The following is a 72,089-nucleotide window of genomic DNA, read 5'->3' as shown; positions in this document are numbered from 1 at the left end:
CGTGGTGCCAACATTTGAGTACACAGCTCTTTCAAGAACTTAGGATAGGCCGGGATATGTTGGATGACGTTGAGGAGAGGGAAGTTAATATGGACTTCCCAACTCTCCTCGTTGTAGGTCTCTTTCTTCTTTCACACCGGCCCGGCTGTGAGTGCAGTTGGGAAGGTGATTATAGGTTGTGATGAAGGGAAATTTGGCCCGACCTCGCGATCGCCCGACACGTGGCAAAGGCAAGCAGCTCGGGACAGTAGAGCACCCAAAGCGAACATCGGAAGCAAGTCCAAACTCACTACCGAGCTCGAACTCCAGACCGCCATACTTAGTCCGAGCTCCTTGTTAAGAGCGAACTCCCTGTTAAAGGTCCGAACTCCCTAAAACCCGAGCTCCCTAAATCCGAGCTCCCTACTAGGAGCCCGAGCTCCCTGATAAAAGCGAGCTCCCACCTGAGAACCCGAGCTCCCTGCGAGGAGCATGAACTGTACTGGGCCCCAAGCCTCACAAAGCTGACCCGAGCTGACCCGTGGCAGCTCGGAACACTCCAAACCGAACTCAAGGCACCTCGCTCGCCACTCCAACACTTCACTTCCAAAGCACCAGGCCAGCCAGACGTACCCGATACCAAGGACGTCTTTATCCAAGAGCGGCGTACCTGACTGATTTGGGATCTGACGCCTGACAGTCGCATTTCAAACGGCTTCCTGCCACTTCCACCTGCAACCGTCGTCACTAGCCGCAGAGACGGCTCCGACAAAAGGAACAGTGGCGGTTCTGTCCGACCAGAGGAAATGACACCTGAACTGGCAGGAGTTCAGAAGTAATCATGCCCGACCTGACGAAGGCCTGGAAGTGAGTGCACGAGGTGGTTATAAAAGGCTTCTACCCCCCTAGGGAGGAGGTATGCTAACTTTCGCGCTATCTGGTTATTCTTGCCTTTGAAGGATTCTAACTTAAGCTTCGGAGCCCTTACGCCGGGTTCTCCCCGGAGCTTCTCTTCTCCTCCCGTTTCAGGTCCCTGTTACTCATCTCAGAGGCAAGATCATCAACAGCTAAGACCGGCCAGATTGTGCATCATCAATTGGCGCCGTCTGTGGGAAATACGCTTCAAAAAGCCTCCCTCCAAAACTTTCATACTCTTTCCTTCTTCTCTGAAAAACTCATTACTTATGGCCTCATCCAGCAACGTCGGACGCGGCATAGAGACAAACACCACCGGGGAACAGCTCCAAGTCCCCGTAGTGTGTGTTGGGCAGTTCACCATCCCCCTCACGGTGGATGGAATCCCCAACCTAACTACGCCACAAACAGTGGCACCTGTAAGCCTGCCCTCCGCAAACATCTCCTTCCCTCTTCCCATCGAGACTACCTTCACTGAACCAACCGCTGTCCCCCTGGCAGCTAGCCAAAATCGGTTGGACGACTTAATGCAATGCATGCGGGCAATGCAAGCCCAGATGCGGCAGTTCCAGCAACACCAGCTTCACCAACACCAAGTGTTGCACAACCTCTCCCAATACCACTATCAGCAGCAGTTTCCCCAACTGACACCGAACCAACCACTGCTTCCACCTCGCCACCCTGCCCCGAAGCCAGTAAAGGCCTCTCCGCAGGATGGGCGCCTTCACCAAGGAAAGGCCTCCAGGCCCCAGAATCCCCCAAACAGCCAGGCCTCGTCCCCAGGCCGGAGAGAAAGAAAAGTCATCCCCACCTCGCGGCTCGCAGGCGGATCAGGAACCTCGCCCGCGAGGTCAGCACCTCGGGTCTCAAAACTGGAGTTCCCACTGGTGGGGAACCGATTCGGCGCACTGGCAGCAACGGACTACCAGAACTCCGAGCCCATCGAGCTCGGCAACACGGAGGCCAGCAGCGCCAGCACAAGGCTCACTCAGCAGCGAAGACGCCGTCTAAGTCGACAAACCGCCACCCGCGTCTTATCCGAGCTCAGAGGCAAAGGCGATACAAGCTCGGACGAGGTAGGAATCACCCCGATTCTCTCAATTCCTTCCCCCCTCGCCCCAGAACTCCTAACAGTCCCCTTGCCTAGAGATTTCAAGCTCCCGCCCCTAGACAAGTACGACGGATCCTTCGACCCCAACGACCACGTGGACGCTTTCCAGTCCCAAATGCACCTCGCCAAGGCCAGCGAATCATGCATGTGCGTGGCCTTCACCACCACCCTCAAGGGGGTAGCCCGCACTTGGTACAGGAACCTGGCCCCCGGATCGATAAAGTGTTGGGCTCAATTCGTGCAGGTCTTCACTGCACACTTTGTTACCAGCAAACGGTGCCCCAGAGCAGAGGAAAGCATCTTCGGAGTAGTCCAAAGGGATGGAGAACCCATACAGGGCTACATCAAACGATTCAACGAGGCATGCTTATAGATACCTCGGTTAGACCCCGCGGTACAGCTCGCCGCAGCAAAAAGAGGGGTGACACACAAGGAATTCAAGTGGCACATGGTAGCTAACCAGCCCGCGACCGTGGCCGAGTTCCTCAAGCTCGCGGACAAGTTCATAAGGACGGAGGAGGAAATCAACCAAAGAACCGAGGGCGGAAACGAGAAAAGAAAGAGGGACGGCGAGCCCTCTAGCTCAGCCGACTGGAAAAACCCGGCCCGGGACCCGAAACCGAACCAGTCATTCCGAGCTCCCCTGCCAGCTCGGACGGATTACACGCCACTGAACACAAGGCGGACCGAGATCCTAATGACGATCAAGGACGCCCCCTTCGTTAAATGGCCACCTCGCCTAAAGGGAAATCCGAACGAAAGAAACAAAAATTTGTATTGTAGTTTCCATAGGGACCACGGTCACAGTACCGAGCTATGAAATAACCTCCGAGACGAGATAGAGGGGCTCATCCGTCGCGGATACTTAAGAAACTTTGTACAGCACAACAATAATAGCAATAAAGCGGATCAGCCGGGCGAACACTTAAAAGACGCCCCGGAGACTAGCAGTAGGCCTACCGAACCGATGCAGCAACAGCCTCCGGCAGAAAGGCCAGTTCGGGGAACCATCCATGTAATTGTGGGAGGTTCAGTGGTGGCGGGGTGCACATCAGCGGCAGCTTGGACCTCAGTTCGCGAAGCGGTCCTCGAGGAGCGGAACCCCCCGAAGAGGGCGAAGACCGAGGAGCCGATCCTCTTCACAGAAGACGACGAGCGGGGAGTTCGCTACCCTCATGACGACGCACTCGTCATTAAACTCAGGATCAGCGACTTCGAAGTTAGGCGCGTGCTCGTAGATTCAGGCAGCTCGGTGGACATCCTATTCAAGTCGGCATTTGATCGGCTACAGCTGCCAAGGAGCGAACTAAAACCTGCAAACACTCCCCTGGTGGGCTTCAGCAGGGAGGAAGTCAGGCCCCTTGGAAAGATAACGGTGCCCGTGGAAGTCGGCACGTGGCCTTGTGCGGTCAGACTCAACCACGACTTTCTGGTGGTCGCGACCCCCTCCCCATACAACGCCATAATAGGGCGGCCAATCACGCACATCCTGCGGGCGGTGGTCTCTACCTATTATTTGGCAATGAAGTTCCCTACGGACTTCGGTGTTGGGGTAGTGCGGGGCGACCAGCTTGAGTCCCACAAGTGCTACGTCGCCGCCCTAAAGGGCAAGTCCAAGCCGGCCGGCGACCTCGACCTGGAGCGGCCTACGGAGCAAGGCGAAGAACGAGCCTCGCCGACAGAAGAGACAGTCGCGATCCCGACCTCACCTACGGACCCATCTCACGCACTCCAGATTGGTGCTTCTGTCAAGGAACCCCTACGGACCGAACTGGTAAGTTTTTTTCTCCAAAATTTAGATATTTTTGCATGGTCCGCGGCCAATATGCTCGGTATTGACCCTAGTCTTATAACTCACAAACTTAACACTGACCCTTTAGTCAGACCCGTTAGACAGAAGAAACGGAACTTAGCCCCGGAGCGCTGGAAAGCGGTCGACGAGGAAGTCGAAAAGCTCATCGCGGCAGACTTCATAAGGGAAGTCCATTACCCAAGCTGGGTGGCCAACCCTGTGCTGGTGAAAAAGGCAAACGGCAAGTGGCGCATGTGCGTCGACTACACCGACCTGAACCGAGCTTGCCCGAAAGACTGCTTCCCCCTTCCTAGGATCGACCGCCTAGTGGACGCGACCTCGGGACATGAATGGCTAAGTTTCCTAGATGCCTACTCAGGCTACAACCAAATCCGGATGGACCAGTCCGACGAGGAAAAAACCAGCTTCATAACCGAATTCGGTATATACTGTTACAAGGTCATGCCCTTCGGGTTAAAAAACGCCGGGGCGACCTTCCAAGGATTGTAAATAGGCTGTTTCGGCCCCTGATCAGCACAAAGATAGAGTGCTATGTAGACGACATGGTCATCAAAACACAGTTTTCGCGAGAATTAATACAAGACTTAGATTCTGTCTTCCAAATCCTGCGTCAGTATAACATGAAATTAAACCCCAACAAATGTGTCTTTGGCGTCACCTCGGGCAAATTCCTGGGCTACGTTGTCAATCGACGTGGCATCGAGGCCAACCCAGACAAAATACAAGCCATCCTAGATATGAGACCACCTCGGAAAATAAAAGAAGTCCAAAGGCTAAACGGCCGCATAGCCGCCCTAAGCTGCTTCATGTCCAAATCGGCAGACCACTGCCTACCCTTCTTCAAAGCAATCAAAGGCAAAGGGTTTGAATGGACCCAAGATTGTCAGCTCGCGTTTGACGAGCTAAAAGGCTACCTCGCCAAAGTGCCAACCTTAGCTCGGCCCGAGGAAGGCGAAGTCTTAGAGCTGTACCTCTCGGCCAGCGATGAGGTAGTCAGTTCGGTACTAGTAAAGGAGGCAGACCGGGTCCAACGACCCATATATTATGTTAGTAAAATCTTGCAGGGAGCAGAGACAAGGTACCCGCAGATAGAAAAGCTAGCGTATGCCCTGGTGATAGCAGCACGGAAACTCCGCCCGTACTTCCAGGCCCACACCGTCATCGTCCTGACCGACAAACCTCTGAGGCAAGTTTTACTCAAACCCGAGGTTTCCAGCCGGTTGACGAAGTGGTCCATCGAGCTCAGTGAGTACGATCTCCAGTACAAGCCAAGAACTGGCATCAAGGCCCAAGCCTTGGCAGATTTTATCGCAGAGTGCACATTCAACCCCGGAGCCCCTGAACTGGTCGAGCCCGAGGTCCCCAGTTTGGGCGAACTCGGAGCTCTCAAGCCAAACGAGTCCGAGCCCCGTGAAGTAGCAGCCAGCGTGGCTTCCCTCCTAGTTAGACCAAGCGCGAACTGGGATGAGGAGCCCTGGATCCTTCACGTAGATGGCTCCTCGAACCAACAAGGCAGCGGGGCTGGAATAGTGCTACGCGGCCCGGGCGGAACAAAACTGGAATACGCACTACGCTTTGAGTTCGCGGCATCCAACAACGAGGCAGAGTACGAGGCACTGATAGCCGGGCTAAACCTAGTGCGCAAGGTCGGGGCAAAGCACGTGGTTATCTGCAGTGATTCCCAGCTCGTGGTCAACCAAGTTACAGGCGAGTACGAAGCACGCGAACTCACTATGATTGCATACTTGGCAAAAGTAAAGGAAGCTCTGCTCAACTTCCAATCACACTTCATCAAACAAATCCCGAGGTCAGAGAACGCTGAGGCCGACGCCCTGTCCCGACTGGCTAGCACGAGCCACAACGCCAGGAGAACCGTATACGTAGAAGACTTGCCTCGCCCCAGCATTCTCGGTGGGGCAAGAGAGGTCGCTCCCGTCACCGAAGCGGAGCCGAGCTGGATCAACCCACTCGCGAGCTTCCTGTTAGACGGAACCCTCCCCGTGGACCGCAACACAGCCAAGAGGGTGCAGCGCCAGGCAGCCAAATACGTCATGATAGACGAACGGTTGTACCGACGATCCTACACGCACCCCTATCTGCGATGCTTGCGCCCAGCCGAAGCCGAGCTGGTACTCCGCGACATCCACAAAGGCTTGTGTGGCGGACACCTGGGGGGCAGAGCCCTCGCCCAAAAGGCACTTCGACAAGGATACTACTGGCCAACGATGAAGACAGAGGCAATCGAGCTCGTCAGAAAATGCGGCAAGTGTCAGAAGCATGCCAGCATCCACCATCAGCCCGCTGCCGACCTCAAATACCTCACCAGTCCATGGCCCTTCGCCCAATGGGGCATCGACCTCCTGGGGCCATTCCCACCAGCGACAAGCGGGAGAAAATTCCTAGTGGTGGCAGTAGATTATTTCACAAAGTGGATAGAAGTCGAACCCCTGGCAATAGTTACGGCCCGAAACATACAAAACTTCTTTTGGAAGAACATCGTTTGTCGCTTCGGGCTACCTCGGGTACTGATCTCCGACAATGGCAAACAGTTCGAAGACATCAAGTTCCAAGAATGGTGCCGAAGTATGGGAATTAGTCAAAACTTCACATCGGTCGCACACCCGCAGGCAAATGGCCAAACAGAAGTAATGAACAGAGCCATCCTCCGCGGACTAAAAGCACGATTGGACCGAGCCAAAGGTTTGTGGGCAGACGAACTACCAAGTGTTTTATGGGCACACCGAACCACGGAAAAGACCGCCACGGGTGAGATCCCCTTTAACCTCACCTATGGCACCGAAGCAGTGATCCCGGCGGAAATCGAAGTGCCTACGTTACGACTAGAAGCGTACGACGAACGGACAAACGAGGGCGAGTTGCGCACCAACCTCGACCTACTGGACGAAGTGAGAGACCTCGCGCACATCCGAACTGCGACTTACCAACAAAAGGTAGCTCGGTACTACAACACGCGAGTAAAAAAGAGGAACTTCCGCGTCGGCGACCTGGTTCTCCGTAAGGTCATGGTGCCCGAGCCCGGCGTAGGGAAACATGGACCGAACTAGGAAGGACCCTACAGAGTAATGAAAACACTCGGTGGGGGAGCGTACGAGCTTGGAACCCTAGAAGGGAAACAAGTACCCCGAGCATGGAACGTTGTCAACTTGAGAAGGTACTATCTATAGGCCACCAAAGCAAGTACGCCGAAGTCATTTCATAAAGCGAACTGACGGACCGAAATGGTCAGTTCGGCAAAAAATATAGCTCGAAGACACCAGTACATGAACAAAAAGACATTTCATTTCAAAACAAATGTACATTTCATTTCATTTCATTTCACAGCCCGGGGCTACTTCATCGTCATTAGAAGCCTCTCCGACAACGCCCGAAGGACCTGCCTCCCCCTCGGAGTCTGGTTCGGCATCTGTGGCATTAGCCATCTCCGGGGTGATGCGCGAAGTGGATATGGCGCTGGTATCGAGGTCGGGGTACGTATTCCGGATCATCCACCGACTTAGCTTGAAACCCCTCTTGTAGGAGTCTACCATCAGGTCATCGAAATCCGGCGAAGCAATGTAATCGCCGACAGCCTTCTTCTTCGCGTCTTCGATGCTTGGAGAGAAGATCTGAGTCCTCTCCCTGATATCCTCCTGAAGATATTCGACCTGGTGCTCCAGGTCCAGCTTCATTTCCGCCATGCGCTGCACCACCACCCCCATGGCCGCGGCATCCCTCAGAGACCTCGCCTGCCTAAACCGCGCACGGCGAGCAGCAGCATCAGCAACACGAGCATTCTCCTCGGCAGTCTGAGCAGCCTCCTCGGCAGCTCACGCCTACCGCGAGCATTTCTCCACCTGGTTCGCCAAGGCGTGAATGGAGGAGTTCACCTATCAAAGGAAAACGAGGTCAGAGAAACGAATGAAAAAATAGAAGCCGAGCTCTAAAGAAGGGATCGCTTACCACCATGGCATGAGTAATGGCACGGCAGGCCACCTGGTGCAGAGGGAGCTCAGTCCACGCCGCAACTTCCTCAGGAAACGTCGCCTCCTTACTCCGTTGAAGAGCATGCACAGGCGACAGCACGCTCCTGAAATCCCCCGGGGCCTCCGAGCCCGACGGCCCAGCTCGCGTATGAGCGGACTTGGAATAGGCGGGAGCCCCCGTGTGTGTGGTTTCGGCATAAGGAGCCCCCGCCAGCCCCTACATAGGAGGAACCATCTCGGGCTCCTCTGCCGGACGGTCTGGCACTTCGGGCTCCGCAGCTCGGGATGGCTCGGCGCGAGCTCGCTTGGCCACCCGCTTTCTCCTCTTCATCCCTTCGAACAAGTGCGCACCTCAGGACCCTCGAGAATCCATTGTACCTGCGAAAAGGAGTTCGGCATCAGTAAGACGTAAGCGAAGAGCAAGACAAGATCACTAGGGAAAGAACCTACCCGAACTCAGGCTCGCAGCAATAAGCTTGGCCTCCGTCAGATACCATTGGCAATCCAGCCCAAGCCGCGCCCATTGCCGGAGGCCCTTCGCCGTCTCCTCATCAAGTGTGATGCCGGAATCAGAAGCGGCCACCCCCCAGCCGGTCTGAAACGGCCACCCCATCGCACTTCGCACCCCGAAATAGTCCCGCTTCCACGCCGGGACCTTATTGGGGAGTCCGTGTAAGAGCTTGAAGCCCGGGCGAGGGGACAGGTAGTATGCCCGCCTACGCCCAGGAAGGGGACCCACTTGCTTTTTCAACATTAAGATGGAAGAAAAAATCTCCAGATCCAGAGGGAAGTTCTCGTCGCAAAATAAAGAGATCGTTCCCACTAAGTTCCTAATAGAGTTCGGGTGAAGCTGGCCAACCGTCACACCGAAGTGGTTTAGGACCTCGACAAGAAGAGGGTGGAAGGGCAGTCGCAGCCCCGCGGTGAGCTGTTCCCGGAAAATCACCATCTCATCGGGACCGTGTTCCCAAGGAAAGCTCCACGTAGGGATAAAATAACCGTACTCACTGGGCAAATTATAGTAGTCTACGAGGGTTTGAAGTTCCTCAAGCGTCATAGTCGAAGGGCCGAACTGATCTACAACCCGGCCACGGCGGGAGGTGGATGCCAACCTACCCGAAGCACCTCGGGTGGTAGGCCCGACCCCTCCCTCAGGACCCACATCGGGCTCACTTGAACTACCGTGGGACGCAAACTGGTTCGTAGAACCCACATCAAACCCGCTTGAACAGTCTGAACCCTCCAAACCAGACATCGTGAAACGGAACGGGATCCCAAAAAACACTCACCCGGGAAGAAGACTGAAGCAGACCGCGAGAACTCGAACAAGCAAGAAGACCTGGGACGCAAGCTGAAAAGCCTGGACGCGAACTGAAACTTAAGGCGCGGGCTCAAGATATACAACAATAGCAAGGACGCCCCCCCCCCCGCACACTATTTATATCCACAGCATACGGAAAGCGACGGCCTAGATCGAAGCCAATCCAACGGCCCACAGCCGCGCTAAGCCGCATGTCTTCCAAGACCAATCAGCGCACGTCTTTCAGAGACTGGCGGAACATCGCGCACGTCTTGTCAGAGGACAGGTGTCGGCACGCGTCTTCCCGAAACTGACGGGGTAAAGGCGCACGTCCCCTCGCAATAAAAGCGTCTGCAGCACAACTCCCGAACAACTGCCGTCACGACTTCCGAACGCACGCCCTTTTTTGAAAATCAAATTAGAGCAGGCACGCTCGGCACGGACCAAAACCCTCCCACTACCTTGCAAACTCCCCACGCCAAGACGGAACCGTTGTCACAGGGAGTGGGGGGCAATTGATGAAGGGAAATTTGGCCTGACCTCGCGATCGCCCGACACGTGGCAAAGGCAAGCAGCTCAGGACAGTAGAGCACCCAAAGCGAACATCGGAATCAAGTCCAAACTCACTACCGAGCTCGAACTCCAGACCGCCGTACTTAGTCCGAGCTCCTTGTTAAGAGCGAACTCCCTGTTAAAGGTCCGAGCTCCCTAAAACCCGAGCTCCCTAAATCCGAGCTCCCGACTAGGAGCCCGAGCTCCCTGATAAAAGCGAGCTCCCACCTGAGAACCCGAGCTCCCTGCGAGGAGCACGAACTGTACTGGGCCCCAAGCCTTACAAAGCTGACCTGAGCTGACCCGTGGCAGCTCGGAACACTCCAAACCGAACTCAAGGCACCTCGCTCGCCACTCCAACACTTCACTTCCAAAGCACCAGGCCAGCCAGACGTACCCGATACCAAGGATGTCTTTGTCCAAGAGCGGTACCTGACTGATTTGGGATCTGACGCCTGACAGCCGCATTTCAAACGGCTTCCTGCCACTGCCACCTGCAACCGTCGTCACTAGCCGCAGAGACGGCTCTGACAAAAGGAACAGTGGCGGTTCTGTCCGACCAGAGGAAATGACACCCGAACTAGCAGGAGTTTAGAAGTAATCATGCCCGACCTGACGAAGGCCTGGAAGTGAGTGCGCGAGGTGGTTATAAAAGGCTTCTACCCTCCCAGGGAGGAGGTATGCTAACTTTCGCGCTATCTGGTTATTCTTGCCTTTGAAGGATTCTAACTTAAGCTTCGGAGCCCTTACGCCGGGTTCTCCCCGGAGCTTCTCTTCTCCTCCCGTTTCAGGTCCCTGTTACTCATCTCAGAGGCAAGATCAGCAACAGCTAAGACCGGCCAGATTGTGCATCATCAGGTTGGTTCGCTATGGGCTCCTCTTCTAAAGTTTCCTTTCCTTCTTCTTCTCCCCCCAACTTAGGGTCTTCTTACTCCTTTTCACTAACTCTCTTACACGGGTCCTCTAAAATCCTTCCACTCCTTAAAGTTGTAATAGCCTTGGTGTTTTCAGGCTGAGGGTTCTTAGGACATGGTTGAATTTGTTGTGGAAGAAAACCCAGTGGTTGAATTTTATGATCATAACCGGTTGACTTGGTAGTTTCCCTACTTCTCTCCTCTTCTTGGCTTCGGCTAGCTGTCCTTTTCGGCTCTCTAATCTATCGATGGATTGCTGCTGATTTAGAATCAACTGCTGAAGTTGCATGAATTGATCATCTACTATACTGGTCTGGGGAGGTTGAGGGTAAGCCTAATACGGTTGGACCGGTTGGTTCCTAGGGTACACCTGCTGGAATGAACTCTGTACTTGTGGCCTCTGAAATTGTTGGGCCATGGATTTAGATGGATGGTATTGTTGCTGGGACTACGTGTAGGTTTGACATGGTTGAACCGGTTGAGTCCCAAGGTAATTTTTGTACTCCTAGTGGATTTGGGCTTCAAACCAATGAGAGTGCACATCTGGCAAGGGGTTTTCTTGGACTTGGGCCATATACGTGAAGTTGGGCTGATTTTCCTACCCAGGATTATATGGACTAAAGAATGGGTTGGCATTGGGTTGGAAAAATCTGTTGGCCGCATGTATTTGGTTTGGACTGGTTGACAAGGGCCTGCCGCAGGGCACTAGCTAACATGATGGGCCGGGCTTGCACATATGGAACATGATGGGTAGGATGACAAGGTTGGGTATGGGCCACTTTGTTGACGATATGCGAGGACTTGGTCAATTCTATGGGCCATCCCATTAATCTTGTCCAGTTGATGAGACACATGGTTCCAATCCATCTATGGCTCATGCTGGAAGTAGTTTCTCATTCCACAAACTCTGGCCATTGAATTCATATTATCTTATTTTAACCCCTTCTTTTTCTTCATCTTTTTTTTTTAATTTGAAATTTTAATTTTGAATTTTAATTTCAAATTTAGGTTTTGAAGTTTAAATTCTACAATTTAAACTAAAATTTGATTTTATTTTTATTTTGTTTTTTTAATTACTTTTTTGGGTTTTTTTGAAATTTGAAATTTAAATTCAAAATTAGGTTTTGAAATTTAAATTGCTGAAATTTAAATTCAAAGTTGATTTTTTTTTATTTTTGATTTTCTTTTTCTCTTTTTTTTTGAAATTTAAAATTTAAATCTTTGAAATTTAAATTCAAATTCAGGTTTTTAAATTTAAATTCCTAAAATTTAAATTCAAATTTGAATTTTTAAATTAAAAAAAAAATGCATGCAAATAAACCACACAACCTAGGGGCTGACCTAGGGTTTCCTAAACTAGTGGTTCAACCAATGTGAATCCTCTTAGGTTCAATTGGAATTACACCACTTCCTTCGGTTAGCCAGGTAAGAGGTGGGGATGTGGGAGGCTCCCCTTGCTCTCGCAAGGACCAAATTAAGTAACCACAAAACCCGCTTAGGCGTAGCCGTTTAACCTCTTTCCTTAGACACCAACCACCAATTATGGAATGTAATTACAAGCTTCCCTAAAATTCAACACACCTTTGAATCAAGTGTGAGGCTTCCCTAAAGGATCTTGCTATCCAAATTTTAAATTAGGCTTAGGGTAAACCGCACGTGAAGGGTGGTGATTTTTGGGCTAAGGGAGGGTGATGAAATCCCCTCCTTATCTTATTTAAGTTGGATAACCTTAAATGGATTAACGAAACAAAAACAATCAAACAAAATGAATGCAACTAATTACAATGCATGAACAATTATTTCTAAAATGCAATTCACATATATAACATAAAAGAATAAAATAAACTAAGCAAAAGAAGCAATTAAAATAAAAAGAAAGAAAACCTAACACATTCACAACTAACAAGATAATTTCAGCAATTAAATAAACCTAAATGATGCATCCTCTAGAATATCAAACCCTAAATGATGGAATGCTAATGCAGAAATTTTAAAAAACTTTTATTTATTTATTTTTTCAAATTTTTTATTTATTTTTTATATATTTTTTTGAAATTCGAAATTTTAAATTCAAATTCAGATTTGGATTTAAATTTAAGTTAAAATTCGAAAATTCAAACAATTTCCCCTTTTAACAATTAATAATTGAATTAAAGCACTAATAAAAAGGAAATTAAATAAGGCAACAAATAATTATAACAAACAGAAAATAAAAGAAATAATTATGCTAAAAAAAAGATTAACAACTACCAAAATAAATTCTAACAAAAAAAATTCTATGCTAAAAATTAAATAGAAAATAAAATAAACCAAAGAAAATTATGCGGAAATAAATAAAATAAAATAAAATAAACATTTTTTTTGTTTTTTATTTGAAATAAAATAAAAACACAAACATAATAAGACAAAAAAAATTCAAACAATAAATTAAAATTAAAAAGAAAATAAAAATAGTTCTAGAAACAAAACTACAGAAAAAAAAATAATACTAAAAAAAATAAATCAGATCTAGAAAAAAATTAATTAAAATTTCAAAAATCACTATTCAATAAAGAAAAAGAGTTCAAAGTAAAGATAAAAAAAAATTAATAACAAAATGGGTTGACTACACCTGAAATACAATCCAATTTCTCTTCTCTTCTCTTCTCTTCTCTCTCGTAGTCCTGGAACACTCTAATACCCCACCTTTCGCTATTCTGTCCTACAGAATCAAAGAGAAACAAGAACTAAACTGAGATAATGGATCAAGTAATAAAATGAAAATAAAAAAAATAATGAAACAGATCCGGATAAAGCAAATAAAAATTTTCTCCGTGACTTGGTGTGTCCGGAAGCGTGTCGTTAACCACTTCGGAACACCAGTTTAGAGATTTATAATTTTTTGAATCCTCATGTAACCTTAAATATTGTAGTACATGGTGAGGAAGGGGTTGAACCCATAGAGAAGCGAGGGAAAAATTATTATTTCTCTTTGTTCAGGACAAATAAAAAGAAAATGGAATTGGCAATTACAGAAAATCAGAAAATAAAATTTATTAATGCTGAAATTAAATGTTCGAAATTAAACAAGACAATAACTAAAATTCAGAAATTAACAAAGTACTGAAATTAACAAAAAAATAAATAAAAGTGATCCAAAATTCAGATCCAGTGGTGGTAGCTGCAGATTGGCTTGCAGGAACCCCTCTTGACAAGAACTGTGTGTCCTTCCCCTCTTCAGCCTTCGAACCCCTCGAGATAGAAGATGGAATGGAGGGCTGGGATCTAGTGGTTAGGGGTTGAATGGTGAGGATTAGCAGTTAGGTGGCGCCCTAGGGTTTAAAAACAACAAAAAGAGTGTCCTAGAATGAGTGGTGGAGATTAGAAGAAGTGGAGGGTGGAGATTAAACACCTAGGGGCGGCTAGGGTTTGCTAAGAGCAAAAAGATTGGGTTAAAAAGTGTCATAGGGTTTGCTAAGGTGTCGGGAGCATGCTAATACAGTAGGAGGGGCGCCAAACTGGGTTTAGCAAATAGGAGGCGCCCTCCTGCTCTCAGTTTTTCACAAAAACACCCCTCTCTCAGTTGGACTTCACACGACCTTCCCAAAAGCTGCATTTTAGCCATGAAAACTTCTCAGTTTTGCACAGAATTTGCATAAAGACCCTTAGAGGTCACAACATTGAATTTAACTGGGAAAAGGGCACACTTTGACTATCTTAAGGCCGAAAATACCCTTGAATTGATGCCCTTAAGGCATCAAAATGCAGAGTTATCACCGATGCGTTCCCATTGAAGTTTGTCACCTCTAATGGCAATCCTTTGATGTCTTCCTTCTGTATGTTCATTAGTTCCAATGTGTGGATGGAGATGAGGTTGATAGAGCTTCTTGGATCGACCATCAACCTTCTCATTTCAAAACTGCCTATTTTCGCTAGGATGTACAATGGTCTATTGTGGTGGGGATTCGCGGCTAACATGTCTTCCGTTGTGAACTCTACGCTACTTTAATTGCAGCTATAGGGTTGTAATGGATGCCTGAAGACTTCCGCCAATGCCCTGATGGCCAATTTTTGTGTTGTCGAGTTTTCCCCTTGTTTAGTGAAGAATTGTTGTAGCTCTTAGCTCTGCTCCAGCTTTTCAAATAGGATGTCAGATTAGTACTGGCTGGCTGCTCCCACCACATTGATGTTGCCTCCCTGGGTATGGGTTGGGAGGGGGGTGCTATCTACGCGTGCCGGGTCTCTTTTGACGAACTTATCGAGCTTAACGTTTTGTACGAACAGTCTCCTCAAGGTAAAACAGTCCATCAAGTCATGGTTTGCCGATTGATGAAAATTACACCACCTCTTGCCGCACTTGTCCTTCTTTGGGTCTGCTCCAGATGGTGGTGGCGGTAGGTTGATGACTTTGTCCTCGACTAACTTATTCATTATCATGATCACCTCCTCCCTTGTGCAGGGGAAGGGGGGACAAACACTTCTTCTTCTTGGGGAATTGTCACACTGATACAGCCCCTGTCTAGCTCCTTCGTTGTTTCTAGGCTTCCTATCAACTAAATATGCCTTATTCCTATTATACGGGGAGGTATCTTTGACGGTGTGTGCCATCCTCTATGCACACTTCTAGAGTTGGCTAAAAGTTTCCACCTCAACGTTCTCAATGTCGATTCTGTAAGTAGGGTGCATGCCCCATCAAGAGTGAAGGAACCGAGGGTGTCTTCAAACTTGTGATGTGCTCCTACGGGCTACCCCTCTGTTTGTCATACAAAATACAGTCAGAATACGGCTTCTATAGGATAGTCGAATCCTAAGCTTGGTTGCAGCTCTCAACTACTAGCCCCTGGACATTTTCCCTCAGCACATCTCGACTAAGAGGGATCTCTGCTATCGGGTTAATGCATGGAAAGGCGTAAGACTGGTGGACAGGTTGGTGGCCTATCTAGGTTGGAGTTGGGTTGGCCCTATTGGGCTGTTTTGGGATGGTGGGGATTTGGTTGGAGGCGTGACGGCTAGGGTTGGGGACACCGGTAAGAGTGGCAGGGGTTTGCTCAGCTTGGGCTGAACGATTGAGTAAGATCTGGAGGGCACTTCTTGTTTCCTCTTGGCTATGCTCAAGCTTTCTGAATCTACTTTCGAAGAGTGCCTTAAACTCATATACTTTGTTTGAGAGTATCTCGATGTCGGCCTAGATAGGAGTCTCCATCTTTGGGTGGTTCTCTACTCCCAGATTGGTGTTCTCTGAGACATTGTTCTGCTCCTCGGGGGTGGAGGTAAGGTTGATTCTTTGTGAGGCCATTCTCTATGATCAAAGACAAACTAGAGATTCTACTATAGGTTGGGTAAGGCTTGGATGGGGAACGTTCTCTTTGGAAGATAGAGAAAGATTGGGGAGCAGGGATCCTAAACGGTCTCTTTGAATTATTTTGGAAGATAGAGAAAGATTGGTTTACGTTGATGATATTATTGGTACTAGTTCTTCTGTTACTCATGTTTCTCAACTTATTTTGGATCTGTCTCGGAATTTCTCTCTCAAGGACCTTGGATCTCAACACTATTTCCTTGGAGTAGAGGCTCATCGAGACAAGACTAGGTTGCTTCTTTCCCAACGGCATTACATTTTGGACCTCCTACAGAAGACCAATCTGGCAGCCTCTAAACCCTTGACGATGCCTATGGCTCCTACATCCAAATTATCTAAATTTCAAGGTGATTGGCCATTTCATCCCAAGTAGAGATCAATCCAGCTGGTAAAGAGTTCAGAGAACGAAAATAATCTGAGCCTCACAGCATCATCACTAACTCTATTGTGCTTGAATGTGTCATTAGCCAATGTGAGTGTTCGGATCTTCATTAGCCAAGCCGCAGAACTGAACTGTGTTCTGGATCATCTGAATGATTGTCGGTTTAATCTCAAAGTTATTAGCAGTTATTGCTGGTCTCACAATGCTCGAGGCTGCCCCAGTGAGGGTTGGTTTGGCATAGTCCATCATAGTCCTTTGCTCGGCCATCTTTGTACTTTCAGCTTTCCCTTGCTTAGAAGCTCTAAGGCGGCGGCGGAGAGTTCGTTCAATCTCTGGATCGTAGATGATGCTCTCCTTTTCACATCTGCGTGTCATAAACTGAACAAGTCAAAGTCATAAAGATACTAATACACACATATCATGAACAAATTGTACAAAATCAGATTAACAATAGTAGATGGTTCCCAATATTGTTGTGATAACCTCAGCAGTGGCGCCAAAAACTTGATGCGTTTAGATTACACTAGCAAGTGCACTAGCCGATCAAGTAATATACTGATGAGTAGAGTATCGTTCCCACAGGGATTAATCCAACAACTACTAGTATTGAATCAGCCCTTTGTTATTTAACAATCCGAAAGGTTAAACAAAGAAAAACTTAACTCCTAATTAGCAAATTATCCCAAGTATTCTCGGATCAAACCGTCTTAAGTAATGAGAGGAAGTGCTTCACGAAAATATTAGCAGAACCGATTCAGCAATTATATCATTAAGCTATCCAACCGAATTTGAATTCAGCCATGGGTTGGCTATTTCCTAATTGCATGAGCAGCCTCTTTTGAGCACATACCCATCTATCTACGAGCAACAACTCTTATATTTCTATCAAGAATTTAATTGCTATAGATGCATTAAAGACAAGAAAATCGAAGGAAATCAATTCTTGATGAATGAATGCCAAACGAATCATGCACATTATCTCTAAGATACATTCAATCTGTTTTCTTGATCAGTTGATCTAACCTAAACCCTTTCTCAAGCAATTTAAGTAATCCAAGAAACAAGAGCAGTTCGGCCAAAATTACTCTTATAATCAAAAACCCTAATCAAGAAATCCCAAGACTGAATTACTATCAATCGGATCAGCTTAAAAGATTAATTACAAATCTGAATTAACATCCATCATGGTTCGCATAATAGGAAAAAAGAAAGATTCAACAAAGAAAAACCCTAATTGAATCTAGGTTACCGAATTCGCAAAATCAAAGAAGAAGACACTTAAAATTTCTGCATCAATCTTCGATCTCTTCTTCAGTTCTCCTTCAGCAGCCTTGTGATCCTTCTCCTAGAACTTTCTTCTTCATTCTTGTGTCAAGGGATCGAACCCTAATTTCCTCTCTTTCTTTTTCTTTTATACTCTTCTTTGCAGCTTTTGATTGAGAGTCCTACTCCCCTTCAAACTCTGCTAAAGTCAGCCGCCTTTTGGAGCCTCCCATAGGGCTGCGGTTGGGCCTCTCTCCTTGGTGTGCCGAAGTCCTCCCCTTGCCGCCATATCACCATGTATTATGTTCTCTTAACTCTAAATTGTTCCAAATTCCAAATTTCCTGAAGTTCAGCTCAATTAGGGTAAAAACCATTAAGAATCATCATCAAAACCATGTATAAAGCAATAAAAATAATGTGTAGCATGTACACACATCACGGCGCATCCAGTGTTTCATGCTCGTACAAAGCACATCGAAGTGGACTTTCATTTTTTGCGCGATCATATTCTCTGCAAAAATCTGGACGTCCAATATATCTCTACTGATGATCAGTTGGCCAATATCTTTACCAAACCTCTTCCTTCGACTAGATTTGATCTTCTCCGGTCCAAGCTTGATGTGCTGCTTCCAACCCAGTTTCGCTTGAGAGGGAGTATTAAGGAAAGCTCTCTAGATGGTATCTCCACATGTCTGGCAGTTACCAATGGAGGCTTTCAGTCCAGTTTAGTAGTTACCAATAAAGGCTCTCTAGCAGTTACCAAAGGAAGCTCTCTCAAGATTAGCGGTTACCAATGGAGGTTCTCTCTCAAGATTAGTAGTTATCAATGGAGGTTTTCTCTCAAGATTAACAATTATCAATGGAGGCTCTCATACAGATTTGGAAACAAATAAATTAGAAAGAGAATCAATTAGGAATGATTGTACATAGGCAACTGCCTATTCTCTTCTTATTTTCCATTAATATTTTATTCTGTGTATATATATATTGTACCCATCTCAGCTTGGTTGACAGGTTAAGAAATACAAAGGATTCTTTTATTATTTTTATTGTTGTTCTCTCTTCTACATCTTTAACTATCACCGACCCTTCAGCATTAGCAATACAGGTCCCAACTCAGAATTTTCTGATCTGGTTAAGGAACCTGGGCAGATAAGGATGCAGCAATTGCACTTTTGCAGTAGTAGATAGATCTGGTGATTCACTTTGACTAGGTATGCTTGTTACGCGAGGGACTCTCTAAATCAATGAGAAGTACACTACTAGGACCAATACCATGAGCCTGTGGATAGGTGTTATGCTCATTTATGATTGAGATCTTCTCACTTCTCTCTTATTTGGAATTCTATTAAAGTTGGGTTCTTCAAAGTGATCTCTAATTTCTGAATTTTCAGCACTCATGGAAACTACATCATCTGAAATTGCAATGTGGGTGTTGGAAGGACAGGAATCCTGCTCTTCTAATTGCGAATTTTGACTAGATTTGGATAGAATGAAGGCAACATCCGGTAGATCAATTTCTTCATTTCGACAAGGAGGTTGAGTTATCGTGTTCCTTCACATTGTCCACTTTCCAACAGGTCCCCTAGAATCAAAGCGTACCATATTACATGAATCTGGGACTTGATCAACAACAGATAGAACTTGGGAGCTGCTGCATCTTGAACACTTTCCTCCTGTTGTGCTTGTGGCTGCGCACCCATAAAGTTTTGTGCATGCTTCTGCATTTGGTGGTGTACAATTTGGGTTCCATGCCTGTTGCAGACAATGAGCATAGTAAGAAGCGAACCTATAGCTTCTGCTAGCGCCTTATTTGCTTCAACCAAAGGTTTTGAGTCTGGTGCCATCTCCAAGTAACCACTACAAGGGCAGGCACAAGCTAAGCAGGGTTCACAATATAGACGAGTGCATTGATCCAAACATGCCTTGGTCAATCAGACAAAACCGTTGAAAACAGTTAGGCAAACCTCTTAACGGTCTAATGGCCGGCCAAAGTCATCGAGCAGGATTTCTCTGACATTTTGGGTTGAAACTAGAAGATGATATGGCAACAAGAAAAACTGTTACTACTCACATCCAGATGTCCAAGCCTACCCAAACCCTATAAATTTCCAGGAATAGGGCCCGTAGACAATCGGGTCTTGTAACCTTCTGAGTTCTGAACCTTCACCTTCAAGACTAAGGGAAGGATGCCTCATAACCCAGCTTGGCATGTGGAACATGATCTGATAATAGGGACCAGCAACCTTGTTCATCTTCAGAAATTCAAAAACATGAAGGACTGCTGCAAAACTTCAGTCTAGCTACATTTACTTAGGTCAAGCTTTCTTCCTCAATTCCCTTTTCTAAAACTCCTCCCTTTTGTCTTTTTTTTTTATTATTATTATTTGATAGATTAGTTTTATTACACTTCCTAAAACTTTAGTTGATTGAAACCAACTCCAAGAAGCTTGGGTCATGATGACCCCCTCATCCTCTTAGTTTATTGTTTATTTATTTATCATCACGGTTTTCAGTATTTTTTTTTTTTGCTTTTTAATTTTTGTCAATATTATTAATCTTTAGTATTCCTTTGTATATACATCTTTTCATAACATGGAATGCAAATGATTCATTTTCTATTTTCTCCTCTTTTCCCTATTTTCCCTATTTTATTTTTTATTATTTATTCATCATTATTATTTTTACCTGATCTTTATATTTTGTCTTTTCCCTTTTCTCTTTTTTCTTTATTTTTATACTTCCTCCCTTTTCTTCTTTTCTCTGCTTGATTTATTTTTTGTTGTTTTTAATTTTTTTATGTTTTTTTAATTTATTTTATCATCACCATTTTATTGTTTATTTATTTGTCATCATTTGTCATTTCATTTTTTTTGACTTCTTACTTTTTTTTTTTTTGCTTAATTTCTCCTCTCTCTATTTTTTTTAGGTTTTTCTTCTCTTCCCTTTTTCTTTTTCTCCTCTTTATCATCGTAATTGTTTTTTCTTTCTTTTTTTTTTTATTTTTCTCTCCTTTTTATTTTTTACTCTCCCATTTTTGGTTTTACTTTTTTTCTACTTTAATCTTGAAGTGCTCAACACATGTGTCATATCCTAAACTAAGGTAGCTTCTCTACTCTATTCTAGACTCAAATTTGGGTTCTACGTGAAAATGCATGGACTGACATGGTTTGTTTCTAGACACAAGGCTCTAACAAAGTAGCCAACCTTCAAACCTCCACCTGTTGAACAAACAGGCTTCTCAGGTTAGTGGCTGGTTTGTGGGTTGTCAATGATGTCCAAATGTCCTAGAATCTATTGGCCCCCCCTCCTAGTAGGATATGAGATTCTAAAATCTAATGCAAATGGTGTATGCAAAAAGTGAGTGAGCAACATGCAACAATGAAAATAAAACAACAAGTAAATAGCAAGCAATTACTAAATAAGCGTCCTAAAAGAAGCAATTATTATCATGAAGCTAGGAAATAAAATGAAGCATATTTATATACAAAAAGAGCAAAGCAAGCCAAATGGGCCCCACCTATGATTTGAGAACTCCCTAGTGGAGTCGCCAGTCTGTGAGCATTGAGAAATGGCTCAGTTAAGCTATAAATGGAGTCACCACCCATCAGTTAAGGAAATGGAGGTGATGGGACCTTCGAGATATACATTAGAAAGCATTTTGGTTTAATTGTGACTCCAAAGCCCAGGCACTGACCACACCAGTCTAGGTAAGACTTGGATGGGAAAGGGAAGGTGTTAGGCATCCTCTCTAGAGTCCAATAGGTGAGGCCCACATGGTATTCCAAATATGCGCAAATTAAAGTAAGCAATTCATTGTCTAACTAACAGCAATTAATAATCAATAAAGCCAAGCAAAACTTTCAATAAACCATCACAAGAAAAATCCCTTAATTAAATTATTTTGTCTTATTTCTTTTTTTTTAATTTCTTTATCATTTGTTTATGTTATTTTCTTATGGAAGCCCATTTTTATTTTCATTCATTTTTTTATCTTTCTATTTTTCTATTTTTTGGAATCTTTTAATTTTTATTTTATATCTTTATTTTTTTATTTTTATGTTTTTTATATTTTTTTTTTACTTCATTTTTTTGTTACCATTCCTCTTTCAGTAGCTTATTTTCCCTTTGTTACCTAAATGAGTAGCCTAGGCACCCCACTTCACCCCTTTTCCCAACTTATATATTTTATCTTTTTTTTTCTACATTTTGATAATTGAGTTAATTTGTTCTTCCTAGCCAATCAACCCTTTCATTCTAAATCTCCAAAAATAGAGGGATCACTTTGATTCCTTTACATCTCATCCCTGCCTTCAACTCATTACCGCCTAAATATCCAGATTCAACATTTTTCACTTCGATTTCAAGAAACCGAATCAAGTGAAAGTTCTGAAGGGATGAGAGATCCATCATATGAATGGCCGAACCCTACAAGAAGGTTGGGTGGAATTTCAAAAAATTTCTCTCTCTCCCATTTGGGAATCGCATTCCCTCTTTTAGAAAACTGCATTTTCAATGATCATTCTTGAATCCAAAATCGGACAAGATCTGAAACCAAAAGAGAGGAAAGGGATATACTTGATACGAAGTAACAGTAACTCCCAATGAAGGTGTTCACGCCCAAGGAGAATACCAAAACCCACTTCCACCAAAGATGACACAATGTGTAATAAAGCAGGATCAGTAGGATAGCTCTTCAGCAAGAATTAGGATCCTTCAGCAAGAATCGAATAGGGGCTGGTGAGCATGACTTCAGATTGTTTCTTTAGCCAAAAAACAATATCAAGAACCTTTTTTGATTAATTCCTCAAGAGGAGATCAAACTGGGTAGGGACGGCAAGAATAGGAGAGAATTCTACAGGTTGCTATGTTGTGTAACTAAGGAATTCGCCCCCTTTATTTATATCCTTCTCAGGATTAGCCTCCTAATTTAATTAGGAGAGAGTTCCTTAATCCAAATCTGATATTTGGATCTGGACTCTTGAATGGATAAGACTTATCTTATCCTTCAGCTAATCCTAATCAAATTATAAATCCTATTTTGCCTCCTTTTAATTAACTAACTTAAGCCCAGTTCAAATTGGGCTTTAGGCCCATTAAGCTTATGTGCTCACTTACCCCTTAACCTGTTGCACATTTGGCTCTCTTTGTATGGCATGGGACCCAAACATTGATCTACACATCAGCCACATGGGTTTAACCCAGGCTTTGTTACAAGGTCTGGCCGAATTCACTATAAGAGACAGTGAACCCCTGAGTCCATCACTAAGGGCTCTTAATGGGCCCAACAATTACACTAAATGGTCATTGGGTCCAGCCACCTTATGAAAACCCAAGGGCTATGGACAGATGCAAGATTAGCCCATCAGGTATTACCCTCAATGGTCTTACACTTAACCTCTCAGCCCATAATGATCAAACACTGCCCGACAAGAGAGGACCTCTCCCTTGGCTGGAAGGAACAGTGTTGCACTTTCTACTCACATGGATCCCGGGAATTAAAACCTTTTGCAAACATTTTGAAACCATAATATATATAAGTATATCTCTATATAAATATATTTTGCAAAAAAAAATTTCAACGGTTGAAATCAACTATTGGCAGTTTAGGTTTCCATCAGAGAGAGTGCATTCCCCGATCATTCACTTTGTCTGACAAAGGGGCTGATCCTGTCACTATGATCACCCACTCAGATGAATTCTCAGACTGTCCTAACATACCCAGGTTTTGACCCCCTCTAAGGATCTCACTGATTGGCATGTCAAAGATAGCCCAATCCGACACCTAATGCAGTACCATAATCGAGTCTAGGGGTTAGGTGTAACATTCTAGTTTTGCCCATCTGTCTCCATGGTCCAAGGCAATACTGGAATTTGGTCCAGTTCAGAGTTTCAAGAAAACCCACACTACATGTACCTCAGGTCTCACCCTGGCAACTAAGACAAGCCACCCCAACCAACTTGGCGGCACATCAGTGTCAGCCTTGGCAGGATAAATCTCCCCAAATCTATCCAACGGTTATGAAGATTCTAAACTAACACGAGTCTCATAAGTGTTCAATTTAAGGGTATTACATAGAAACACACCACAATGACATGAATCAATTATGTACTTTATTCATTTACAATAAATGTCAAAAGATACATCAATCTGATTGGAGCTAAGGGCATAACTGTCTAACAAGTTCAACCCAATTCACACAACTAACATGTAACTTGTTGAAAGGTAATTAAACATCTAAACTAAGCAAGTTAAAAGTTAAGAAAACTAGGAAAGATTTATGCTAAATTAGGTCTTCATCATGGAAGACATAGCAGAAATCAAATCAATACTTAAAGCTCCTAGCTCTTCTCAATTAAACAAGACTAAATCATCAAAAACAGGATCAATTAAACACAACATGAAGATTACCAGTAACTGAGAAAAGAAAAACAAGAACCGATCAGTTATCTCTCAACGAAAAGCATCTAAGCATAGGTATTTCTTGCAGAATATGGAAATATAGTTAAAAGAGAGCAATATACCTATGATGCAAGATAAGAGAAAATTTGAAAAAGAAAAAGTGCAGAGGGTCGGGTCTGTATCAAGAGTATATAGGAGCTGGTTCAGTAGAACTTCATCACCGGATCCATAGGCTCTCTTTCAGATCGGATTACCTTAAGGTAAAAAACAGGGCAATCGTTCAGGGCTTACTTGATTGGGATTTCAGCCTTGGCTCAATCAATGTTGCACGGGGGTTCCAGACGAGCTCCGAATTCAGATTAGGCGTCTTCTGATGATGAAGGTTTTGAAAGGGACTAATTGGGTGATTGATGCTGATGAAAATGTGATTCCAGGAAGAAAGACAAAGGTTCATCGCTCTTCTCTTCATCTCAAGGTTGGAGATGACAAATGGTATTCTTAGTCGATTATTCAACTTTCATCTTGCCACCGCCGCTTCCTATCTTCGAATGGGGAAAGCAATGAACAATGTCCTCTCGGTGATTTCGACGATTGGGATTAGAGGAATAAGAAGAAGAGAAAGATGGAAGAGGAGAGAGAGATACAGATATAGAGAAGAGAAAGGTCAGAGGTGGAGGGCTACCACCACTCTAGTTCGGTTTCAACAAAGAAGATAAGCAGTCCCCCCATTCCCCTTTCGAAATGAAAAATAGGTCTATTTAAATAGTAGGGCATGTAGCAATTCTATAATTTTAGGGTTCCAAGGGGTAGTTTCATAATTTTAAAATATTTGGATCAAACTGGGTCTAGGAGGTTAAACTAGGGGTCTTGATTTGATGATGGAGGGTATTGGGTCAACGATCGAAGGGTTGAGATGGGTTCCAGGTACAAACAAGGTTTTTGCATGTGTGAGCCAATGGGATTAGTTGAAACGGAACCTTTCTAAATGGATGGGTAAATGGAGTATTTTTTACTAAAATTTGGCAGGGTAAGGTTTTTGGACATTTTGAGTTGATTAGTGGGGTCAGATTGGGCCAAATGGGCCCATATCGGGTAGATCTGGAAAGGGCTTAATTCGGTCAATCTAGAGCCTCGAAATGAATTCTATATGTGATTAAGGGGAAAACAAAGGTATTTTAGGCCAAAATTTTATAGGTGGGTATTTTCGAGTGTTTGGGATCTTGGTGATGTATGATTAGTTTTGGACGATCAAGATCATAGGGATTTGGGTCAATGAGATGTTCAGGAATGTAATCTTGGTTTGATGGAACGATAAATGGGGAAATTTGGGGTTCAAACTTTATGGGTAGGTGTTTTAACGTATCCAGAGTTTAATGGTGTGGTTTGATCGATTTGAATGTGTTTAGGCTAATAAGATGAATTGGAATGGAATCTTCGCTTGATGAAGGGGTAAATAAAGAAATTTTGATTTGAGATTTGCCAAGTAGGTATTATGAAAGGTCTTGAGTTTAATGGTGGCATCTAATCTGAGGATCGAAGTGTAAATGAGGGTTGATCAAGGCCATCGGATTGATATCGGATAGATTTAACGGTGGATTTGGGGCCTTTTGAGCTGAAAGTTGGGATTTTTAGGTTTTTGGGTGTTTCAGAGAGATCGAGAGTGTCTGATCAGGAATTTGGGGTAAATTAGAGGTTCAAGCAATGGGCCTATCAAAAACCAGGTGCTAACACACCCCATCAACACCATCTTTGCCTTCGTCTTGTCTTCGACATCTCCAACTCCTCGATTTTTAGGGAAGATTCTTCTTCACAGATGCAATAACTCCTCTGCCTCCTACTCTATGGGAATAAATAGCATCAACAACGTTCTACCAATGTCCACCACCGGTATAGTGTTCTTTTACTTTGTATCTCTATTCTTCATCTTTCAAGAACTAAAGCTCTCATAAAGCTCAAGAAAGATCCTTAGATAGAGAGTCATGAAGAACTTGATGGAACCGAGAAAGCTAGCATAAGCATCGACTTGATGATTGGAAGCCTTTAAAAGATGTCGGAGATGATGGTTGGAAGGTGGGTTTTGATGAGAGTAAATCCGACCTCTGAACTACCGAACATGTGGCATGTTAAATTCAACTTGCAACCTTGCCTTCAGCTTAGTGATCGTCATCTCAAAGGACAAGAGTTACCTTGGTGACATATAAAACCACCTCAGGCTTCTCAACTCAAAGGACAAGACCGCCCTATTGAGACGAACTCCCATCTAGGAGATCTCTACACTGCGATACTTGTCCATCAAGCGACCACCTAGTGGCACATGAGACAAGACCATCGACACATAAGGTAAGCCTACCGGGTAGCTGGTCTCGGGCCCACTTCATACATTGGAAACATGGATCACCCTAGCATGCCATAACTATGCACTAGGTGGCCAATGCATGCTACAAGTGGCTTAATAGGTAGCCTTGATTAAGCTCTAGGTGCTCGGGCTGGGTTCTAGGTGTCTCAACTGGATACCAATTGGCCTAAATCAGGCCACAAATGTTTGGGCCGAGCACTATGTGGCCGAGCTCGAGTAACAAGTGTCTTGACAGAGCCCAAGGTGTCCTACCCTAGCTCCACCAAGGAAAAGCAAGCTCTAGGTGTCTTTAGCTACGACAGATGATCTACCTCTGCCCGACACATACATACTCTGATAGACATCCAGAATCCTATATAAGGGGCAGGTTAGCATTCAATTCATACTTTATGACTCACTGAATTCTCAACCACCCATTGGATAACTTAGCATATCTGACTTGACCATCAGAGTTAAAGGCCAGGATATCACCTCAGGCCCTCTAACCTCGTTTTCCTCCTTACAGGACATGCCCGAGCTGCTCCAAGGACTTAATTGTTTTTTGAAGGCATCAATTGGCACCGTCTGTGGAAATCAGTGACAAGAAGCCATCTCGCCAAGCAAATTTCCTCGAACCTCTTGCGATTCTCCCTATGAGAATTCACGAGGGCACTCCTAGCACACCCCATCTCTAGAGGCGCCTAAGGGCATTACTCGTGAAGAATTCAACAGTTTGGCACAGATGGTGAAGGACATGACCCTCCGAGTCTAGGCTATTGATGAAATAGTACAAATCGTATGACAAGCAACAAGGGATGCAACAATAGAAGCAATGGCAAAGCAGAACCAGAAACCACCACCACCGGTTTATCAGCCAATTCCCCCCATCCAGCAGAACTAGGTTGTACAACCCGTCCAATAGGTAAATCAGCATCATCCGCCTCCACCACCAGCTAACCACCCAGCTTCAAATAATGAAAGATGCCCTAAGTGTATAGGTAGGTCGCCTTCATACCGTGATCGACATCGGAGTGAGTGGGTAGAGAGGAGAGAAGAAGGACATGATAGGCACAATTGGCACCACCGACAATTTGATCTCCCTACTCGGCACTCCCACGTTTATGAAGAGGTGAGCAGGTCGAACTCCCCTAGGACCAACCACTCGCAGACCATCATGCAGACGAGGAAACGAAGGCAGTACACACTGGAAGGCCGCCAAGGTGAACAAGGGGGGCATTTTGACAAGATAGACTCCGTTCACCCGAAGGAAGTAAGTTAACTACAATGAAACCTAATCTAGCATCCCACGGGTTCCATAAATTCTTTTGGAACCACAACCTAAGGGGTTTAAGACCTTGACTTTTGAGACATATGATGGAACAACTAATCCAGTGGATCACGTTGAGAGTTTCCAGGCCCTAATGTTGTTTTACGGGGCCTCAAAGGCTAGGATGTGGCCCTACTACATTTAGAAAGGCAGCCAGACTCTAGTATTCCAGGCTGCCACCTCAGTTCATAAGCAGTTGGAACCAATTTTCTTGATCTATTTATTACTCACATTGCCACAAGTTGCAAATGCCAGAAGTTGCTAGAAGTCTACAACCTCAATCCTACCGTTGAGTTAGTAGTTGTGGTGTGGGGTGTCCGAGATAAGTACTTCAGCTTTTCACTGATGAATACACCAGCTCACAACATAAAAGAATTTCTTGACCAAGCAACCAAGTACATGAACACCGAGGAGGCGTACTTGATGAAGAAAGATCAAAAGGAGAAGAAGCGTAAGAGAAATGGTGATGACTAGAAGGAAGGAAGAAGGCCAAGGGATTAAAGGGTGAAGGGACATCATCTCACTCTTGGACTCCACCTCGGAAGTTCGAAGTGTACATTCCCCTAAACGCCCCCCGAGATCAGATACCGATGCAGATAGGGAGGCCTCTACTTCACTCTCTCCACACCGTGGTATCAACATTCCACCTAGCAATGAAATTCCCAACTGAACATGTCTGGGGAAAATCCGAGGAAACCAGATTGAGTCTCGGCAATGCTACATGGCAGTGTTGAAGGGAAAACAACCCATCAAGGAAGGGAAGCCAAGAAAAGCAAAGAAGAAGTCGGCCAAAGGTGACAAGAAGGCTGCAACAGAAGCCGTCGATCTGGACCAACCTATAGAAGAGAACATCAGCTGGGCTCAGCCTTTGAGCAGACAGTGGCAGTTCCCATCTCAACAACTAAACCAGAAAGCACAAGGCAGATCAGCTCACTCCTTCCTCTAGACCAATGAGGCTGGTTGGTTTGCCCCTGAACGACTGAATGGTAACTCGTCGTGGTGTTGAGAAAGTACCAACTTAAACTCAACCCGAATAAGTGTGTCTTCGGTGTCACCTCAAGAAAATTCCTGGGATTCATAGTAACTCATTGTGGCATGAAGCTAACCCCAAGAAATTACAAGCAATACTAGACATGTGACCTCCGAGTTGTGTCAAGGAAGTTGAACAACTAACTGGACAAGTAGCAACCCTCAATAGGTTCATATCTAGGTTCGGAGGTCGGTGCCTACCATTCTTCAAAGCAATTAAAAAACTTAAGGATTTTGAGTGGACTCAAGAATGTCAAAATGCCTTTGAAGAACTTAAGTAGTACCTCAACTCCCTTCCTTTGATGATGACACTAGAACCTGGAGAAGTGTTGTCCTTATACTTATCATCTAGTGATTAAGTCATCAGTTTGGTGCTTGTACAAAAGGTAGATCGAGTTCAGCATCCCATCTACTTTGTTAGCAAGGTGTGCGAGATGCAAAGACTCGATACCTAAACACAGAAAAGCTAGCCTATGCCCTGATCATGTCTACTCAAAAACTCCAACCTTACTTTCAGATGCACATAGTTGTAGTCTTCACCAACCAACTAGTTCGGCAGGTATAAGCAAAACTAGACACCTTAGGGAGATTAGTCAAATGGTCGGTTGAGCTCAACGAATAAGACGTGAGATATGAACCCTGACCTATGATCAAAGCACAAGTGCTTGCCGACTTCATTTACTAGATCGCCACCTGTCCCCGATCCGAACCCTATGACGATCTAGTTGTTGCATGTAGATGGGTTGTCTAACTGGAAAGGCAGCGGTGCTGGGCTCATTTTGATCAAACCAAGGGAGGAAGTTAAGTTGGAATACGCATTACATTTTGGGTTCAAGGCCTCTAAAAATGTAGCAGAATATGATGCATTGATCGCTAGGCTCAACATGGCCAAAGAAGTTGGGGCAATAAATTTGGTGGTGTATAGTGACTCTCAGCTCATAGTCAACCAAGTAACAGGACTCTATGAAGCTAGGGAGCCTTCTATGGCCAAGTATGAAGCAAGGTACAAGGATTACTTCACCATTTTGAGGAGTTTCATATCCACCAAATTCATAGGTCACAGAACGCTTAGGTCGATGCACTGTCAAGACCAGTTGGTTCAACAGATGTCAACTCTAAGAGGACAGTGCATGTGGAGGATTTGTAGTGGCCAAGTATTTTGGATGCATCTACTATCGAGGTCATTCCAGTGTTGGCACCCAAACCGAGCTGGATGAACTCGATTTTGAGTTATCTATAGACAGAATACAAAGGAGAAATGTGTCTTAGACCTGGACCTACAAGCGAAAAGGATACAAAGGACGTCAGCTCGGTACATAGTCATCAGGGACCAGTTATATCGAAAGTCATTTACCTGGCCCTACCTTAGGTGTCTTAGACCTTCTAAAGTTGAACAAGTGCTCTAGGATATTCATGGAGGAATGTGTGGGGCACATATGGAAGGCAGGTTGCTAGCATAGAAAGCTCTATGGCAAGGATATTACTGGCCTACCATGAAGGCAGATGCACTCTGCCTCGTGAAGAAATGTCATCATTGCTATCGCCATGCTAATGTACCTCGCCAGCCCATTGCCGACCTCTAGTATCTCGTTATCCCTTTGATAACTCTGCATTTTGATGCCTTAAGGTCATCAATTCAGGGGTATTTTCAGCCTTAGGAGAGTCAAAGTGTACCATTTTCCTAGCTAAATTCAATGTTGTGACCTCTGAGGGTCTCTATGCAAATTCTATAGAAAACTAGGGAAGTTACATGGTCGAAATGCAGCTTTTGGGAACCTGGTGTGAAGTCTAGCTGAGAGAGGAGGTGTTTTTGTGAAAAACTTAGAGCAGGAGGGCGCCTCCTATCTGCTAAACCTAGTTTGGCACCCCTCCTACTATATTAGCATGCTCCCCACACCTTAGCAAACCCTAGGGCACCTTTTAACCCATTCTTTTCACTCTTAGCAAACCCTAGCCGCCCCTAGGTATTTAATATCCACCCTCCACCTCCTTTAATCTCAACCACACATTCTAGGGCACTCTTTTTGCAGCTTTTAAACCCTAGGGTGCCACCTAACTACTAATCCCCACCATTCATTCCCACACCACTAGATCTAAGCCCTCCACTCCATTTTATATCTCAGCCATCCACTCTAGGGCATCACCCACCTCTTTTAATCTCCACCTTTCAACCCTAGGCGCCTCAATCTCCTCCATTCATTTCTGGGCACCCAAATCTGAGCCCTATATAATATTGGGTGCCCTCTCCTATTCTCAGCCTTAGGATCACCCCAAAACCATCATAACCCTACATAATATTGGGAGCCCTACATAATATTGGGCGCCCTCTCCTTCTAATCCCAATTGTATCCACCTTTCTTTATAAAAAGAACTCAAAGTCTCTTGAGAAAGGGTTGGATTCTGCCCCCAAGTAAGACAGAAGGCTGATCTTGAGAAGCTCAAGGGTAGAGGAAGAGGAGGATGCCCAGGCAAGAGGAAGGCTTCCTACTTGCAGTTCGCCAAAGCCACTACTGCCACTTTTGGATTTGAATCCCAACCATTAGTCTTACATTTAATTTTTGTTTCTTTATTTCCACTTCCATTTTTCTTTTCTGCAATTTACTTTCATTCCGTTTAAATTTCGTTTTCTTTTCTGCAGATTAGGAATTCGGCCAAGTAAGATGGAAGGCCTAGCTCGAGAAGTTCGAGGGTCAAAGGAGAGATATGGGGACAACTACCTCTGATCGGAGTATAGACATTTTAAATAGTTTCTTTTATTTATTTATTTCTATATTTATTTATTTTTCTAAACTTTTAATTTTCAGCAATGTTCGAATTCTATTTTTTCCAGTTTAATTAATTAATTTATGTATTTCTACAACTCCCACTTGTGTTCTCTTTCCCGGGTCTAAGTACCTAATAGTTTTTCCCTTGCTTCCCTATGGATACGACCTGTTCTCACCATTTTACTGTGTTTGTAATTGTTTGAGAATCATAAAAAAATTTATAAATATTAAACTGGTGTTTTGAAGTGATTAATGACATGCTTCCAGACACACCACGTTTTTGGCACCGTTGTCGGGGAAGCACGGAGAAAAATTTTTATTTACTTTTCTAGATCTATTTCATTACTTTTTCTTTTTCTTTTGATTACTTGATCCGTTATCTCAGTTTAATTATTGTTTCTCTTTGATTCTGCAGGACGAAATAGCGAAAGGTGGGGTACCGGAGCATTACAGAACTACGGGACGGAAGAGAAGAGAAGAGAAATTGGATTGCATTTCAGGTGTAGTCATTCCATTTTTTTTTAAGTTTCTTATTTTTATTTTCAAACTCTTTTTTTCTAGTAGAATAGTGATTTTTGAATTTTTAATTAATATTTTTTAAATCTGATTTCTTTTTTTAATATTATTTTCTATCGCGTTGTTTCTAAATTTATTTTTCTTTCTTTAATTTAATTTCTTGTTCGAATTTCTATCCTAATAGGTTTGTGTTTTTCTTTTATTTTGAGATAAAAAACAGAAAAAAAAATCGTTTATTTCATTTCATTACCGCATAATTTTCTTTTGTTTATTTTATTTTTGGTTTAATTTTTAGAATAGAAATTTTCTTGTCAAAATTTGTTTTGGTAGTTGTTAATCTTGTTAGCATAATTATTTCTTTTATTTTCTGCTTGTTATAATTATTTGTTGCTTTATTTAATTTCCTTTTTATTAGTGCTTTAATTGAATAATTAATTGTTAAAGAGGAAATTGTTTAAAGTTTAGAATTTGAGTTTAAATTTTGAATTTTAATTTTAATTTAAAATTTTGAAATTTAAATTTTAAATTTTGAATTTCAAAAAAAATAAAAAGAAAATATAATAATAATAATAATAATAATAAAATATAAATAAATCAAAAAATAATAATTTTCATATCCCAACATTTAGGGTTTCATATTCTAGAGCATGCATCATATAGGTTTATTTAATTGCTGAAATTATTTTGTTAGTTGTGAATGTGCTAGGTGTCTTTTTATTTTAATTGCTTCTTGTGCTTAGTTTATTTTATTTTTTTATGTTATATTGTTGAATTGCATTTTAGAAATAATTTTTCATGCATTGTAATTAGTTGCATTTGCTTTGTTTATTTTGTTTCTTTTTCATTAATCCATTTAAGGGCAATATAACTTAAAAAGATAAGGTGGGGATTTCATCACCCTTCCTTGGCCCAAAAATCACCACCCTTCACGTGCGGTTCACCCTAACCCTAATTTAAGATTTGGATAGCAAGATCCTTTAGGGAAGCCTCACACTTGATTCAAAGGTGTGCTGAATTTTAGGGAAACTTGTGATTACTTTCCATAACCGGTGGTTGGTGTCTAAGGAAAGAGGTTAAATGGCTACGCCTAAGTGGGTTTTGTGGTTACTTAATTAGGTCCTTGCGAGAGCAAGGGGAGGAGCCTCCCACATCCCCACCTCTTACCTGGCTAACCAATGGAAGTGATGTAACTCCAAGTGAACTTAAAAGGATTCACATTTGTTGAACCACTAGTTTAGGAAACCCTAAGTCTTAGGTTGTGTGGTTGGTTTGCTTGCATTTTTTTTTAATTTTAAAAATTCAAATTTGAATTTAAATTTTAGGGATTTAAATTTCAAAGTCTAAATTTTAATTTAAATTTTGAACTTTTTTAAAAATAGAGAGAAAAATAAAAAACAAAAAAAAGGGGGGAGAAATTTTCAAAATTTGAGTTTAAATTTCAAAATCCAAGTTTGAAATTAAACTCAAAATTTAAAATTCAAATTTAAACAAGAAGAAAAGGGACTTCTGAATTGTATGTTGGGAAGGAGATCTCTAAGGAGAGAAACTATAGAACCCATACCTGAAATAGAGAGATACCTCCATCACCAGCACCGCAACCAAATGGCCAGAATCAATGATGCCTAACCCAGAAAGTTGAAGGAATACTTCACTCCAACCCAATACAACCCTTCATCCTGCATTTAGTTACCAGATACTCAAGCCTTATAGTATGAGATTAAGTCAAGGACAATCCAGATGCTCCCATCTTTCTATGAGAACCCGAGTGAGGACCCATACAAGCACATAGACGAGTTTTTGGAAATCTATTCCACTGTAAGGATCCAGAACTTCAATGATGATGCCCTTAGATTGACTCTTTTCCCCTTCTCCTTGAAAGATAAAGCCAAGCACTGGTTAGAGACTATAGGGAGACCCATTAGAACTTGGGCAAAAATGCAACAAGAATTCCTTAGAAAGTTCTATCCTATAGGTCGAAAAAATACCATGACAAGAGCCATTACTGGATTCACCCAAACACCGGGTGAACAAATTCATGAGGCTTGGGAGATGATGAAGGAGTTAATAAGAAAATGCCCACACCATGGCCTGTCCCAGTGGCAAATTATCCAGGCCTTCTATGAAGGTCTGATAGATCAATACAGGCAAATGGTAGATGCATTCTGTGGGGGGGCATTTATGAGCAAGAGGGAGGATGAAGCATATGCTCTTTTCGAGACCCTGAGTGAGAATTCCATTAACAATGCATCCTTGTATTCCTATGAAAGGTCAGTGAGACCCTCAAAGAGGGCAGGGCTCTATGAGGTCAGGAATAATATAGAGCCCGAGGCAAAAATGGACTTGAATGCCATTTCTAGAAAGTTAGATAGGGTAGATCTTTTAGCCTAGAAGCTTGACCAGTTTTTCACCTTTAACTCGCAATCGGGCCCATCTACATCCTATCCTGAAGTGTGTTCCATTTGTGCCAGCCCAGCCCACCAGGTTGATGACTGTCCTACGGTGGCCCAGTTTCCACCCTTTATCCAAGAACAAGTTCAGGCAGCGCAGAGTTTCCCAAGGCCCAACAATGATCCATATTCCAATACTTACAACCCTGGGTGGAGAAATCACCCTAACTTTTCTTGGAGGACACATCAACCCAATCTATAGTCCCAGCAATATTAGCATCCATTCAACTCCATGGCCTAGCAGTTTCAGGGGCCATTAGTACAAAGTCAGTTCCAACAGGTGTACCCTAGGAATCAACCGGCCCAACCATATCAGGGTTACCCACAACCTCTGCAATTTCGTTCAGTAGACGATCAATTCATGCAGCTTCAGCAGCTAATCCTAAATCAACAGCAGTCCATTGCTAGGTTAGAAAGCCAAATAGGACAGCTATCTGAAGCTAATGCAAGGAGAGAAGTGGGGCAATTACCGAGTCAACCGGTTGCAAACCCTAGGAATCAGCCACCGGGTTTTCTTCAACAAATTCAACCACCTCCTAAGAATCCCCAATTTGAAAATGCTAAAGCTATTACAACTTTAAGGAGCGGGAGAATTTTGGAAGACCCATATGAGAAGAAGAAAAGTGAAGAAGAAGGAAAGGAGCCGGAAAACCCTAAGTTGGGGGGAAGAAGAAGAAAGGGAAAACCTAGAAGAAGAGCCTAAAGTGAACCAACCTATGGTCCCCTTTCCAACCGCACTCACAGTTGGGCCGTTACAGAAAAAGAAAGAAATTCGCAACGAGGAGATCAGGGAACTCTTCAAACAAGTACACATTAAGATCTCTCTCCTTGAAGCAATCCAACATGTCCCGGCTTATGCCAAGTTTCTGAAAGAACTATGCACCTAAAAGAGGGAGCCACGATCGGCCCCACAAAAAATGATGCTCTCAGCAGATGTTAGTGCAGCTCTCCTAAACCAACTTCCCCGAAAAATGAAAGACCCTGGTGCTCCTCTCATAAGTTGTGTCATCTCTAGAATCACCTTCGATTGGGCCCTATTGGATCTTGGAGTTTGTATAAATCTGCTTCCGTCCATTTATGACAGGTTCAAGATCGGCGAGTTAAAACCTACCCCGGTAATTTTACTTCCTACTTGCAGTTCGCCAAAGCCACAACTACCACCTTTGGATTTGGATCCCAACCATTAGTCTTAAATTTAATTTCTGTTTTTTTATTTCCAGTTCCATTTTTCTTTTCTGCAATTTACTTTCATTCCATTTAAATTTCATTTTCTTTTTTGCAAATCTGGAATTCGGCCAAGTAAGACAAAAGGCCTAGCTTGAGAAGTTCGAGGGTCAAAGTTGAGATCCGGAGACTACTACCTTGATCGGATTACAAACATTTTAATTAGTTTCTTTTATTTATTTATTTTTGTATTTATTTATTTTTTTGCACTTTTAATTTTCAGCAATGTTCGAATTCTATTTTTTCCAGTTTAATTAATTAATTTTTGTATTTCTACATCTCCCACTTGTGTTCTCTTTCCCGAATCTAAGTACGTAATGGTTTTTCCCTTGCTTCCCTGTGGATACGACATGTTCTCACTATTTTATTGTGTTTGTAATTGTTTGAGAATCGGAAAAAAAATTATAAATATTAAATTGGTGTTCCGAAGTGATTAATGACACGCTTCTAGACACACCATCCTTGGCCATTTGCCTAGTGGGGAATTGACTTATTGGGACCCTTTCCAACAGCGTCAGGGCAACAAAAGCAGATTGTAGTCGCTATAGATTATTTCACCAAATTGGTAGAAGTTGAGCTACTGGCTATAATCACATCACCTAACATACAAAGCTTTGATTAGAAGGACATTATTTGTAGATTTGGCTACCATGGGTGCTCATATCAGATAATGGAAAACAGTTTGATGACATTGGATTTCAGAATTGATGTAAAGCGAAGGGCATCCACCAGTGGTTCACCTCGATCAATCACCCACAAACCAATGGGTTGGTCGAGCTGACAAATCGTACGTTACTACAGGGATTGAAGACCCGACTAGATTGAGCTAAAGGACAGTGGGCTGAAGAACTCCCAAGTGTGTTGTGGGCGTATAGAACTACAAATCGAACTACCACTAGAGAGATACCCTTCAACCTGGTGTACAGGATAGAAGCAGTGATCCCTGCTAAGCTAGAGGTGCCAACACTACGAACTATGACTTATGAAGAAGACCTCAACGATGACGAGCTCAAGAACAACTTGGACTTAGTTGAAGAAACAAGGGACCAGACTCACATAAGGATAGTAGCATATCAATAGAAAGTAGCTCGGTGATTGTAGAAGTAGGATAGCTCGGCCCAAATTGGGAGGGCCCCTACAAAGTTGTCATGGTATTGGGTCCAACGACCTACAAGCTACAAACTCTAGGTGGGCGAGCTGTACCATGCACTTGGCACACCATGAACCTAAGAATGTATTATGTATAAAAACTTGGAATTATAATAAAGTTATGAGTTTTCAGCAATCAGATCGGTTGCAACTCAGTTCAGAGTAAAACTGAGCTAGGAACCTCATTCTCGTAGCTTAACAATGTGTTAAAATACCATTAAAACATGAAAGCATTAAGGTACTAACTCGGCTCCCTACCAAGATGACTCGAGCAGACCAAGAAAGTTAGCTCGGGAAAAAGGGATAACGGTTAGGGATTAGTAACTCAACCGAGGTGGTAAACGCATGGGCCAATGGATCAAATCAATAACTCGGTTGAAACCACAGATATGGAAAAAATATACACTTCCATTACTAATCTGGAAAGTTCTATACAAGAAAAAAAAAAGAAAAAGAAAGAGCAAAGAGCAAAAACAATAAAGTTCTTTCAATTCATACAGAGCTCAATAGCTCAAGAGTACATCTAGAAGACAAGAAAAGTAGATCACTGGGAGGCCTGGTCACCAGATGCCTAGTCACTAGGAGTGGTAGACCCGAGATTACCAACTGTTGGTCGGGCTCCATCTTCCTCCTCCTTAGGCTCACTTTCCACATCAACTGCCAAGATGAGCTCCTTAGGCGTATGCTCCACTTTCAACTCACAATTCGAGTGGTCAGGTATAGTGGCTGAGAGGAGTTTGTAGAGTCTAAAACCAATCCTTTCTAACAAAAGGGATGGCGAAGTTAAGCTTCTCAGCATCAAACTCTCGAGAGATCTTGAAAGTAGCAACTACCTTCTCACCAGCCACCTATAGCTTAGCCTTAAATTCCTCCTCATGCTCCGCGAGCTTTGCCTTCAAAGCCTCCTCTCTCTCCACGTTGGCATTGAGTTTGGAGTGACTTTTGGCACTACGAGTTAGAATCCTCTAGCTTCTACGTTAGCTCGGCGACAGTAGGTTGGAGACTAGAGACCTCATGCTTAAACTCGGCCTTTGCAGCAGCGAAGCCGGATTCGACCTAGGCCTTCTTCATTGCCAAGCTATTGATTTGGCACAAGTAGCCTTCCTCAATCCGAGTCAGATTATCAACTCGGGCTTGTTGACTGCGAGCTTGGGCGTAGACCCCCTGTGCCATGGTATTGGCCTGAAAAAGAAAAGTTAAGTTAGAAACCCAACTGAATCAACATAAAAAGAGGATAAAAGTAGAACTTACCTTCACGATGTGGGAGAAAAGATGAGTCTCTAGAACATCAAAGGGGAGGTCCTCCATCTCCTCCCAAGACATTGGCAACACAACGCCCCTACTTAGCTCGCAGGCGACTAAATGGTCCCTCACAAAGCCACCATTGTGAACTGTCCAGCCTGGATTCCAAATAGGCATGCACTGGGGGAGGGGGGCAATGAAGAGGAGCCCTTTATTGCTGGAGTCAATGTGGGAGGCTGAACGGTGGAGCTCGGAAGAACCTCAGAAAGAAGTCGTGTCGGGGTTCCCTCTCACTGAGCCCGCACCTCAACTGTAGAAGCTGGGGGAACTTCATCCTCCAAAGTAATGACCTCAGCCGAGCTAGTGGTAGGTCAAACGATGACAGCTTGGGATGACTCACCCTCTGTGGTCTTCCTCTTCTTCGGCCTCAACCTCTTCAGAGCTATTAGTCTACTAACAAGTTGATCCATATCCGAACCTGGATCTATAAAAAAAGAGAGAAGAAAGGGATCAGTATTGAAAACAACTCAGAAAGGAGAAAGCAAGAGAAAAGCGATAGAAACTAAGTTCTAACAACCTTGGTGTCCTTGGCTTAGGCCAACTCGTAGGAGAGTGTCCTCGGTCATGTAATCATCTATCTTCAACTCGAAATGCACAGGCTCTCGCAATTGATTATGTACCTCCGAGGATAAGAATTGGCCCTTAGGGTTGGTGACAAATGTGCCCCACTGATTAATGAAGTGCCAAGGGCTGTCATGGACAACAAAGAAGTATATCAACTTCTAGTCTGAAACCTTGCTGGGAAGACCTTTAAGGAATTTCATACTGGCGAAGTAGAAAAACTTTTCGTCCCCAGGAGTGTGCTTGATAGCACACAAAGCAATGAAAGCTCGAATGTCGATGGGGATGCCATGTGTATGACAAGCCAAGACGACACCAATAATTATTCTAATGGCATTTAGGGTGAGCTGCCCCAAAGTGACAAGGAAGACATATAAGACATTGGTGACTATACGAGGTAAGGGGAACCTTAACCCCGCAACAAAGTGTTGCTCGAACACGCAGACTTCATTGTCACTATGGTGCCAAGGGGCCTCATTGGGAGTAGGGAGTTTGAACTGGGACTTGTTGGGGACCCTATAAAGAAGCCAGATCCTTTACAGGTTAGCCAAGGTAGACTGAGAAGGAGTAAAGAGCTTGGAAGGACTGATGACAAGCAAGTTTGGGATAGAGATGTGCTCATTGGGAACCGAGGTGAGCTTCCCCGAATCTCTGCGAACATGAGAGGCCGACTCCGCAACCTCCCTGTACGCTTGTTCGACTCTCTTCATCTCGGAAAAATCTTCTGCCATGGGACTCAACATCGAAATACTAAGAGAATGGAAGAAAGAACTCGGGAAGAGTGGACTCACCCGGGACAAACTGGGGACGAAAATGAGCGAACTGGAACCAAGCTTTAGAGGGTGAGCTCTCCGACCTCAACAGAATCACTCCAAGGATGAATGTGCAAATGGTCCCCCTGGGGGCCTCTATTTATAGCCGAAAGGGGTGGATGTTGAACAGCTGCAATCGAACGGTCTCAACGGCTCAGATTCATGACCGTTGGATTCTCGAGGTTCTAAATTAGTTTAGCACATTTTTGAAGTCTGAGAATAGTTAACCGACACTATTTCAAGTCCATGCATGCCAGGAACACTTCATAGAGCTCCCCTGAACATGTCACCAAACAAGAAGGTAGGGGTCAAAAAAGATTTAACACCCAAACAAGTGGCATAGTCAGGTACTTCCTTCACCTGAGCTTAGTCACCTCAGCCTCGGAAGTGGGGGACAAATGATGAGAGTAAATCTGACCTCTGAACTATTGAACACAGAGCACGTTTAGGTGGACTTGCAATCTTGCCTTCAACTCAGAGATTGTCAAAGGATAAGAGTCACCTTGGCGAAATATAAAACCACCTTGGGCTTCTCACTCAATTCATGCTCATAGGCATTACTGACCTCTGAGAGGAGACCTCCCTGTTGAGACGAGCTCTAATCTAGGAGAGCTCTACACTTTGACACTTGTCCATTAAGCGACCACCTGGCGGCACATGCAACAAGACTGTCAAAATGTAAGGTAATCCTGCCAAGTAGCCAGTTTTGGGCCCACTTTATACATTGGAAACATGGAGGACATATCACCATAGCATGTCACAGCTACGCACCAAGTGGCTAATGCATGCTATAGGTGGCTTAATAGGTAGCCCTGATTAGGCTCCAAGTGTTCGGGCTAGGTTCTAGGTGCCTCGACCAAATACTAGTTGGCCTGAATCAAGCCACAGATGTTCGAACCAAGCACTATGTGGCTGAGCTCGAGTAATAGGTGTCTTGATAGAGCCCCAGGTGTCCTACCCGAGCTCTACTAAGGCAAAGCAAGCTCCAGGTGTCTTAAGTTACGATAGGTATCCTACCTCTATCCGACACATACATACTCTGACAGGCATCCAGAATCCTATATAAGGGGCAGCTTAGCATTCAATGCATACTTTATGACTCATTGAATTCCCAACCACCCTTTGGACAACTCGGCATATCTGTCTTGACCATCGGAGATAAAGCCCAGGATATCACCTCGGGCCCTTTGACCTCGTTTTCCTCCTTATAGGACACACCCGAGCTGTTCTAGGGACTTGAGTGTTTCTTAAGACCGGCACAACAATAATTTTGTAGAAAACAAAGTAAAAAATTCTAGCTTTCCTCTTTTTAATTTTTTGATATAGTTACTGAATTTATCAATCGAGATTCCTTATCAACAATAACTGATTCACTTTAGACAGAGAGAGAGAGAGAAAGTTTAAATGTTTGATAATGAAGCATTCATAGAAGATAACAAGGTTAATTCCAACTAAGAGACAAAATAAGATGGAAATAAGCATCATCGAAGATTATGAGAGGTGATTTCCCACCCAATTCAAATAAAATGATATTCAAATTGCTTGTTGCTGCAGCCTGCATAATCAACTGCATAAGCACCATCGAAAATTGTACTACAACTGCAGCATCGATGTCAAAAATATACCTAACCTTATCAATGCCCATGTGAAAACTAATGCACCATCTGTGTGCCCAAATTCAGTTACAACATTGAGTATTCCATCTGGGATTCTTGCCTGATAGAATTAAAGGGGAAAATCCTTAAAAAATAAATAACTTTGTCCACATCTTAGGGGAAAAGTTTTGGGTTATCCGTTTTCTTTAAACTTGGTAATTCCTCCACTTCTCTCTATTGATAAATCAAAGGTACATGATAAAATTTCTCCCATGCATGCTGATGATCTTGAACTTGGCCTCAACTTCTAGCCATGGACTTTCTAGCTAACATAGTACCGTCAATCTGGATATGGTAGTTTTGTTCAAATTGATAAACGAGACAAAGGCAGTGGAACACAGAAGGGAGGTGGTGTTGGCGGATCTGTTGGTGTTGAACACGGTGGCACAGTAATGGAATACAAAAGAAATAAGACATAAAAAGTTTTATATTTTAATGATAGATAAAATAGTCTTTTCAATCTTTTCGTCAATAGATATTAACAATAAGAAGAATTTAATTAATTATAAAAAGTAATTAAAAAATTTACCTTTTTTTTAATTGAAATTACCAAAAAAACAAAAAGGAAAAATCTATGACGACAAAAAGATATAATACCGAAAGAGTTGACCAATCAAAATCCACCGGTGAATTTTAATAAATACACCTGATCATGATCATTAGTTACCATGTAATGATAACAATTGATTGGTCAAAAGTTTTTCGGGTATCAAAACCCAAACCAAGATGTGCTTGGTGTATTGATAGTTGCTTTTGTGCAAGTGGGTCCCTTCGGGGAAGCTAGCCTCGTATGTAGAATTGGTGGGAATTGCTCCTTTTTAAGTCCTACGCTGCTCCGCGTTGCCGACGCTGTTCTCCTTCTTTGATCCTCACCTCGTCATTGTCATCCTTCTACATTTATCTTCATATTATATCTTAAATAATAAAAGCTATCTTTCCTCCTAACCGCGGTTAAGGTTAACTAAACCATGGTTACATTTCTATGCTTTACCACCGGCGCTATTTCGTTTCACGCATATAGATAGAAGCAGGTAAGAAGTCGAGGACCTCCAACCTTTTTTTTTTTATTTTTCTTTCTCGTCGTCTTTCTTCTCGCTTTCTCTGCTGCAGAGCTTCGAGTTGAGCTTCCCATGGCGGATACTAACAGCTAACAGTAATCCTGGTAGGATTTTCCTCCAAGCTGTCATCTCTAATGTTGTTTGAGTTCTTTTTGCGTTGTTTTTCTTCTGGATATTTGTTGTTTACTTCCCTGATTGATGTTTGGGGTTTAGTTTTGTCTTAATTATCAATCGGTTTTATGGTGATGGATTTTAATTTCAGAGGTTACTGTTTTTCTTTCGGTAGAAATGATGAGTTTTTGGTGCTTAAATTCTCTTTATTGTTTCAAGGGCTTTCCGTATATAATTTTGGTCAATTCTGTTTTCCTTTCTTGCCAATTTCTTTTCTTTTTCCCGGAAAATTGGCTTCAGAACCGGCGATTCTGCTCTCAGATCCGGCGGGGCTTTCTGGAGACGCGTGTCAGTTTGTCTTTTGAAGGATTTTCGGATTTCAGTGAAGTCAGCCAGTTTTCGTTTTTGTTTTTCATTTTTCCTATGCTATTTTTTTCTTTTTCCTTCTTTTTTTTTTTCTTTTCTTTCTTTGTCGGCGCTTCCTGCTTTAGGTTTTCTGGTCTAAAGATGGCTAAAGAGGGATTACTGTAGGAATTTTTTTTTTCGCGTTTAATTTTTTTTGCAATTCTTGCGTTCCTTGATTACGGTGATTACCCAAGTTGCCGGAACCAGTGCGGTTCAATTTTATATACTGTTCCGTTTTTTGTCAACAGTTATATGTCATCTACGCTGTTTACCTGTAAAAAATCTCTCTTCAGAGATTTATTCTATAACCCATCTCTTTTCAGACAAGATCTGATTTCTGATGAATGATCTGTTATATGCAACTTCTTAGGTCTTTATCTCCGATTTTTACTTGTTCTATTACGGTAGTTATCTTCTTGTTTTGACTGCAGAAATTCCTTGACCTCCCTTATTCGGGCCCTGTATTGTATGTGCTGTTAATGAATTTGCGATGTTTATTTCCATGTTTTTCTTTGTTCTAGTTTACTCTTTTCTTTGAAGCCTTTATTCAGATAGTTTTTTTTTCTCTGTTTTAGTTTTATTGTGCATAGTTGAGAAGAAATTTCGTTTTTTTCTTCTTCCTTTCCTGATGAATTTCTTAGTTGATTCTGTTTTTCTTTCTTTCTTTTTTTTTTTTTTTTTGGTTTGGAAAAGGTGGGATCTTTTCTGATTTTTTTTGTTTACGAATCTGTTCGTTTTTATTTTCAGGGTGGAGATCACTATTTATTGTCGACTTGAATTTAGTTCTCCTTCAGCAGAAAGCTGTAGAATTCTACTAATTTCCGAGAAAAAGGAGAGACGGAAGCGCAGGCGGAGAAGAACTTGAATTAGATTTAAGGGGGTCGATTTGAAACAGAAGTTCGCTTGTTGCCTGGAGTTGATTGTAGGTACGCAACAGTGATGATGGGGATGTTTGAGGAAATGGGTTTTTGTGGGAATCTCGATTTCCTTGCCCCGTCGGTAACGACAGGAGAAGGAGATCCGGTGCCGGAAACTGAACCGGAGGCCACTGTGGAGGAAGATTATACTGACGAAGAGATGGATGTAGACGAACTGGAGAGAAGGATGTGGAGGGATCGGATGCTTCTGAGGAAGCTTAAAGAACAGAACAAGAGCAAGGATGGTGTCGATACTGCAAAGCAGCGCCAGTCCCAAGAGCAGGCGCGGAGGAAGAAGATGTCCCGTGCTCAAGATGGGATCCTGAAGTACATGCTGAAGATGATGGAAGTCTGTAAAGCTCAAGGCTTCGTTTATGGCATCATTCCCGAGAAGGGGAAGCCTGTGAGCGGAGCCTCCGACAATCTTCGCGCCTGGTGGAAGGAGAAAGTCAGGTTTGATCGCAACGGCCCTGCTGCAATTGCCAAGTATCAGGCTGATCATTCAATACCTGGTAAGAACGAAGACTGTAATGCAGTATCATCCACTCCCCACACCCTGCAAGAGCTTCAGGACACCACTCTAGGTTCGCTCTTATCAGCTCTCATGCAGCACTGTGACCCTCCCCAACGGCGGTTCCCGTTGGAGAAGGGTGTTGCTCCACCGTGGTGGCCCACAGGGGATGAGGAATGGTGGCCGCAGTTGGGCTTGCCCAAGGATCAAGGTCCTCCGCCATACAAGAAACCCCATGATCTGAAGAAGGCATGGAAGGTTAGTGTCTTGACTGCTGTCATCAAACACATGTCACCCGACATTGCCAAGATCCGCAAGCTCGTCAGGCAGTCCAAGTGCTTGCAGGACAAGATGACAGCGAAGGAGAGTGCGACTTGGCTTGCCATCATTAACCAGGAAGAGGCGTTGTCCAGGAAGCTCCACCCTGAGAGATGCCCTCCTGTGTCATCAACAGCGGGGAGTGGATCTTTCACCATTAGCGACAGCAATGAGTATGATGTTGAAGGGGTTGAGAATGATCCAAATGTTGAAGTACAGGAGTGCAAGCCTCACGATGTAAATCTGTTCAATCTTGGGATGGGGTCAGCCAAGGACAGACTTATGATTCCCCTGCCTGCTCCAATAAAGGGTGAAATTAGCAACACAGAATTCAGCAGGAAGAGGAAGCCAACTGATGAACCCGTGGCAACGGTGGATCACAAGATATACAACCGTGAGTATCTTAGGTGTCCTTACAGTGATTATCGCCTCGGTAAACCTGACAGGAGTTCAAGGAACAATCAGCAGGTAAATAGCCCCTATGGAAGCGTCCGTACAGGGTTTGGAATCTCAAACTTTGAGATTACTGAAGATAAACCAGCAGTCTTCTCTATGCCATTCGGACAACCCAAGCGAGCTGCTCCACCACTGAACCCAACCCAATCGACTTTCAGCCTGTCAGGACTTGGGCTGCCAGAAGATGGACAAAAGACTATCAGCGAGCTTATGTCATTTTATGATAGCAATCTTCAGAGGAATAAGTGCTCTAATCCTGGAAATGTTGCTGCCATGGATGGTCAGAATTCTGAGCCGCAGCCCAAAGTTCAACTGGAGGAGAACTTCTATGGCCAAGGGTCCGCAGTAGGGGGTAACATGTTTGAAGAAAACAACATGCCTATGAATCATCAGATGTTCCCCCGAGAAGAAATCCAATTTGATCAATATAAGGTGTTTGATCCGCCAGCATATGAAACAAATCACGATGACATTCCCTCTGACTTCAGATTTGGGTCTCCTTTCAACATGCCATCAGTTGACTTTGGGGAGGTCTTGCCAAGAGGAACAGTAGAGACGATGTCGAAGACAGAGAGTTCAATCTGGTATCTATAAACAGTACTCAAGCGTATACCCAGGTTGCTTTTGGTGCTTCCTTTTGATGCGTGAGGAGCCCAGTCTCTGAATTGTAAATTCTAAAAGGACTTATCTTCACATTTGTCTGTGCTGATCAGATGAAAACCTCTACCTGCCATCTTGGCTATTAAGACTCTTTTAGAGACTTGTTTCTTCTTGGCACTCAAAAAAAAAAAAAAAAAAAAAATTCAGTTGTAGGATTTGTTCTTGTCGCCATTTGAAATGGCTTACAAAAGAATGGCGAGAACCCAACTTGATCCTGCCCCTGAAAATGTTCACAGACTGCTATTGCGAAGCTTTGTATTGGGTTATGACTTATGATTATGAATATTTATATTTAAATAGATATTTGGTTTCCTTAAACATGGTTTCTGCACTTTCCTTTCTGCCGCCGTGGTGCTTATTGCCTGAAATACCGCCCTGAAGTTGATAATATATGCCGTGTGTTACCATTTGATTTCACTGTAAAGTATGGGACCATAAAATTGTCCTCTGAAATTCAACTTACCCAGTGTCATATGGGTCAATATCGCATTCAGCTATATCATTTCATTGGGAGAAGCACTAGTTGCAGTGGCATCAGACCCACCATTTTGGTGACAACATTTAATGTCCTCTCTGGAAGACTTTCTCCTTTCAATAGTGAAAGACTAAATGGCCGCCGATCGGACGATAATAGGCGTTCGATTTACGTTCTTTCTTCCGTGACAGTTCATGATATCTATCTTTTTCGTTGACTATTGAAAAGACTTGCAACTACGGCCACATCTTTATGATCCGGGATTGAAACTTCGGAGGTCGGCCAACCCCTTTTCAGTGGCTTTCTCATCACGGGAGGATTGGTTACAACTCTTTATTGCCCTGAAGGGGTGATTAGTGCTTATAATTTACACCTCTCTCTCTCTCCATTCCCTTCCCGCATTGTAACGGCAGGGTATAGACGGTCATGCCCGATCATCATCTTCTAGAATGCTTAAAATGATGTTGGCCGAGGTTTAAAACTGACACACTTCATACATACTTGGATATGTTAACTGAAATCAGTAGTGCAATGTCATAGGGCGTTTGGTGTTCATCTTGGAATTCTTGGGAAGTCGGTTTTTCACCTAATTTAACCGAGCATAGGCCTTTTCAGGCCGAGGAGATCGGTGATCAACAACATATACACTAAGGTAGCCCGCCTAATGAGGTCATCAATGTGGCTGCAACAGTCCCTATAATTTTGGGTATCGTGGTCATGGTTTTTGTAGAATTTGCAATACTCGTCATTGATTTTCTTGTTGTTCTCGGACTTCAACCTTCTAAGTCATATGACAAAGTGTTAGTTGTGAATTTACGTGAAGATCTCGGTCTATGGCATATTGAGCGGTGTGAAATTCTTACAGAAGACCAGGGCTCCTAGGTCTATGATTCCGACACTAGTACAACCTCTTGTCGCAATTGGAGCGTTATAGGTCGTACCATCCTTCCTTGGCCTCTCTTCAGTGGGACTGTGCTTCTTCAACATATGTACTTCTAGGCTCGGGTGAGGAGCTTAGTCATATCTCAAGGGGTTACTTTCTTAAGGGAGTAGTTGAAGCAGAAGGTGTGCAAACCATGCATGAAGGCAGCCATTGCTATAGATTAATCCAAATTTTGGACCTACATAGACTTAGTTAATGATAAGAACCCACTAGACGACCTGCTCTAGGAATTTTTGAATCAAGTTGTTATGCGCATCCAGAAGCTAGAAAATAAGTTGTAGTTGATCAGATTAGAACCTTAAGGAAACTAAGTCCTTAAAGAATCCAATCTTAAAGACGCCATAAAGGTTGATCACTCCCTTGATAAGTCAAGATATTGTATTCTACTAAGAACACAATAAGGCAAAGCTAAGCTTGCTGAAAATTCCTCTATATTATTGATGATATCTTGTTTTACATAGTTGTAGCCTTTATATAGGCATGTAAACATCATTATCTTATAAGGAAACTCCTAACTAATGAGGATCCCTTTAATTTAGGAAAACAAATCTGTCTTGAAATAGAAATTCTTCTAAAAGACTACAACTATTGACAATTAAGCATAGAAAAAGTCAAAGTAAAATAAAACAAGACAAAAACAAACCCATCAATACATCTTAGCATGCGGATTGGGCATTTTCTTATCATGTCCATGCATCTTGGTCTTATGTCATGGATTCCAAGCTTTGTTCTTCAAGATCTAAGCCTTGCACATCGTTTTGCACATCGTCTTGCACATAAAGATAGGTGATTATCCTTGGTGAAGCTTTAGAAACTTCTAGAACAGTCTTAGAATCTTCTAAAACAACCTCTTTGTCATGCACTTCCATGATTAAGCCTTGTAAAGCCTCTTTCATTTTCTTTGTCCTTGCCCTAGTCATTGGACCACCGATTGAGAATATTTGGGAATATTAGCTTGAGTCGGTTGGCCAGCACATCGATCTCCATTATTCCCTCCTTCCTCGAAAGGGTTCATCCTCAAATCACCAACATCAAATGAAGATAAATCAACAACATTAAAAGTCGCACTAACATTACCATAGTTGCTTGGCAAATCTAGCTTGTGGGCGTTATCATTGATTCTTTCCAAGACTTGAAAATGTCCATCTCCTCTAGGCTGCAATTTTGATTTCCTTTGTGTATGAAACTTTTCCTTACGCATATGCACCCAAACCCAATCTCCAGGTTCGAAAACAACCTTCAAACGCCCCTTATTAGCTTTTTTAGCATATTGCTCATTCTTCCTTTCAATCTTAGCTCGAACCTTGGCATGTAAATCCTTCACAAAAACTATCTTTTTTCTTACAATCAAGATTAACATGTTTATTAATAGGCAAAGGTAAAATATCCATAGGAGTTAAAGGATTAAAGTCATAAACAACTTCAAAAAGGGAAAAAGTAGTAGAATGAACAGACCTGTTATATGCAAACTCAATATGTGGCAAACACTCCCACTGCCTTAAGTTCTTTTGAATGATAGCATGCAACAAAGTAGTGTCCTATTAACTACTTCAGTTTGACCATCCGTTTGAGGATGTGTAACAGTAGAAAACAAGAGTTTAGTTCCTAATTTACTCCATAAAGTGCGCCAAAAATGACAAAAGAACTTAACATCTCTATCACTAACAATTGTCTTAGGCAAACCATGCAAATGAACAACTTCTTTAAAGAACAAGTCAGCAATATGTGTTGCATCATTGGTTTTAGAACAGGCAATGAAATGAGCCATTTTACTAAACTGATCAACAACAACAAATATGTTGTCCTTACCACTTTGAGACGTTGGTAACCCTAAAACAAAATCCATAGAAACATCAATCCAGTGTTGGTTAGGCACTGGTAAAGAGGTATACAAGCCATGCGGTTTAACTTTAGATTTTGCTTGCCTACACGTAATGCACTTATCACAAACAGATTGTACATTATGCTTCATATTAGGTCAATAAAAATGCTCACGCAATATATCTCTAGTCTTTTGTACACCAAAGTGCCCCATCAAACTGCCTCCATGAGTTTCTCTAACAAGTAACTCACGAATAGAACAAATAGGCATACACAATTTATCTTTCTTAAACAGAAATCCTTCATGCCTATAGAAATCACTAAACGCACACTTATAACATGTATTCCATACTTGGCCAAAATCAGAATCATTAGCATATAAGTCCTTAAGCAATTCAAAACCAAGTAACTTAGTTTGTAAAGATGTAAGTAATGCGTACCTCCTAGATAATGCATCAGCAACAACATTTTCCTTTCCATGTTTGTACCTGATCATATAAGGAAACGTTTCTATGAACTCCAACCACTTAGCATGCCTTTTATTAAGCTTACATTGTGATTTCAAGAACTTTAAGCTCTCATGATCAGAATGAATGATGAATTACCTTGGCCACAAGTATGCTGCCATGTTTGAAGAGTCCTTACTAATGCATAAAGTTCCTTGTCATAAGTAGGATAATTCAATGCTGCTCCACTTAGCTTTTCACTAAAATAAGCAATTGGTTTGGAATCTTGCATCAAAACAGCCCCTATTCCAATTTCAGATGCATCACATTCTACCTCAAAAGCTTTATCAAAGTTAGGCAAACACAACAAAGGTGCATTAGTTAGCTTATCTTTCAAAGTTTTGAAAGCTCGATCATGCACTTCATCCCAATTAAAAACAACATTCTTTTTAACAAGTTCATTCAAAGGTGTAGTAATAGAACTAAAATCCTTAACAAACCTTCGATAAAAACTTGTTAAACCATTAAAACTTCTTACCTTGTTTGCACTCTTAGGCGTAGGCCAATCCCTTATTGCCTTTACCTTCTCTTCATCAACACTAATACCTTACGAACTAATAACAAATCCAAGAAACACAACAGATTCCATGCAAAACGTGCACTTCTTAAGATTAACATACAATTGGTGCTCTCTTAACACACTAAAAACAGCATGCAAGTGTTTCACATGTTCATCCAAATTTTTGCTATAAACTAAAATATCATCAAAGTAAACTACCACAAATTTCCATATGAAAGCACGCAAAACATGATTCATTAACCTCATGAATGTACTAGGTGTATTAATTAAATCAAAAGGCATTACTAACCACTCATACAATCAATACTTAGTTTTAAATGTTGTCTTCCATTCATCTCCCTCTTTCATGCGAATTTGATGATAGCCATTCTTTAAATCAATTTTAGAAAACAAACAAGAGTCATGCAATTCATCAAGCATATCATCTAATCTAGGGATATGGTGTCTATATTTAACTGTTATTTTGGTAATAGCTCGGCAGTCCACACACATACACCATGTTCCATATTTCTTTGGGACTAAGATGACAGGAACTGAACATGGGTTAAGACTCTTCCTTACAAAACCCTTTTGCACCAACTCATTCTTGCCTTTGTATCTCCTTTGTTTCCTCGGGATTAGCTCTATAAGCAGGTTGATTTGGTATGGCAGAACCGGGTATGAAGTCTATTTGATGCTCAATACCTCTTAAGGAAGGTAATCCATGGGGAATCTCCTCGGGAAATAGGTCCTCAAACTCCTGCAATAAAGACACAACAACACTAGGCAAAGAGGGGTTAAGGTCATTAGTAGAAAAGTAAACATCCTTGTATATAAGTACAAGTAGTTGCTACCTTGCAATCATGATACTCTTAACCTCATTTATTCAGCAAATACACTCATTCCCTTGCTTTTCTCTCCTTTTTGTACACTTTTCTCTCCAATTTTCCTCTCGGCCTCACTCTTTCCACTTGCACTTTTCCTCTCGGTCTCACTTGCTCTCTTTGCTTTGGTTTGTTCACTTTCTTTCTTTTTCTTTTCCTCTTGCTCACACTTTTGTTCTTTTCTCATTTTGCACTCTCTTGCTATCCTAATCTGATCTTCATAAGCTTGCAAAGGTTTGAGAGGGGTTAATACAATAATTCGGTTATCCATTACAAAAGAATAACGGTTTTTATACCCATCATATGTAACCTTCCTATCAAACTGCCATGGTCGGCCAAACAATATATGACCAGCATGCATTGGTGCCACATCACATAGAACATCATCCTCATACTTGCCAATTGAAAAGGAAACCAGAACTTGCTTGGTTACCCTCACTTCTCCACATTCATTCAGCCATTGCAATTTGTACGGTTTAGGATTCTTTATGGTATGCAAATTCAGCTTATCTACCAACAACGTACTATCAACATTAGTACAACTTCCACTATCAATAATCATAGTACATACCTTATCCTTCACATGACATATTGTGTGAAAAATATGTTCACGTTGCTCCTCATCACCATCATCCTTATGTTGTATACTTAGGGCTTTCCTTGTAACCAGCAAATCACCATGAACGGGTTATGCAACTTCAACATTAGAACAATCCTCCAATGGTGGCATCTCATCCTCACTTGAGCTAGCACTTTCTATTTCTCTATTCTCCAACACAATCATAACTCTTTTGTTTGGGCATTGAGAAGCAATATGTCCGAATCCTTGGCACTTAAAACACTTAATTTCATGTGACTTAGAATAAGTTTAGTGTTGCTTTTTACCCTTATGAACAGCAACCGAGTTCTTTTCCTTTGCTTCCTCTTTTGTTTTTGAGATAGCCTTGTTGTCCTTCCAATTAGGTTTTCATGAAGAACCAGATCTAAATCCTTTTGATTTGATTTGCTTCTCCACTTTAATGGCTTTGTGCAACAACTCCTCCATCTCCACATAGTGCTGTAAATCCACCACATCAGCAATCTCATTGTTCAAGCCGCCTATAAATCTAGTCATTGTTATTTCTCGGTCCTCCTCTATGTTTGCTCTAATCATGGCTATCTCCATATCTTTGTAATAGTCTTCTACACTCATGGAACCTTGAACCAGCCCTTGCAACTTTCTATGCAAATATCTATAGTAATGGCTAGGTATAAATCTCTTGTGCATTACCAATTTCATCTCTTCCCATGACCGAATTGACCTCTCTCCATTCCTACGCCTATTGATCACCAATTGATCCCATCATATGCTTGCATAATCTATGAACTCCACGGCTGCTAGTTTTACTTTTTTCTCCTCAGAGTAATTATGGCAATCAAATATATGCTCAACCTTTCTTTCCCACTCCTAGTTCGGGATCATTCATTCCTTGAAATGTTGGAATCTTCATCTTTATGCTGCCCAAATTGCTATCTCTTTTGGAAATAACCTTCTTGCCTCGTTTAGAACTTGATTCCTCCAAATCTGAATCATCTTCCTCTTCTTCCTCAAACACATGCCTTCTAGTGGACTTAGAAATAGATGGGGATTGCAAATCATCCAGCCTCACATTCAACTTTCTAAATTGTTCATTAACAGCCCTTATGAATAATTTCATGTCAATCTCTTGTTGTTCTCCTTCAATACTCATGTTTATAACCTGGAAAAATTCATTGAAAATAAAAGAAATTTTGTTCCTTACACACTCCCTTAGTTTTTTTTTTCTTTTTTTTTCCACTCAAGCCAGCTCCCTTTATGTTCTTAACAGAATCAAGATCAACAAATCTCAAGGAGCAATCGGTTAAATGGTGGCAAATCTCAAAATCAGAACTTTAAAAACTTAGTTGAGGCAAATGGTAGAAATAAGGAAGGAAAAAAATCATTTGTAGGAGCCAAAAAAAATAAGAAAACTTCAAAATGAAGCAAAAGACATGCAAAAGAAATCACTAGAATGCACAAAACAGCCTTGAACCCGAATAGAATATGGAGCATGGAATTAGATTAACTTAGACACAAGAATCCTTATTTGATAAGGATTAGTACTAATTAATATAGTAAGACAGCTATTTAAGGAAAAGAAATCTCAGCTCAAAAAGGATTATACAACTGTCTTTTGAATTAGTCAACTAGTCAAACCCAAAAAAGGAAAATGAGATCTTGTTATGACTTATAGGAATATGATCTTGCAATTCAAGAAATCCCGTTTATGCTGGGAAAATGATTAAAAAATCAGATCTACAATCTAACTCCTCCTCCTTCTTCTTCTTTTTTTCCGAATTGGATGCTCTTTTCTGTCTCTCTTTTTTCTTTTTGTTTTTGCCAAACTAAACACACAAAACAGAATTGACTCTATTCAAAAACACAAAGAAGTCGAATGGAAGAATTCAAAGAAACTATGCAAGGACAACACAAGAAACGCGCAAAGATCAAAGAAAAGCACAAAACAAGGATAAGCAAAGGATAAGTAACCTGTTTCTAGAGCCAAGGCTCTGATACCAAATGATAAGAACCTACTAGACGACCTGCTCTAGGAACTCTTGAATCAAGTTGTTATGTGCACCCAAAAGCTAGAAAACAAGTTGTAGTTTATCAGATTATAACCTTAAAGAAACTAAGTCCTTAAAGAATTCAAACTTGAAGATGCCACAAAGGTTGATCACTCCCTTGATAAGTCAAGATATTGTATTCTACCAAGAACACAATAAGGCAAAGCTAAGCTTGTTGAAAATCCCTCTATATTATTGATGATATCTCGTTTTACATAGTTGTAGCCTTTATATAGGCATGTAAACATCATTATCCTATAAGAAAACTCCTAACTAATGAGGATCCCTTTAATTTAGGAAAACAAATCTGTCTTGAAATAGGAATCCTTCTAAAAGACTACAACTATTGACAATTAAGCATAGAAAAAGTCAAAGTAAAATAAAACAAGACAAAAACAAACCCATCAATATATCTTAGCATGCGGATTGGGCATTTTCTTATCATGTCCATGCGCCTTGGTCTTATGTCATGGATTCCAAGCTTTGTTCTTCAAGATCTAAGCCTTGCACATCGTCTTGCATATAAAGATAGATGATTATTCTTGGTGAAGCTTTGTAAACTTCTAGAACAGTCTTAGAATCTTCTAGAATAGCCTCTTTGTCATGCACTTTCATGATTAAGCCTTGTAAAGCCTTTTTCATCTTCTTTGTCCTTGCCCTAGTCATTGGACCACCGATTCCTTGCAAAGGATCTTGAGAATATTTGAGAATGTTAGCTTGAGCTAGTTGTTCAACACCTCAATCTCCATTACTTAGTTTTGAATCTTGCCAAGAACTCTCACAAGGACTCATTGTTTCATTGCCTCAGCTGTATAAGATTGGCAGCTATTTTCTAGTGTCATCAACTACTAATAAATTGCGTTGAGAAGAGATCCTTAAACTCCCTTCAAAGTAGCGATGAAACGAGGAGGTAGGGCAGTACCACTGTTGGGCTGCTCCCTTCAAAGTGAAGATGAATACCTTGCACATCAGCACGTCCAAAACCTCGTGTAAAAGCATATAGTGGTCTCGAATCCCTTCAAATGGTTCATGGGATCGATGGTGCTGTCATATTTTTTCAAACTGCATCGGTTTGAACCTAGTAAGGAGAGCTCATCCATGATGTCCTAAGTAAAGGCGAACTCTTTGCTGACCAGGCTCCTCAATTAGTGTGTGATGGAGATTATGGCTCTTCTCAAGCAGTTCAGATCAGGTAGGCACAATGTTGTAAGCACGTTAAATGAGCACTTAGAAATTTTTTTGACACTTGTTCCTTAAAATACCCCCAGGCTACCCTTGAAAAAGATTAATACTCACTTTTGACAATTATCAAAATATTTATCAAGTGCTCATTTAACGTGCTTACTTTGTTTTGCTTACTAGATCCGGTTCCCTTCTCAAGATCATCAAGCCACTTGTGCATGTATTGAATTTCGTTGTCGATGTCCATTCATTTGGTCAACTTTGGAGGAACCATAGGTAAAGGGATTTGTCCTGGGGTCCTAATCTCTCATTGGTTGGGATTTGTCCTAAGTGCTGGATGCTTCGGGAGTGAGTGTTTTGGGCTCAGTTTCGAGCATTGTCGCCAAACATTCCTGGTGAGGGACGTGGCTCATTTTTCTTTCTTTAGCCCTTTTGGCTCCTTCTTGTGCCTTTTGGGGTCCTCCATTGGAGGATCAACTTGAGGAACCATAGGTAAAGGGATACATTGTCCAGGAGCTTGGAATAAGGTGATGAGGTCTTCAACTTGTCATGGTAGATAGTTGAATTGCTCTTGTGTCATGATCTGATTTTGGGACTCGCAAGGTGAAGAGAAACATACAAAGTGAGATCCCTTGGAACGAGAGTGAGTGTTGGAGTAGTAGGAGATGTTCTTTGGAGGCATTGCCGTCAGTTATAGAAGGAGGAAGAAAAAAAACAAGGGTTTTTTGTGTCAATTCCCACATATGGGCACCTATTTGATGTTGCCCAAATTAAGGTGGACGAGCAATAGATAAGAGTTTTGTTGAATTGGACAAGTTGATCTGGGTGATCTGTATTGGACGAGTTGTGGTGGATGATTTGATGAGAGTTTGACAATCAATAACGGCCAAAGTCAGAAACCCCAAGATTGTTCATAAGGGAGGAGCACTCCAATACTTAAGTTAGTATAGAGAAGAAGAAATTGACTGGGTCGGGCTGTAAAGGACAAACTGATCCTAGCTAAATAATATTGAAAAACTTAGAAGAACAAGAGACTAGAGGGCAAGAATGTTAAGAGTGGAAGTAGAGAGTAATATCTTGAGTAGTGTGCCCTTAAATACATATAGAGTGATGTCATCTTACTCCTCGGTTTTCGAGGGCATATGTGCACCGGGATGACCTCTAATCTAGGTTCTAAGGTGGTTCTGCGCTCCTCTTTCTGGGAGGAGCCCATCATGTGTACAACAGTAGTTGCTCCTAATGAATGGCAATAATCCATGTCGGTCGAGGCCATGGCTCGGTATTCGTCCATGTCAACATCCACTGTGGTTCAATGGGGATAAGGTACGATCCCATCAATAACCTTAATAAAATTGACACTAAAATATTAAATTATTTATATATTGACAAAAATAAATGTTCTAACTTTAATTAAAATTATCTTATTTACTTTTAGGAATTATACTCTTTTTGGACATTAGATAACAAAAATCATAATAAAAATTATATAATTGGTTAGGAACAGCAAGAGCCAACTTCGACTCATATCGGTTGGGTCAGTTCGGTTCTGTCACATAAATCTGATGCATTGACTGCACTACTTAGAAACTAGAAAAGATGGGATCAGGTTACCTAAAACAATTTGTGCATATTCGAATTTTCTCAACTAAACACAGTGTAACAGTGTTTTAAGATTTAGACCGAACACAAAACTGGAGTGCTTCTTCGGTCGTGGGTCAATAGTTTAATCGTTGGGTTATATGTATAAATTGAAAAATTTGCCATGTCTTAGTCTTTAAGTGTGGAGACATGGCCGTCAATCATATATAAAAATTCAAGGATTGGATTTGGATGTTGCAATCTACATCCGATTAATAAATGAATCGGATTTAAATTTGATCCATCCGATTCAATTAAAATCCAAATCCGATTATATTATAATATTTATTTAATTTAATATATATATTTTAAATGATTATAATTAAATTATAAAAAAATATATCCTATATATTATATTATATATAAATTTATATATATAATTAATTCAGTATATTATATTTATATTATTTTTTATATATAAAAATTGGAAAATAATTAAATTCTTAATTTTTTGATATTTTAAAAATTAAAATAAAGTTTAATTAAATCAAAATCTGATCTGAGCCCATTAAGATTCAAATTTGAATCCGAGGTCTTAAAATTAGATGGGATTTCAGATCAAATTTGAATGCAGATTTTCAGAATTATTTTCTAAATCCAATCGAAGTCCGATCCGATTACAGTCCAATATCGAGATGTAAAGTGCTATCAGATTTTGACTGATTCTACCGGTTTTTTAAAAATATGAACCCTAAGATTCTAAAAACACTTCACTAGTTCTCGAATCTAACGGTCTGACCGTCCGATCGTTCCAATGGGATCTTAAAACATTGTAATTAAGCTCTGTTAGGTCTCGGCTTTGAAAAAGACTCATGGAATCGAAGTCTGCAACAAGGCAAGTGGGCCCCCTAGATTTTTAGACCACCTCTTTAATGGGATGGATAGGGTCAGTGTGTCGGACGCCTTATTTGAACACTGTTCAGGTTATTTACACGTGGTGGGATCAAAATGGGCCCAAGCTGTCGATACATGGATGCCACATAAAAATAATAAAATAAATAAAAACAAACAAACAAAGGAATTAAACTCAATAGAGTGGTCCTGCAGCATTCACCACGCAGAAGAGCCAAGAAGGGGATAAAAAGTTGGTCATCCACTTGTTTGGTAAAAATATGACCGTCAATCATGTATTTTTTTTGGGTATTGATTATTCGCCTTTTTCCATACGGGCTTTAATTCAATTTTTATGGCATAGTAACCTATTTTTTATTTAGCAATATTATACTCTTCAAAGTGGATTTAGAGTAATTAATAATAAGGTTTAAAATATCGTTATGTATCGGATCGTATCAGCTAATACCTATTATTTTAGGGCTTTTTCGATATGTCTCTACAGGGATGTTTCGGGTCACCGAGTGATTCAGGGGATAGATCAGCCTTCAACTGGCTCCTCTGAATCAGATTAAAACAAATAAAAACAAAATAAACATTACTGATACAGGCCCATATACCCTATCGACGTATCGCTAACTCAAAACCGCGTCTCGTCTGAAACTGACCCACTAAAACATAAAAACCTCCCTCCTGAAGTTTATGTCAATCATAATAATCATAATAATTTCATTAAGTTTCACTCTAACAAAAACCTGTCTTTGTTTTTATAAAGACTTGCAATTATTTTTCTTTTAGTTCTTTTTTCAATAATGGACATTTTAAAGTTATAAAATTACCCTTACATATTTTATTAGGGCATATTTTAATATAATTCAAAATATCAGATTTGTGCTTCGAGATTTCATTGGACTTAACATTTTTATAGAGAAATATTTTATATTTTTTCAATTTGATTTGGGGATTTTTTATTTAAAAATAAAAAAAATTTAATAAAGTTTTATCTGAATTAATAGATTTAAGGGTAAGATGGATATTTTTGAAAAAACTAATGTTAGACCAACGTTTTCTATTCAGGGCAATAACAAAGGGAGGTAGCAGCTGTAGGTTTTTACAATACTATGCGGTTTTTCTGATAATAAAACCTCAGGGGGAGGTTTTTATATCTTACCCTTCAATTATTGAGCTTGGCCACTGAGTTGTGCTTTTGATTTATTTCTCTCGTTGTCAGAGAAACTGTCGTTATTTTAGGAAAAATTGAGGAATCTGCTAAAACAGATTAGAATATGCTAGAACTAGGAAAAAGAAAAAAATGATGAATGTGGCTACACCAAAATCTCAATATTTTACCATACTTGCCACGTATCCCATGCTATGGCAGCGTTTGCGAGTGCTTTTAGCCTTGATGAAAAACAAAAGCCGCTGAGGTCCCCGGGACAATTTGGAAGATATATATGCAAGGGAAGACGAGGCCAAAGGGCCCGTGATGATATTCCGAGCTTAGGTATTCAATGGCCAAGTGAGTAGGGTTGTGTGTTATATGAGTGAGTAATAAATGAGGTCAAAAGTCTCTAATGAATGTTCAACAAACCTTTCTATTGGCAAGGCCTCTCATGAGATGTGTTAAAGTGATAGAGATACTTTGACCTTTCTAAAGGGCACTTGTTGCTTAGAGTGGATTATTTAGAGCTCGGTAAAGACACGTGTTGCCTCTGTGATGCCATGTGCTCATGCACGGGGAGGCACATGTGACGATTAACATGCCCGGCACATGTGACGATGGCATTGCCAGACATGACTGATGGCCTTAACAGTGATGATGGCTTTTCTAAGTGGGGTGCTAGGTGTGATGGGCAGTGACGGTAGTTTTGCTCAGTGGGTCGCCAGGTGAACTTCCCATGTACACGTGGTGGAGCTCGGCCATGCATCGATTGAAGAGCTCAAATCATGGGGAGCGTACACCCTCCAATGGGAGCCGTGTACATCGTCCTTTTCAAATCTAACAATTCCGTTAATGTTAAGTTCGATTCACACTCCCGTTAAGTGAGTCAATCCGGTTCAACCGGTTCGGAAGAGACAAAACCATCAATAAAAAGCCTTTTTTTCCTCATTTGTTTGAATTTCCCTTCCTCCACTTTCATTTTCACCCGAGCCTCTAGCCCAAGAGCAAGAGACCACCGGCAGCGATTTCACCAAACTCTGACGGCATGGAGCCAACTGGCGATAAGAATAAGTCGAATCCTTTCTTCTCATTCTCCTTCCAACCCTGTTATTCCTCTTTGTTAATATCTTCTTCCTTTCTCTTCTTCTAGCAATAGACCACCGGCGGCGATTTCACTGTTTCACCAAACTCCAACGGCATGTAGTCAATCGGCAGTAAACATCCTTTCTTCTCCTTTTTCTTTCAACCTTGCTATTCATCTTCATTAATATCTTCTTCTTTTTCTTTTGCCAGAAGACCACCGGTAGTGATTTCATTGTTTCGCCAAGCTTCGACAGTGATTGCCTTCCAACTCTGATGGCATGTCACCTAGCGGGAGGTTGGTGCCGTCAAGCTCAAACAAACAATTGTGCCTCTGAGTTTTTGCAGCTGTGTTGGCTACGATGAACCCAAACGATATTGATTAGAAAACGGAAAGAACCTGATTTCCATTGAAGGGGTACAAGTGTTTGTTGTTTATATGTTCCAAGCGAAGAAGTTGATGCCCTTGAAGTCATGGAAACATATGGAGATATCATTGGAGCCTTTTAATTTCGTGTTTCTTACAGATTCTCTAATGAAGTTGTTATCGAGCAAAATCCAATTTGCTCCTATTGTATTAGTTGACATGCTTAATACCAGCGGTGCCATTCAATCATTGGAGTAGGATGATGAGACAAGTTCGGTTCGAATTGGAGTGAGGGGAACCAGAGAGATGAGGTTGTTTGCATAAAAACAAAACCAAAAGTTTGTTTAATTGATGGTGAAGAGGTTCCATTTACGTTCGATGAACACATGGTTGTGGTTCAAGTTCCATGGCCTACTTCTGTGTAATCTATATTTGATTACCAGTTTTAGAATCTGGGATGGGGATCAGATCCACAAAAATGGATGTTTTTTGGAAAGTCACAAAAAATGGATTGATGTTTGATTTTTATTGAACTAAATTTATGTAATGTAAATAGTAGTAAAGTGTGATATCGAGAAAACTTGGTAACTAATGTAAATGAAGAACTACTATAATAAGCATGGAAACCTTTCTTGATCTTCTAGGGCTACCTATACAACAGCCGTGACGATTAAATTTAACAGTATACACAGAAGGTGGGAGGGAACCAGGCCATATGAATAATAGCTCTTAAAGGATATTCTCTGCAATAAGAATCATGAAGTTGAAGGTGAACTTGGTGCAATAGTGAAATTGCCGCTGGTAGTCTCCTACTAGAAGAAGAGGAAGGAGGAAGATATTAAGGAAGAGGAATAACAAGGTTGGAAGGGGAAGGAGAAGAAGAAATGCTTACTGCCAATTGACTCCACATCGTCAGAGCTTGGTGAAATTACTGTTGGATGTCTCTTGCTCTTGGACCAGGGCTCGGGTGAAAATGAAAGTGGAAGAAAGGGGAATTCAGACAAATGAGAGGCAAAAAGACTTGTTTCATTTGATTTTGTCTTTTTCTAACTGATTGAACCAGATTGACTCGCTTAACGAGAGTGTGAACCAAACTTTAACGGATTTGCTAGATTCAAAAAGGGTGGCATGCAAGCCTCCCATTGGAGGGTGCACTCTCCTCGTGAACCAACGGTTTCACTGGATTCAATCTCTCGATTGCATAGGTTGTGTTCCTTCGTACCGGGAGCTCGGGTCACGACTCACGAGCATGCTTTGCATCAAATTAGGGCTCTTCATAGGAAGACCCAGCCCGATTAAACCGACCAACCCGAATCGATCGGGTTTTCTTCAGCATCGGTTGGTTTGGGGTTGTAAAAAATTATAAACCGATGGTTTGGGTTGATTTCGGTTTTCATATGTGAAAATCGAAATCGACTTGAACTGAATCGACTTAGTAGTTAATAATTAGTTCTTAATTAGTATTTACAATCTATTTAGTTCTTACTTAACTAAGTTGTCTCTATCCTAATTATAACCTAACTTAATTTCTAGTCTTCTACTTAGAAATGACATTAATGGCAAGTATTGTAAGACAATTAGACAAGGAATTTTTCTGGAAAGGTTTAAAGAAAAGAATCAAAGAATTCTAGTTTTTATAGTCTTTTACACTAAATAGGCAACTAATTACAATTAGAATTAGGTGTCATTTTTTACTTAGATTAGAATGTTTCTTGAAATATACAAATTTCAGTTTTCTTTCTCTAAAACAGTTTGACTTTCTATTTTCTTGATAACTTCTATTCTAACTTGGTCCGCCCCCTACCAATTTCAGTCTTCTTTCTCTAATAGAATTATGTGTCTTTTTTTACATTAAATTTCAGTCTTCTTTCTCTAATAGAATTATGTATCATTTTTTACATCAAATTTCAGTCTTCTTTCTCCAATCTACCAATTTATTACTATGGTTGAACTTAGAGCCGAAACTGATCCAAACCGACCCAACCCGACTCAAACCGACCAGGTCGGTTTTGCTTACATAAGGTCAATTTTGGTTTCAATTTCAGGTAACCCGACCAGGTCGGGTCGATTGAAAAAATCTCAGTAAACCGGCCCAACCTGACCCGTGAACAGCCCTAGATCAAATACTGAGTTATCACTTAGGCTACGTTTGGTTTGAAGGAAAAGGTAGAGAAATCTATACAAGATTTGTAAAAATTTCCTTTCCCTACTTTTTCCTTCAAACCAAACGATTTTTAAATAGCTTTTGTTGGCCAGCTTAATTAAAACTTCAAAAGAATTAAATGTATAATTAGAAGTGATTTAGACCCGTCCATTAGAATTTAAGGCTCAAGGCTCAAGAGTGTTTGGGTCAATGTTTTAAAAATAAACCTGGAAATGAAATTGCTTTGGTCATAGGTTCTAGTTCAGCGGTTCAACTATCCAGTTTGAATGGATGGCCCATTCCAAATTAAAAAAATAAAAAAAAAAATAAATAATTAAATAAAAATCAGTCAAAATCATTGTTCAGGTCAAATAGATTGATGGTTTAACCACTCGGATCAATGGGTCGTTGACCAAGTCAACAAATTTTTGCCAAATAATGGATTAAGGGTGAAATAGAACCAGTTGCCTAGACGATTGTTGGGCCTAACGGTCCGACCATCCAGGTCAACTATGGTTCGAAAACATTGGCCTATAGGTGTGAGCAAATGGGTAGGTTTTACCCATTTGCCTAGACGATTGTTGGGCCTAACGGTCCGACCATCCAAGTCAACGATGGTTCGAAAACATTGGCCTATAGGAGTGAGCAAATGGGTAGGTTTTACCCGGAACAAAATAGAATCAACCTTGAACTAGCCTTGAACCAACCCTACACAATTTATTACAGGGTAGGGTCTGGTTCCAAATTCTTGGAACTGACCCCCACCCAAACTGGTTCTAGTTTCTAAGGGTTTACCCAACCTGAACTGACATGATGAACCGACTTTGGTAGAATTGGCGTTAGAACCAAACTTGTCTTGAAATAAATCCCAAAATACTTTTAAGAATGTGAATATTTAAACTCAAGCACTCATGGTTACAAAAGCCATTGTCTCACTTGACCATTGATTTACTCAAGTGATTTGATCATTTGTTTTCATTTTAATATTTGAATGTGTATAATAAGTAATGTAAAAGTTAATATTTACAAAATATAAATTATAATGATAAATTTTGAATCGTACATTGATGTATCATGATAATCTACATATTAAATTACTCAATTTCATCGATAAAGATAATGTAAGTTTTAAACTATATAACATATTTATTGAACATCAAGTTTTTAGAAAACATGTTTGATTTTTTTAAGGGGATAGTAAAGAAAAAATAGGTTCCAGAAGTAGACCCTTGGAACCAACCCTAGTACCACCAACGTTGGAATCAACCTTTAAGGAGTAGGTTCTGGTTCCAAAAGCCTGGAACCGACCCTGATAGAGTAACTTCCAAGTTTTGTCATGGAACCAAACCAAACCGAACGAAATCAACCCATACTCACCCCTACTGGTCTGTATGGTATTTGGATCTCCTACCCACCTATCACAGCTACTTCACACATTGAGAACATTTCATGTATTTGCATGTTAACATTCATGGGGAGATCTAAATTGGTAAATACGTTCAGATTTACCCCTTATACAATTGGTCCTCACACCCTCCTCACAGAACTTGAAACCATGCATTGAGAACATCACCCATGAAAAATACAAGAGTATTTCCTCATGTGCAGCTGCAACATGCTGTGGCTGTGAGAACCATTATATGAGCGAAATCCGAACTCATTTTAAGAGCCATTAAGAGTGTTGGGTTGGTATTTTTTATTCAGATTTAGTGTTTAGTTCGTACAGGCTAGTAGTGTAAATTCCTGTTTTTATTTTCAAAAATATCCCCACTTCCTCCTTTTATAATAATAATAATAATATCCTTATTCCTTCTTTCTTTATTATCAGAAATAATAATGCATATAACAGAATATTATAAACACTAATAAAATATTAACAAAATAATAATAAAATAATATAACTCTTTTAATTAATACTAAACTATTTATTAAATTCTCAGTTGTTCAATTATTTTTTAAAAGTCGATTGTTAATAACTATTATGTTAATAATTATTTATTTAATTAGAATTATTATTTCATTATTTTTATTAGGTATTATCCTCACTATCTAGATGTGTATTTATTAAAATAGTTAATGATTTTTGTTTGAAATATATAATACTAATTATTAAATTATCTAATTATTATATTATATTTTTTGTTTATTCATTTGGTTAATAATCATTATTTAGTTATTTTTTAATAATTCATTATTGATAATTAGCTATTTATAATTACAAGTTATGTATTGAATAAGATAATTATGCAATTATTTATTTGAAACATCTAATAATAATTATTTGCTTTTAATTAATTAATTATTTTGACTAATTAATTAATTAGTGCTGTGGGACGCTTTTGAGACGCATTATGTGGGGGGCAGATGTGACTTCGTATTAATCGCTTTATACTCATTTAATTAATTGTTAACAAGTGTATTAAATTGTTAAACAAACTCTCTCATATTAGAGTTAAAATGGTCAATTGTTAATTTTCATAACTTAGCATTCAAATTTCTAAACAACATTATTTGAATGCTCCATTAAAAGCAAGTATTACATTTGAGATGTCAGACTTCAATGCAAACCTTTATGCCCTTAATCTTTCTAGAGTGCGATTCATTGGACAATTATTCTTTCTTCATATACAATACAGAAGACTCCATATCTTCCACCAATACATTACCAACAAAACACTACAGCCACACATCAAGAATTGGAAACATCTCCCTCCTCCAACACGCTACCCACAATACACTACAGCCACACATCAAGAATTGAAAACATCTCCCTGCTCCAACGCGCTACCCACAATACACTATAGCCACACATCGAGAATTGGGAACATCTCCCTACTGAGCAGCTGTAGTATTTGTGGGTAGCAGATCTAGATTGGATCCGTGAACATAAGTTACCTCATATTCTTTTCTAGGGCTACCAATGGATCAGATCTAGTCTGGATAGGGTGAACGTGTTCTTGAAACCAATAAACCATGTAAACCCAATTCTGAATTAGACCCTTTTGGTTCTATAAAATCAGACCCCCCAAAATTGGGCTAATTAATCGATTCTGGCTCAATTAAATCCAATTATATTTGACATAAATAATTACCTCTAATAAAACAATATGAAACTTCATTTTTTATAATATTTAAGATAGAAAATAGTGAATAGTAAACTTGTTTATACGTTAATAAAATGTGTTTTTATTTTATATAAAAGTATCGATCTTATATACTATCTATCAAATTTACCTTTAATTAAAAATAAAATATAACAAAAATACAAGGTAAACCATGAGACATTTATATTATTTTTAAATATATGATCAATTCAGAACAGAAACCGAATTATTATCTGGACACAACTCAGAACCAGAACCGGTGTGATTTGGTGTGATTCAGTTCAGTTGTATCAGTAGATCCTACCTATTGACTGATCTACTGAAATATTTGGTTATGTTTTTTTTTTTTTTTAATTCATCTTCGTCCTATTTTCTTTATCAAATTTGTATTTATAGTCCCTTGTTATTGTATTATTATATAATTTGGCTCCATGAAAAAATGCAATAAAAAAATATTCTTAACTGGGCAGGGTTGTTGTACTTTTAGGCTATGTTTGGTTTGAAGGAAAAAGTAGGGAAAGAAAGGGGCCTTCCCCTACTTTTTCCTTCAAACCAAACACAGCCTGAAAGGACATAATTCCTAATATAATAGAAATATTTAGTGCTTGTTTGGGAGGGCTGAACAAAAACATTCAACTAAACCAGTTCAGCTGCTTTGAAGCGATCCGGATAAGCTATTTAGTGAGGTTGAAGCAGACAGCCCAAAAATTGATTGATCACAGATTTGGGCTCATAGATTTTTCACCAAACATAACTTAAAGGCCGTCTGAATAGGCCCCGATCCGGATAAGCTATCTAGTGAGGTTGAAGCAGCAGGCAGCCCAAAAATTGATTGATCGACAGATTTGGGCTCATAGATTTTTCACCAAACATAACATAAAGGTTGTCTGAATAGGCCCCACCTTGAAAAGTCAGAAGTTGATATGCTTCATTCCTTCCAAATTAGAGGGTCCGTTGGTAGCTTTTGGCTTCGCAAAGTAGCTAGGACCCATTTAGACAGCCAATAAACGATGTCTGGACAAAACTCTGAAAGCCCATGCTCCCATAATAACTTTCCCTTGAAACTAGTTTCAATGCCTGTTTGGAAGTACTTTCATATGGCAGCTTTTACCTTTGTAAGATGGAAAAATCAGGAAACTCCAATATGGCTTTCCAGTGAAGCTTTTTTAAGCAACTTATTCAAAGCAGCTCAAACAAAGCTTCATGACTTCATCCTTTAATGCTCGTTTGAGATGGTTTTCATGCAGCAGCTTCTGGCTTTTAGTGGTGGGTACCACAAAGACAGCTATATAAGCAATGTTCAGTGAAAAATCTGAAAAACTTAAAAATGATATTCAAAGTGACTCAGTAAAAGCAACTCAATCAAAACTTCAGCCCTCCCAAACGGACCCTCAGATCAATTGTAGCCGTAATTAACAAAAGCTATTTCCTTATTTATTTATTCATTTCTCCCATTTATAGGGGATAAACTCTAAAACTAATAGATACAAATTCGTAAAGGCACAGATGCAAACGTCATTTTTTTTATATATATATATTGTGTACAGTTAGTAAAATAACATTAATAAATTAATAATTAATTATTGAAAAAAGCGATCACTTATAATTATAATTGATTCAAATATCTTTTTACTTTTCAGGCAAAGGGTAGTTGGATTATAATTGTTTGTCAGGCATTGAACTTTTTGTTTTGGTCGATAGTGATTAGAGAATATGATATTTGATAGATAGAAAGATTCCTCACGCAAACCAGGCCACCAAGCTAGTTGTTTCAATGGATGTGGTGGGCCAGATTTCAAAGCGCAGTCCACCACTTCTGTAGGTTATGACTATGATACAGCTGGTCTGGTTGGGTCTACATCCAACTAGTGGAGTAACTTTTAATTTTTGGGCTTCAATGGGGGGCCAGCCAAACAAAGCCCAGCCCTATTGATTGTTTGGCCTATCCATACTTTCCCACCCTACGTTTGTTTGTATATTTCAACCTTTCCCAAGTGATGCTAGTTGTGGAAGTTTCTTTTCCTTTTCAATTCTCAATTTAGAAAAATGCAGCAATTAACCCAGATAAAGTTTATATCACAACAAAGCACCAAAACAAACAATTCCTAAATGCCCTTTCTGGCCTTCTTGTCTTTATTATTATTATTATTATTATTATTATTATTATTATTATTATTATTTCAAGGAAAGAAACTTAAACCCAATTATCCAAAAGCAACACACAACTGGACAACACCTGAGTGTTTGGTAGGCTGGTCTCTATAGTGCATGGCATGTTTGTATCCACTAGGACCCACTTGGTATGGTTGAAATTATGCGTCTGTTTGGCATCATTGCCATTGCTCCAGAAAACGGTGCCATATCAGTATTACATCGGAAAAAATGGTGCTTCAAAAAACAGGCATTTGTTTGGAACTATTATTTTCATAAAAAACGGTGCTTTAAGCCACGCCTTGGAAATAGGCAAGGCATGATTTGGAGCAATGTCAAATTTGGGGTTTCCTAAAGCTGCAGCTCATTGCTGCCAATAGGGATGTGAGGTGGCAGTGATGTGGCACTGAATAATGGATACCAGTGCTGAAAATATTTCCTAGAACATTAGTATTAAAAATAAAAAATTTCTGTTGCTCCAGAAAACATTCTACCTGGCAACAATCATTCCAAAAAAAAAAAAAAAAACCGTTTTCTCAAAAAATAGTGCTTCCAACCCACACATCAGCAGAAAATGTGCTGTATCTGCAACATCGATGCCAAACATACTATATGATTTGAGCGCCACACTACACTTCATAAGGTGTTGTGTCCTGCACTCTGCCGTGCTGTGTGATGTATTGATAACAAAATTCTAAATAAAATATTTCAGTCATTTATTGTAGTACATGCATATAACATCCAATATACCGTGGTGTGGATTGATCAATGAATTTTAGGCGTAGAAGAGAAATTGCTATTTTATGTTTTGTTTGTGTTTCCATGTATTGGGCCGATACACACCCATCTATTTCTTTATTAAAAATCTTAAACGTAACTTTTAACCATTAAGCCATCTTGCACCATATTATAATAAATGAAATAAAATAACTCCTATTAACTTTAGTGCTTACATACAATCGAAATAACTAATTTCAATAACATTAAGTAAAAATTAAAAAGAATAATATTTAAAATTGGTATTTTATAAACTAATGAAACAAATAATCTATCAAATTCATATTTCTACAAAAAAATGAATTTTAGTATCAGGAAATTTATAAAAACTACATTAATAATTGATGTGGGCTAGCCAGGCCCAGCCCATTAACACCTGACAGCGCCAGCCATAGTAGGGGGGGGGGGAGCCCTACTGCCTTTGTATGGAGCCAATCGCGGAGCAGTTAGGTGTACTTGCAAGGACCTATTGCCTAACTTCTTATGGCTATCATTTGATGCGTTCATCTCCACTTGCCTCCAGCTCGCTCAAGTATAAATATGAGGTAACTCCCACTTGATAGGGGACCCAATTCCCAGGATTATAATATAGCTCCCTCATTTACTTCCAGCGCCTTGAATTAAATTCTTGCATCTACCTCTCTTCATTAGCATTTACTCTTGGGGACCCAGTGCATCCGAGGACTATCATCGAGACCTCGTCTGCACCTTCCCCTACCTTACACCTTGTACTAACTTGAGTGTCGGAGCCTTCGCCTCGGGTCCTCACCCGAGGCCTTTGACTTCTCTTGTCTTGTAGTACTTCGGATCACAAGGAATCTCATTACTGAGCCGACAACCCATAGTCCTCAGCTTCTACCATACTCAAGGGAGCACCTCACCTCGTCCTACGGTCCTCGGCCTCGACTTACCCTCTTCAGAATCCTCAAAAACTTCATCTTGCCTTCGGAACTTGGGGGCGAATTTACCTCATTGCCCTTGGCTAATCCGAACTGCAACAATTGGTGCCGTTTGTGGGAAACGTTGCTAAGATGATTCCTTAAAACTCACAAGAAGAAACATCTCTAAGCCCTCCCAAGTTTGAAAATTATGGTGCGAAGAGCCAGGAATAACTAGAACCTAGTCACTTACGAGTAGTTTCAGCCTGTCCTTGATCGTTTGGACCGCCTCACTCAGCGCATGGAAGAAGTCTGCCCCCGAGTAGGAGGTCCTTCTCGAGGCGACTACCCCCACTGGGGTGTCAGAGACCCAGGGCCGACACGAGCATGTTGAGCCCCTGACCCTTAGCTACGGTGATAATCAATTGGCCGAGCAATCGGAGTCGGGCAATAGCCGACCCCCTAGTTCACCTTGGAGGAACATCTTTCAGGCTTACCGTCAAATGGCCGCTTAGTCATCTTACCTTGGAGGCAAGGTTCACAAGTGGGAAGATTTTCTACGGTTAGAAAATCCAAAGGACCATCCTTTACCAGTCTTGTGATTCGGTCGACACCGATGTGGCCAAGTCGGTAATGCCAGAGGCACGTGAGATTTACTGTATCACGAGTCCTTTTCTTGGGATTTTCGACCGACGTAGTTTCGGTTAAGTTAGTTTCCAAAGAAGGATGCAGAACATAGAGACCGTTCTCTAGCTCCCCGCATGCGATGAATTTATTATTCCGTTTAACAGTAATCATATTACTAAAGTAAACAGTATATCCATCAGCACACAATTTTGAAACAGAAATTAAATTCCTTCTCAAGTTCTGTACATAAAGACAATCTTTAAGTACAAGGACTCCTTCTTTAAAAACTAATTCTACGGTTCCTATTGCCGCAGCTGCAACACTTGCAGTTGTTCCCAAGAACAGTGTCACTTCTCCTTCACTCAGCCTTCTGCTAACTTTGAACCCCTGCAGTGAGTTACACGCATGAGTTGAAGCCCCGGAGTCAACACACCAGGACACAGAAGTAACTAACATATTAGTTTCTATGACACAAGTTTCGATATTACCTTTCTTAGATTCCAGGTAGATAGGACAGTTCCTCTTCCAGTGGCCGGTCTGCTTGCAGAAGTGACAGACATCAGATGCCTTGTTCTTCTTCTGCTTCTTGGGTTTGGTAGTCTTCTTCTGGGGCTTCTTTGCCTTTCTCTTTCTCATGCCCGATTTGTTAGCTTCAGCAAGCATAACCACAGGCTCATCCTTCTTGAGTAAATCCTCGGCCCTCTGCAACATATTGCTGAGTTCCTGGACGCTGACATTCAGCTTATTCATATTGTAGTTCATAGTGAACGCATTGAAGGAAGAGGGCAAAGAATTTAGGATGGCTTCCACTTGCGTGCCAAGATCTAGCCCGGATCCAAGAGCTTCAAGTTCGTTGATGTATCCCATCATCCGAAGACAATGGTCATGAACTTTCTGCCCTTTGGTCATCTGCGCGGTCATGAACAATTTCAGGACCTTCTGTCGAGTAGAACGGTTCTGCTCCTCATACATTGTCCTTAGACTGTCCAATATGTCCTTGGCAAGTTCGATCTGATCGAACTGCCTCTGTATTGAGTTGTCTAATGAGGCAATGACAAAGCAGCGGGCTAGGGAGTTCTTATCCTCCCAATCTTGGTAGTCCCTCCTACGGGCCTCAGAAGCCCTATCACCCGGACATTCCGGGGCAGGATTTTTCACTACCTTGTCTAACTTTTCAGAAGTTAGGACCAGCATAAGATTTCTGTACCAGTCGGCATAGTTTGGGCCCTTAAGCTTGTTATCGTCTAGAAGCTTTGCAAATTGACCGTTTGCCATTTTCTGATAAAACAGCAAAATCATTAGTCCACAACCTTAGTTTGATTCATGTTTACCTACATAGATATGGCTTTTAATCTATGTTCCATTCCCATTTGTTCATCTCTGAGATTTCCCTCCTATCTCAGTGACGGAGACGACGAAATGTCTCTGGAAATGTGGGAAATCACATGGGGTGCGTGAAGCCAACTGTTTCAGCTGCATAACCCCACCACCTTTCTGTGACGGATCATATCCACTCATCAAATGAGTTTCCCTTTGGCCTCTGTCAGACAAGGTTCAGAGCCGTTTTCAGGTAAACCCTTCTGTCAGTGAGTGCACACCCATCATATTCAGGTTACGCCAAGGTACCGTGAGAGAGTTCCCATTTTCTGATGAAGCCCCTCCCACATCGGTCTATGACGCCCCTATCATCTTATGAAACACTCTAACAGATCCAACAGCAAATGGATAGCCCAATTTTATGGTGCGTTTCCTCATTACTGATGGACCCATCATTGTGCTAATGACGGAAGGCCTTTAGAGAGTCCATCATATGGATCTCCCTATCACTTGCATTCATATTTGCTGGAGGGAACAAAATTACGGCCTAGTTCTAATTTAGGTCAAACCAAAGTGGCTCCCACTGACTTTCATAAAGTCAGATTTCTGGTGGGCCTTCATCGGCTAGGGGTTCCGTACGCATCCCTTTTCAGGGTTGTGGGGCCCACCAGACAAAGAGGGGGTCATCCAATGACCTTCAGGGACACCATGGCAATGATGTGCATTCAGCCATGGTGTGCGCAAGAGCCACTAACGAGTCATCACGGGCCAAGTACTTATGGCCCATGGTCGCAGCACATCAAACATCCAAACATCACATGTAAAGGAGGAATTGATCCAATCAATTAATTGCTGTAAAGCCCATTCAACGGCCCATTTAAAAACCAAGTCATTAACGATTAATGTCCACTAGGTGTATGGGCTGAATCGCAGATAGCAGTTCGGCCCATACAGCTTATCTCACAATAATGGGCTTTTGCAGTTTTAACCCTTTAAAACTGGGCTTTACAGGTGGGCCGAATTAATCCCTGTAATTGAACATCAGATTTGGAACAAAAGTGTGAGACAATTGGACTGAGAACAGCCCCTTTCGAAACCCAGATTCGGTCCAAACAGTTTTGGTCCAATCTAGTCCGAAATGGTCCAAAACTGATTTTCAATTCAAGAATTAATTATTGAATGATCTGAAATTAATAGTTTTGATTTCTAGCAAACACAAAACAATTTTGGACTGTTCGCACCACCTGCAAAACAGAGGTTAATCACAAGGGTTGCAGTTTCATAAACTGCAAATCGCAGAAAACGATTTCTCCATCTGCAAATCTCCATCGCCGCCATCTTCTTCCATCTTCTTTAATCAAGAAAAATAACAGAAATCCTATTTCTATTAATTACATTCTTGATCAAATCCTATACATTCAGTCTAAAAAAATAAAAAAAATTATTTACAGACCGAATTGAATGAAATAAATAAATAGAAAAGAAAAAGGGTGCGCAGACCATCTGCGCTAAAACTGCACTGCGATCTCCAGGTTTGAACAGTCCATTAAATCAAAATAAATAAAGAA

The 72,089-nt window shown here is 41.3% G+C and overlaps 1 long non-coding RNA gene, 1 other non-coding gene and 2 pseudogenes across 3 annotated transcripts; 2 read left to right on the top strand and 2 right to left on the bottom strand.

The window, feature by feature from the left end:
- Positions 1–33,906: 33,906 nt before the first annotated feature.
- LOC148802335 (small nucleolar RNA R71) lies at positions 33,907–34,015 on the bottom strand. Its single transcript, XR_016083260.1, has one exon. It is a non-coding gene; the product is annotated as a small nucleolar RNA R71 (small nucleolar RNA).
- Positions 34,016–41,920: 7,905 nt separating this feature from the next.
- On the top strand, positions 41,921–45,829 carry LOC104590589 (ETHYLENE INSENSITIVE 3-like 1 protein pseudogene; annotated as a pseudogene). Its single transcript, XR_016082348.1, has 2 exons — positions 41,921–42,237; positions 43,397–45,829. The product of XR_016082348.1 is annotated as an ETHYLENE INSENSITIVE 3-like 1 protein pseudogene (transcript).
- Positions 45,830–47,845: 2,016 nt separating this feature from the next.
- LOC104590592 (uncharacterized) lies at positions 47,846–52,369 on the bottom strand (annotated as a pseudogene).
- A 5,988-nt stretch (positions 52,370–58,357) lies between these two features.
- LOC104590588 (uncharacterized) lies at positions 58,358–61,397 on the top strand. Its single transcript, XR_734129.3, has 2 exons — positions 58,358–59,291; positions 59,371–61,397. It is a non-coding gene; the product is annotated as an uncharacterized LOC104590588 (long non-coding RNA).
- Positions 61,398–72,089: the final 10,692 nt, after the last annotated feature.

Source organism: Nelumbo nucifera, chromosome 2 (genome assembly GCF_055504915.1).
Source record: "Nelumbo nucifera cultivar China Antique chromosome 2, China Antique-T2T, whole genome shotgun sequence".
In the NCBI taxonomy this organism is placed as follows: Eukaryota; Viridiplantae; Streptophyta; class Magnoliopsida; order Proteales; family Nelumbonaceae; genus Nelumbo; species Nelumbo nucifera.
Note: the sequence above shows the minus strand (reverse complement) of the source record. Positions and strands in the feature narration are given on the sequence as shown.